Source organism: Meriones unguiculatus, chromosome 10 (genome assembly GCF_030254825.1).
Source record: "Meriones unguiculatus strain TT.TT164.6M chromosome 10, Bangor_MerUng_6.1, whole genome shotgun sequence".
NCBI lineage: Eukaryota > Metazoa > Chordata > Mammalia > Rodentia > Muridae > Meriones > Meriones unguiculatus.
Window position 1 is genome coordinate 108,823,150 of NC_083358.1, and position 68,901 is coordinate 108,892,050.

Sequence of the window (68,901 nt, forward strand, 5' to 3'; positions counted from 1 at the left end):
CACGTGTGTGCCTAGTGCGCTAGGAAGCCAGAGGAGGGCATCAGGTCCTGAGACTGGAGTTACAGACAGTCACAGTGTGGGTGCTGAGGGTTGAACGCGGGTCCTCTGCAAGGGAAGCCAGCGCTCCTAACCACTAAGCCATTTCTGCAGCCCCAGTTTGGGTGTTTTCAGTTGCTTGTGGATATAGTGCCCTGAGCATGGCTCTGCAGTGTGCATCCTGCTGCTAAGCCCTCTAAGGAAGCTACCCCCTCCAGCATCTTTTAATCTCCAATGTTTCGTTTGGCTGCTTTTAAACATTTGGAATCTGCTTTTAAAGATGTGAGCCTGTGGAATTCAGGCATAGTCACCAAAAGTCCTTTCTTCTAGCACCATGGCACAGCTGCTGCCTTTCCACCGATGGGCTTCTCGACTTCCAGTCATGGCTGCCAGAGCCTTGGCATGTTTGCTATTCCTTAGCAGACCACAGTGGCGGTTGTTGCCTGTGAGTAAGCTAAATGACACTGCAGTGCACACCCAAAAGAGCTAGTTTTACGGTATATAAAATGTATGTCAGACAAACAATTCAAACACTTGCTTGGGTAGGCTGAGGTGTACTTATTCTGAGGCGAATGGAGATTGCTAGAGGTTCCCAAAGAAAACTCGCTTTGATCCTTTTAGAGATTCAGGTTCTGTCACTGACAAGACACCCCCAAGGCCTGGGTGATCTTGGTCGTGACTGCGCTGTAGGGACTTTGAAACGTTCAGATCATGTGGGCTCAGGGCTTCTCATGACGGGAGCCCCTGACTGTGGCACGAGCGGATGTAGGCCTAGGAATGTCAGAGGTAAATTCTCACCCCCAACAGCATCCTGGTCAGGAAAAACTCTTCTGCACTAAGAACGAGAATGAGCCCTGGGAGATGCTTCACAGTTAACCTTCTCACCTCTGAGGTGATGGTAGTTCCAACCAACCCAAGAAATGCTCAACTTGATTAACCTAGGACAGGTACAGAGAGTGTTATTAAAATAGGGTGATGGGAGCTGGAGAGACGCCTCAGAGGACCCAGGGTAGCTGACAGCCCCAGGAGAGCCCATGCTACCTTCTGGCCTCACTGGGCACATGTGCGTGACACACAGACATGCAGGTAAAACGCCCATAAAATAAATGATAATCATTTATCATAAAATATCATAAATGATAACGATGCCCTGCTGACCGCTGGTAATAAAACACGTGAGCCACATGTACAGCCTGAAGACTAACCGGTAAAGACCTGTAAGAAAGGCCCCTCACTGGATCAGCCCTTCCCCTGGGGGAGAGGCTCATACAGGGTCCTCTTGAGCAACCTCCTTCGGTCAAACTACAAAAGACATTCTTCATGGATTCATATCTGCAAAATGAAAGCTGCTCCTCCGTCGCCGTTGCCTCAAGTACATTGGGATACATCTTAACTTCTTATAAACGAGGTAGGTTCCTTTAATCTCTTTTTCTTGTTAATGGCATCTAATTCTGTTTATCAGGAAAATAACTAGACTGGGCCCCACTAAGCTTGAGGCAGGGATAAAGGGCTGCGGCGGTGCCATCTCAGCAGCGTTCTGCTTTGTTTTCCTTTGAGATACGGTTCTCTCTGTAGCTATGTCCTGGATTCTGTAGACTAGGCTGGCCTTGAACGCGAATGGTTGTGAGCCAACACTTAGTTGCTGGGGACTGAATTCAGGACATCTGTTTGTAACCACTGAGCCAACATTACAGGCTGCCCAAAAGTGTAAGCATGCGCCCAACGTGGGGCTCGAACCCACGACCCTGAGATTAAGAGTCTCATGCTCTACCGACTGAGCTAGCCGGGCACTTGCTGCTACATTACTTTTTAAGAAAAACCTTAAAATGGCTGGTGACCGTAACAACTTAATTCGGCCTTTGTAAACAGAGGCAAGTGGATATCTGTGATTCTAAGACCAGAATGCGTTCCAGGACAGCTGTGGCTACACAAAGAAACTCGGTCTGAAAAGGAAACAGCCAACCAAACCAAAAGAGAGTGAGAGGGGGAGGGGGAGGGACAAAGAGAGGCGACAGAGAGAGGGAGGGCGAGGAGGAGGAAAAACTTTTTTAGGTAATCTGGTCACTGGTCCCATGGACTAGCCATAAATGTCTATACAGTGTGTCCCTGCTCTGAAGCTTAGGGTAACAGCGGGACTGTTGAAGTGCTCTCAAGCAGATGGCTCTGCTCTACACTGGAGATAATCAGAAATAAGCAAGAACCTTTTCAGGTTTAGAACGCTGCACCTCTAAAATAGTGCAACTTAGTTAAATGGCTCCCTTCTGGTGGGAACAAAGCTTTTTATTGTTTTACATTATTTTCATGCTGCTCTTGGGATGAATTCCTGCTGTTGAGTGTAGCTCGGTCATAATATTAAAGCTAATGCTTTGCTGCCACTTGGACTTGGCGGCCGTGAAAGCGACAGGTTGCTCCCCTGGATATGAATGCTGCTGTGGCTACAGCCTGCGTCCTAGGTTACTCCCAGGATGGACTGGGAGCTGTACATTAGGATACCCCTGGATGCAAAGGACACTGGGTAATGACTCTCCTGTCCTGCAGACCTCCCCACTCTACGGCATAGATGGAAGAGGTCTGTTTTTCGCTGCTGTGGCTATTTACCCCAGTTTTACTCCTGAGAAAGGATTAAAACGGCTTAGGAAAAGTTGGTGCATACATAATAATACATGGATGTTATTCAGCTCTAAGAGAAGAATGGGTGGACTTAGAATATATGGTATTAAGCAAGGTCACACGACCTCAGAAAGAAGCCACGCGTTCCCTCGGAGAGAGAGTCTGGCCAGTGATAATGCAAAGATAACATATAAACAAATGTGTAAGTACAGCACAGCACGAGGAAGGAGAACAAGAAGGGCGGAGAGTTCAGGGGTGCGGAAGGACTCAGTGCAGGTGATGGACACCAGTCATGAAAGAGCATATACGCAGCTGGTTGGGGGTGGCCCACGCCTTTAATTCCAACACTGGGGAGGCAGAGGCAGGCCGATCTTGAACTCAGGTTCAAGACCAGCCTGGTTTACAGAGCAAGTTCCAGGACAGCCAGGGCTACAAAGAGAAACTCTTCTCTGGAAAAAGAGAGACAGAGAGAGAGAGAGAATTAGAAGAGGTTATGTGACATATAAAATATTGAAATACAACAAAGCAATTTTTACAGGTTTAAATGTATTTAACAGTTTAAGAAAGACTTCCGATTGTTCTGTTTTGCGTGCGTGTGTGTGTGTGTGTGTGTGTGTGTGTGTCACAACTGTGCTTGGTGCGCTTGGAGGTCAGAAGAGATGGAGTTCTGGATGGTTGTGAGCAGTCTTATGGGTACTGGAACTGGAACTTGGATCCTCTGAAAGAACAAGTGTCTTCGATGCCGAGCCATTTCTCCAGTCCCTAGGTAACATTCTTATTGAAATATAATTACATTGTTTCCCTCTACTCCCTGACCTTCTTCTAACTCTTATGTGCTGGTGAGGATCTCCCTCCGAAACACAGAGTTAAAATTAGCAGGGCCACTATTCTGCACGAACGGGTGGCTGTGCTGGCTGGTTTTAGAGCAACTTGACACAGCTAGAGCCATTTTGGAAGAGGGAGCCTCGACCGAGAAAACGGCCCCTCCAGATTGGCCTGTGTTCTCTTGGTGACTGACGTGGGGGGGTCCACGTGGGTGCTGCCGTTCCTGAGCTGGTGGTCCTGGATGCCCTAAGCAAGCTGAGCTGGACGGTGGGGGGACACGCTTTTAATCCCAGCACCAGGCACAGAGGCAGGCCAGCCTGGAGGACAGCAGAGGCTACACAGAGGAACCCTGTCTGGAAAAACCAAAGACGGCACTTGACATACTAACGGCAGCACTGAGGGGACTCTGCCGGCACTAAGGCAGGTCCTAAGTGTGTACCTGACAACGCGATTCGGCCGCCTCCCGGGTCTGGGTCTCGGCCATCTCTCGGTGGAGCAGGACCCTGCTGTGCCCGACCTAATGCTGGCTGTGGCCCGCCGTCATGGCGTGTGCTGCCAAGCCTATGTGGATCCATGTCCTGGAGAAGGTCGCGCCTCCAGATTCTGTGTCATCACCCTCTGGGCTGTCAAACCCCCCCCCCCCCCCGTTTTATGAGAGGTTGAGACCTTTGACCCCTGGATAGGTAGGGGCAGGTAGGTGCTCCAACTAAGATGGCTCTTCAGCCTTCGCCAGCCTCTCCGAGGAAGAAACTGAGGCAGCACAGAAAGGAGAGTGTGAGTGAGGCGGGGGTGGGGGTGGGGAAGGGGCCCCTCGGCTGCAGTGTGGCTGAAGCCTCTCGCCGCTGAGAAGCAGAACGACCACCTTCGCCAAGCAGGTTCCTGACGGAGGACGGCGGGGCTGCGAGCCGGAGGCGGAGGCTGGACGGCGCCGAGCGAGGCCATCGGCCCCGAGCTGCCCCCTCGCTCTCATCGAGCCGAGCCGCTAAAGGAGGCTCCTCCTCCCCTGAGCCCATCCCCAGATGGTCTGGGCGGGGAGAGCTCCGCCCTCGGCTGGGGAACTGGTGGGCGCACAGCTTCGGGAGCGCCCTGCGGTGACCCGCGCGGCTGGACGGGAGTCTGACCGTCGGGCGTGAGCTCCCGGCTCCCCGCAGGCCGCTGGGAGGGGCTTTTGGGGGAGTCGGCACAAGGGCCACCCTGGCATCCCCGAGGGCTGGAGCCTGTCCTCGGGGGTCCGGAGAGGCTAACCGGAACGCAACACACAGATGCTGGGGGGTGGGGGTGGGGGTGGAGGGCGACGCTCCTGTGCAGCTTTCGAGGCCCGCTTGGGTTCTGTTCCGAGTCATGCAGCGGCCTCGGCTGCACATCCCTGTGCCGCCCCCTGCGGGGCCCAGGTCAATGCAACCCTGGGCCAGGTCCGTTCTTCCGTCCTCCCCCTCCTCCTGCTGCCTCTCCTCCTCTCCTCTTCTCCTGGGCGTCGCAAGCCGAGTGGGAAATGGGTCCAGAGCTCCCGCCCCACAGCGGCGGCTTAGTAAACTCTCGTCGACGGAGCGCACGCGGCGACTTTCCATCGCTCTGGTGACGGCCTGCGGCTGCCCAAACGGCCGCCGCCCGGATGGATGGGCGCGCGGGGATGGGTTTCTCTCCTCTTGCTCTGTCCGGCTCCTGGGTGGCTCTGAGGTCGCTGTGGTTGTCAGGCCAGCGACGCTCAGCCGGTTTGCGGGCCCCGGTTTGCGGGGGCAGCAGAGGTAGAAGGAATTCTGCGCCTTGGAGCTCCTGGAGAGGCAAAGCTGGTCCAGATCACCACAGCCGGCTGGTGGGGAGAAGGTCCGAGTTTCTTCCTCAACACTGGAAAAATCCAAAAGCTCAGGGGAAGCGTTTTATATGGCTGTTCCTCTGTGGAAATTCACTGAGACGCACAGCGGGCCCTGCCTTAGCTTTTCTTGCCTTCTTCCAATGCAAAGCCAGCAAGAGGCCCCTAAGCATGCATTGGTGGTTCAATGGTAGAATTCTCGCCTCCCACGCGGGTGACCCGGGTTCGATTCCCGGCCAATGCAGCATCACTGGTTTTTTCTGCCTGTCCCCTAGTTTTGAGAATCTAGGACCAGGACTCAGGACCGGGCTGGAAGTGAGCAGGTGAGCACCAACAGCTGCTCAATGACGAGGCGACCCAAGGCTTTTATTCTTCTGGCAGAAGATGGCTTCACAGCCTACCCCAGCAGGAGAAAAGAAGGTAACCCCTGTCCTGCTGTCTCTCAGCGTCCCTGAGCCGCAAGTCTCAGATTCGCAGTGTCTCTCACAGGAACAGTTCTTTCTGGGGACAATTCTGCAAGGACAGCTGCTAACTAAAGCACCGAAAATCGGGGAAGGAGACCGGAGCCCTGGCATTACTTGTAAATGCCAACCACATGTTTAGTTAAAACTACTAGTCCCCACCGAGGTTAACTTCAGAGTAGGCTAAATAAACAACACAAAAAATACACAAAAACCTCACTTTTGAGGGTTACAGGAACTTTACAAACGATGGGAACATTGCAGCTGTGTAGGTGCGGTCATTCTCCCTCACACAAACCTAGCACACCCCGATAACGAAAGCTGACAACAAGGGGAACCCACAGGAGGGTGAGGCACGCTTTGAAGAGGCGCTGGCCTGGTCAGCACCAGCGGTGACGGGTCTTCCGGCCTGAACAGCTTCCCGCACAAGCCTCTCCAGAACTCGCTGTCCTTCACCGCCCCAGCCGGGGGAGCCCACAGCAGTCCCCCACTACCAGAAATTTCACAGTCGAGTTTCCCGCATTTGGGGAAATCGCAGGGGTCAGCACCCCCCGGCGTGCAATGGGGGAAGCCTCGCCCTGGGAGAACCACCTTCGTGATCATGGTATCTCCCCTGCCAAGTAAGTATGCCTCCCCGGCCAGCAGGCCACGCCTGACGCCGGCCGCTGCCCTCTGAACACAAGGTCACTTTGCCCTAGGCTCCCGCTGGCCTTCTCGGAGGAGCTCGTGTCTCCTGGGGACGTCTGCCACCCAGGGCCCCGCTTCTGCCTCCCATGCCAGGCGAAATCGGCCCGGTTTCCCAAGCCGAGCGGCCCCGGCAGCCCCTGCGCGTCCCTCATCTGCATACCCCCCCCGCCCCTCCTCCCCTCCGCCCTTCATCTCCCCTTTGCCCCCACCCTCCTCTCCGCCCTTCACCTCCCCCTACCTCCACCCTCCTCCCTCCACCTCCACCCTCCTCCCCTCCGCCCTCACCCTTCTCCCCTTCGCCCTCCCCCTCCTCCCCTCCGCCTCACCCTCCTCCCCTCCGCCCTGACCCTTCTCCTCTCCACCCTCACCCTCCCTCCCGCGCCCGCCCCAAAGTAAGCCTCTGTTTGGCCTACTCCTCTGTCTCTCAATGTGGACTTACCATCATTCCATTTTAGCTGCCTTGTTGGCTCATTGGCAGATTTTGCGACTTTAAGGTTGACAGCTTCTCCTTTTCCCCACAGCGTGCGCCCAAGGACTCTCCATTCTTCCTTTTCTGCCGCTCACGCTGTTCTCACCATAAATTTGCTTCTTTCAAGTCTGTAGACCCCATCATCTATTATTATCTTTATCTAAACAGTCAACTTTGTGTTTTGTTTTCTTTTTCCTAGACAAGGTTTTTCTGTGTAGCCCTGGCTGTCCTGGAACTCGTGCTGTAGAACAGGCTGGCCTTGAACTCAGAGAGATCCGCCTGTTTGAGTGCTGGGTCTAAAGGTGTGCGCCACCACCGCCTAGACTCAGTCAATTTTTCCCCAAAAAACAAAATTTCAGTAATATCTTCACTTGTTTCTGATGTTCCTCAAAACTTCAGTGGAACATCGATATTCCAGTGTAATATCCAAATTCACAATACAACTTGTTTAGTTGGTTGTTTGGTTTCAAGACAGGGTTTCTCTGTGTAGCCTTGGCTGCCCTGGACTTGCTTTGCAGACCAGGCTGACTGGATCTCAGAGAGCTCGGCCTGCCTCTGCCTCCCTGAGTGCCTGCTTTAACTTAAACCAGCCTTGCCAGGACAGCAAACCCCTTCCTGACTGAAGTAAGCAGGAGCTACCAGAGGACTCTTACACTTGGACTACCCGGGGCGCTGTTGGAGGCTGACAGTTGCCTTGTGTTTTCACCCAAGTGGAGCTGGAGGAGCACAGCTTGCTTCTGGCCAAACAGCTCCACCTCTGAGGGCTTTCTTCAGAGGAATCTCACAAGTCTGCACCCGCAACTCATCCACTCAGAGCTCTGCTATCGTTTAAATTGTCTCAACATCCTGCACAGCCCAGTTCAAGAAAGAAAAGTGGAGCCAAGCTTTGCTCCTCACCCTCTTAAAAAGCACATAAATCCAGACTCCCTAGGAGGTGGGCACTGCTCCCTCTCCGGACATCCTGTGTCAGGCAGGGAGCTCCAGCTTCTTGCAGCGTGCACTGTCTTTGCTGCAGACTCCTGTCTTGTGCAGACTCCTGGTCCTGCAATCCTTTGCTTTAGAGAAACAGGCTCTTTGTGACATCAGGTCTCCACCCCCACATCCTTTCCACTCTCAGCCCCCTCTACTCCATTTGGCCTGCCATTCTCTGTCCTTCATGGTCCCGGCTGTTAACTGCCATCTTCTAGACTTCAGTTCTCTGGGGCCCCTTTTGATGTGCCCACTAACCTGTGGGCACCAACCCACTAACATAGACCACCAACATCGACACATGCTGGCAGCACAGGTCAGTCCATGTCTGGCCACGCCAGGCTGTTTTGTGGTGAGATTAACTGGGGCATCCATTCACAAAGTAACTTCACTGTTTGTCATTGCCCCCATGGGAGCATGGGATGGCCTCGTGGTTCTGTGCTCTCCTGCTTTCCTGCCTTTCATTCTTTCATATCCAGCACCTTCACGTATTTGGAGCAACTCTGCTTAACATCCAACTAGAGAATCCTGTCTGAAGGGTTAAAGTTTTTTCAGCACACAAACATCCTAAATTGGCACTTTTCCCATGAATATAATCTCTGGATGGTCAGAGCGTGCTTGAGTGTGTCTCAGTCTAGTCTAGCTTTTCCAGACCACATTTGAAGGCTACCCCTCTCTGAGATGCTGCCGCTACCCAGAAATGCTCCCGTCTCCACAAACAGGTGGGACTTTGAAAGACTCCGTGAGGTTTTCCACACCTACATCTCCACATTGTAAGATAGGCTGGTAGGAGTGACCTCGTCACCCATTGTCCCAAATATCAAGTGGCACCTGTGGGCGAGACATGGAGTCTGAGGTTTTCAATGGAATAAATATTCCATTAGCATTCACTGTTATCATTAATGTGGGTGACAGGGCCACTGCTGTTACGACAGTTGGCTTTTCAAATAAACACGTTCGTTCTTCTTTGCTGTTTTGACCACATCTGTATGAGGGTGTCGATCCCCTAGAACAGGATTTACACATAGTGGTGAGCTGCCATACGGGTGCTGGGCATTGAACCTGAGTCTTCTGGAAGTGCTGGGCATTGAACCTGGGTCTTCTGGAAGAGCAGCCAGTGCTTTTAACCGCTGAGCTCTATCTCTTCTGTCTAAATATTTTTGCGAGCCCAATCCACAGACATAAATTTGGTCCCCAGCTGTTGGAAGCCAGGCATTGTGGCGCACTTCTAATACCAGCAATACAAGTATTTGACAGGCTGAGCTAGAAGGACTTTGGTTTGATTCCCAGCACCCACATGGTGGTTCACAGCCATCTGAACTACCATCTGCAGCCGCAGAGAATCTTTTCTGAACTCTGTGGGCACCAAACACACACACACAGTGCACATACACAAAAACATGAAAAAAAAGTGTTTTTGTTTGTTTAGGGTTTTTGTTGTTGTTGTTGTTGCTGTTGTTGCTGGAGATTTTTGCCAGGTGGACAGTAAGACTTAAATGAAATTCATATTGAAAACAAGCAAAACTATTTTCATTTGCAGATTTCTTAACTGTTAAGGAAACCCAGGCTGTGCAAGTGCCAGCCTTTATAATCCTGTTTTGTCTTTCTCTGAGGGGCCGGGGGAGTCCTTCTGTGCCTGGGAATGTGTTACTCCCCAGGGCTAAGGCCATTGCCTGGACTCAGCCCTGGGCCTGAAATTGTCTCCTCTCTGTTGTTGAAAGGCCAGGTGGCTACACGAAGCACGGAAACCGCGTCACCCCTCACTCATGAATGCACACACTGGCAAGGTGCTGAAGACTGCCTTCCGAGCAAGGTTAGTCTCTCCATTTGAGGTTTATGTCCTGTGAGCTAAAAAGAATTTGAGCTAATTTTTAATGAGCACTCATTTTAATTTATTTGTTTTGAGGCCTTCTTGCTATTTAGCCCTGGGTGGCCCAGAACTCATGATGCAGACTAGGTTGTCTTTGAACTCAGAGCTCTGCCAGCCTCTGCCTCCTGAGAGATGGATGAAGGGTGCATAATGAGCCAATATGAATGGAGGCAGTTTTGGGGAAGTTGTCATGTAACCATGCCATATAGTATATATCCAAAAGTAGCATACAGAAGTGTATAAGTTAAGATGATATTACCTTTAAGTTGAAATCATAATCATGAAACAAAGTAATACAGCAAATTTACCATTTTTTTTAAGTTTTGAATTTAAATGTGTGATGGAATGGAATAAATTAAGATCACCTGTGTACTTGGTGAAACCTTGAAACCTTTTGCTTGATTTATGTGAAAATTTCCCCTTCCCCAACTTCCATATCCTCCCCACCTCCCCATCCAACTCCATGCCCTTTCTCTCTCTCTTCAGCAACAAATAGAAAAAAAAAAAAACCCAAATACACAAGCAACCAAAATGTACAAGCAAAACACCAATAAGACAAAAAGGAAAAAAAGCCCAAATAAAGCAATATCAGACAAAAAGTGGGGAGGAGATGGGCATTGGTGGAGAAGAAAAGCTTGAAAACAATATGCTGAATATTAAAAAGTTTGCCAAGAGGGTGTGGAGCAGTTGCCGCTGGCGCTGGCGGTGGGAAGGGAATCTGGCTGCTTCTAATAACACCAAGCTTACCCACTGCAGCACTAGGCACTCAAGGGAAATGGAAGCGCTTGTCCACAAAAAGACCCCTCAAGAATGTGTACCCTCAGAAGGGGGTGTCCATCAGTCTGTAAAGTGATTAAATAAGTTAATGAAAAGGGGGGAAAGAATGTGTATTCTGAGGCTGGAGAGATGGCTCAGCAGTTAAGGACGCTTGTGGCCTGTCCAGAAGACTCGAGCTTGGTTCTCAGCACCCACAAACTCAAAGCTCAAAAGCCCCTCAAACTCCAGCTCAGGGGAGGTGAGCCTCTGCAGCATTCCCTGTATATGCATACACCAACACAGACACGAAAATAAAGATGATTTTAAAGGGGTGTGTGTGTGTGCACACCTTTAATCCCAGCACTGGTCAGGCGGGTCTCTGAGGAGGACAAACAGGGAGACACAGAGAAACTTTGTCTCTAAAAACAAACAAGCAAAGAATATATACATATTTAAAGTAGCATTTGTGGCTCTTGGTCAAGAGCAGAAGTCTATGCTATACCCTGCCTCTCCATCACTGAGGAAAGCGCACACTCCGGCACAGACAGGAGAGGGCGTCATTACTCCGAAGACACGAAGCATCCATCCGTTTTGTGATCAATGGGCAGCAGGCACCAAAGGTCTCCACAAACCTCGTGTCCCTGCAGGGGACATAACTAGCCGTGGAGATGGCCGGCTGCTATGCAGCATAGTCACACGGGCAGAGAAGAAGGACTACTCATGCAGTCTGACGAGGAAGGCTACCTCTGAAGAGTGATCTTCAGCTGAGCGGATTCACGCCAGTCCCTGAAACACACACGAAGCTGATGGAAGAGGAGGAGGGCCACACATTCAAGCTGTTTTTTGGGCTAGAGTTATTTGAGGCTAGCTCAGACTACAGCATGAGCTCTGTCTTAATCTAACAAGAGTTGAGGGGCCACCTGGGAATGAGAAACACAACTGGGATTCTTTGAATTGAAGCCAGGTGCAGAGAGCTCTTGAAGGGCGGGGTGAACTGTTCTGAGAGACAACCAGCTGTCACCTACAACCAGCTGTCAACTACCTACAACCAGCTGTCAACTACCTACAACCAGCTGTAAACTATCTGCAGCCAGCTGTAAACTATAGAGCAAAGTGACCTGATTTTCAGGTATAAAAACCCTGGGCTTTGCATGTTCGGGGTCGGCTCCCGTCTTTGGAGGGGGCGACCTTATCACGATAGCAATAAAACCTCTTGCTTTTGCATCGAGCTGTGGTCTGTGAGGGTTCTTGGGAAGGGCGCGATCCTGAGCTCCTGAGCAGTGAGACTCCAGGTCTTACAGTCAAGGCTACCCCTGGATGCACGAGAGAACTGTTCACCTGTGAGTGTTCCCGGCCCCACCACCTGCCAGAGTTCCGTTCTTTCACGTCTCTCCCTGGGTCACTTAGCGCAACTTCTTCACCTGTTGCTCATTCAGTGTAGTAAAAATTATCAAAAATCAGGGGTGGCTCTGGCTCTCAAAGGTGAATAAGTGCTTACTATGCCCTGGGCCTTTGGATGGATTCACAGTGTACTTGCCAGCACACACACACACACACACACACACACACAGAAAATCACAAAACTGAAAGAATATCGAATGATATGCACACTAACACAGGTTTCAAAAGCACAAACTAATGTGGCCTTTTCTTTTCGTTTGTGTTGTTTCTCTGTGTAGCCTGGCTGTCCTGGACCTCACTCTGTAGACCGGGCTGGCCTTGAATTCACCGAGATCCGCCCGTCTCTGCCTCCTGAGTGCTAGGATCAAAGGCGTGAGCTATCAGCACCCTGCTTTGATGTTTTTTTTTCCCCCCAGGAGAATGGTACATACATTCATGCTATTATCAAGAAATTCAACGTAGGCTAGGCATCGTGCAGGCCTTTAGTTTCACCGTTTGGGAGGTGAGGAGTTTGAGTCCAGTCGAATCTACTTGTCAGTCAGGGCTAAAGAGTGGGAGACCCTGAAGGAAGGGAGGGAGGGAGGGAGAGAGAAAGAAAAGAAAGGAAAGAAGGAAGAAAGAAAGAAGAGAGAGAGACAGAGAGGAAAGAAAGGAAGAAAGGAAGAAAGAAAGGAAGGAAGAAAGGGAGGGAGGGAGGGAAGGAAGAAAGGGAGGGAGGGAGGGAAGGAAGGAAGGAAGGAAGGAAGGAAGGACGGACGGACGAGCTGCATGCCGAGGTCAGTGGTCAGTAATACGGGCAGTTGGCTTCACCTGTAATGGTCTTGCTGGGGTCACAGTAATTCACGGTAACTTGACCTGCGTGTGAATAACCTTTGTCAAAATCGACGCAGTCGTACATTTTATTCTGGAAATGTGGTTCGGTCCTTTTCTGTCAGCCTAAGAAGGGGTTAGAAGACCGCGGACTAGCAGCTGCTGAGAGTTCGGAACTTGGAAGGTTTGTTCCTGTGAACCCCCTCACGGGGCCCGGGGACAGCACTGCTGGGTGTTTTGGGGTCGCCACAGCGGAGGGAAGGAAATGATCTTGAGGCAAAAGATCGCCGGGCAAAGGGACGATAGTGCCGTGACTCGGATTCGAACCGAGGTTGCTGCGGCCACAACGCAGAGTACTAACCACTATACGATCACGGCGAGCCACGGGACCCACGGCAGAGGTTCGCCCCGCGCTGGCGCTGTTGGCCGAGCCGCAGGCGGTTCCACCGGGCCCTGCCTGCGCGGACGGCCGTCTGTCCAGCCGGCTGGGGCGCAGGCCGGCGTCGGGCAAGGCCCGGCCTCTGCGGGCTTCGAGGCTCGGGGGCCGCCGGTCGTCCGGGAGACGTGACCTCTCCCCGCCGCTCTGTCGTGCGGGCTCTGGGCGCCTGTGCTGGGTGGCGAGGGCGGCGGCAGCTGAAATGGGTGCAGGGTTCAGACTGAGCCAGTACCCCAGAGCTGAGCCGGCCAGGGTGGCGCGCACCCGACCCCAGCCCTGGGAGGTGACGGTCACCTTACGGTGTGAGTGCCACACGGGGGAACCTGGGGTACCTGAAGCCAGCAAGTAGGAGGAGGAAGAGGAGGAGGAAGGAGGAAGCAGCAGCCACCACCAAACCAAAAGGCCACCAAGAAGACCAGGGTGAGTGTAACGCACGCCGAGGTCCTCTGAGAGGCAGGAGCCTCAGTTAAGAAAGTGCCTCCTTAGACCCGGCTGTAGGCGCCCCGCAGGGCACTGTCTTAATTGGCAGTTGACGGTAGAGGCCCCGCCCACTGTGGGTGGAGCCACCCAGCGGGTGGTCTGGGGTTCTGCGAGAAAGCAGGCCCCGGGGAGCAGGCCCAGCAGGCCCCGGGGAGCAGGCCCAGCAGGCCCCGGGGAGCAGGCCCAGCAGGCCCCGGGGAGCAGGCCCAGCAGGCCCCGGGGAGCAGGCCAGCGGGCAGCGAGCATCCTCACGGCCTCTGCCTCAGCTCCTGCCCTGTCTGCCATCAGCCACACAAACCCTGTCCTCCCCAAGCTGCTTTTGGCTGGGGGTCTCATCCGGGCCACAGGAGGCCTGTCTAAAGCAGCCTCGCTGGACGAGCGGGGCCCGGGCTGTCCAGAAAAGCCCAGCTGCCCCCCACCTGCAGCCTCGCGGGGTCTACACCCAGCGGCTGCTGGGACGAGAGAGGCCTCGTAAGAGGATAAGGCCTTCCTTGCCCTGGTCTGAGGGGAAAAACGGTGACAGAGGAGCCAGCGCAGCCCCCCGCCCCCCCAGGGGTCTGTGTGGAGATTATTCTCCAGGGACGGGGAAAGGGCTGAGCAGGAAAGGGGGAGGCGCCGAACCAGGAGCTGAAGGAGGGTGTGAACCGGCCAGCCCCGGGAAAGGCTCGGCAATTGTTTTCTATGTTTCTATTTTTTCTGTTCTCCTGCTCTTTCTCAAAAAGGGCGGTTGGGACGCTCGTCTCCTTTCTTCCCTCCCCGATTCCCCCGCCTCCTCGCCACCTCGATCAAAGCCCATGAAGGAGAGGAGGGCTGCCCAGGCAGCACCAGACACCTCTCCTGGACGGGCCCACGACTGCGCCCCACGGTGGGGCCAGGGCTCTCGTGCCGGGGTCCTGCAGAAGCAAATCATTCCCGGGCCGGGAACCGAACCCCGGCCGCTTCCAGCCGACCTCCCGCCCCAGGCCACCACTCTCTCTCTGTGCGGCTGCGCGGAGGTTCCGCCTCGGAGACCAGCGGACTCGAACCCGCCGCCGGGACCCGTCTCACGCCGGAAGCTGCGGGGCGGCGCGTGTCTGCCGGGGGCCCGGGCTCCCGCTGGGCAAGCTGCCGGCTGGAGGAGGGGAGGGAGGAGGAGGAGGGGGCTGCGGTCTCTGCATCCCTGGGTGGGTGGGGGACTGAGGTCGGAGGTGCTCCCGGGGCCGGACGATCCGTCCTCCGCCTCCCCCTCGGCCGTCAGCGTCGGCGCGAAGCCGCCCTCCTCGCGAGCGCCGGTTCGGGGCTGGCTCCTGCCTCTCGGGGCGCCCCGGGCCCGGCTGTCCGGGGCTGTGGTCAGGGTCCTGCCCCCGGCTGTCCGGGGCTGTGGTCAGGGTCCTGCCCCCGGCCGTCCGGGGTGGGGTCGCGGGCCCCGTAGACTCCCGGGTCCTCCCACCCTGGCCCTCGGGTCTCCCCTCCCAGACCCCGACGCACGCTCCGGAGGGCAGCCTCGAACCCTCCCCCGAGAACCCCTCTCTCCAGCGCCTGGAGACGGACTCGTCGGGTTTCTCGGCGCTGACTGCCCGCTCTGCTCCCACCCTGGCGGCCAGCGCGGTCACGAGACAAAGGCCGCCTCCTGCGGGGGGGGGAGGGGTGGGGGGTAGAGGCCAAAGGCAAAGAGACCCTTCGGGAGCTTTCGAGAGCTGAAGCAGCCGGGCGCCGTGGTCCCAGCGCCCAGGGGAGGCAGAGGCAGGCCTGTGTCTGAGAGTTCGAGGCCAGCCTGGTCTACAAGCAGGTACAGGACAGCCAGGGCTGCACAGAGAGACCGGAGAGACGGAGGGGAAGAGGAGGAGGAGGAGGAGGAGAAAGAAGAAGGCCCTGTTGCCAGGGTAACAGTGGGAATTGGACGGGAATGTTCTCGCAAACCTCCGAAGCGGCCTGGCGGGGCCCTGGGAGAACCCGGCGACAGTCCTCCCGGCCTTTGTTTGCTTCAGGGGTTTCAGCCACCTTTTCTGTGGGGAAAATAACGGAAACCACGGAGCCGACGTCTCCCGTTCCCGCCCTCCGCCCCGATCCCCTCACAGGGACACGGAGTCAGGCGCGCGGCCCCAGGGAGCGGGAGCACGGCCCCGGGTGGAGGGGGCGCAGCCGGGAGCGGGAGCACGGCCCCGGGTGGAGGGGGCGCAGCCGGGAGCGGGAGCACGGCCCCGGGTGGAGGGGGCGCAGCCGGGAGCGGGAGCACGGCCCCGGGTGGAGGGGGCGCAGCCGGGAGCAGCCTCCGCCCGCAGCGCCGAGCCTCCCAGCCCGGGGGCGACGCCCCGCAGGGTCGGACAGCCCCTCGCGGGGAGGCCTGAGGCTGGGAAGCCGCGAGGAAGGAGCTCCGCGGCCGGGAGGGGCCGGGCAGCCGCGGGAAGGGGCGTCGGGAGGGCTGGGCCGTTGCTCGGGGTCCTCCGAGGCTCTTTTGGCCCGCACCGCTGTGTAGGCGCTCGAGAGGGAGGAGCCCTCAGCCGAGAGGCCGAGGAGCGCAGCGCCCCCGAGCGGGACGGCGGCGGCGGCGGCGGCTCGAAGGCAACGCTCTGCGCCTGGGGTGTGTGTGTGTGCGCCCACCTTTAGCCTTTAACCCCAACACCTGGGGGGAGGAGGAGCTCCTCGAGCCGGGGGACGGCTCAGGGCTGCGCAGCGACAGCGGCCTCAGAAACAGCCTGACAGTTTTCGGAGAGACACAGCGGGAAGACAGGGCAGGGCGCGAGGGAGCCGGGAAGGGCAGGTGCGGGTCACCGAAGAGGCCTCTCCACCCCCCCACCCCGCGCTGGGACCCGCCTGGCTGCCGCCCGGAGTGGGAGGGAGACCGAGGCACAGCCTCGGGAGCACTCCGCCCAGCGGGAGACCCAGAAAGTCCCAACCCTCCCCTCCGCCCGGCTCTTTCCAGGGGCACAGACGCCCAGGGTCCGGAAACCAAGGGATTCCTTACCCCCGTCCTCCTCCTCCTCCCCCTCCCCCTTCTCCCCCTCCTCCCCGTCCTCCCCCTCCCCTTTCTCCCCCTCCTCCTTTCCCTCCTCCTCCCCTTCCCCCTCCTCCTCCCCTTCTTCCCTCCTTCTCTTCCCCCTCCCCTTCTTCTCTCTTCCTTCTCTTCCCCCTCCCCTTCTTCTCTCCTCCTTCTCTTCCCCCTCCCCTTCTCTCCTCCTTCTCCCCCTCCTCCCCTCCTCCCCTCCTCCCCCTCCTTCTTCCCCCTCCCCCTCCTCCTCCCCCTTTTCCTCCCCCTCCCCCTCCCCCTCCTCCTGTGGTCCCTTGGCCTTGACCTTGACCTCCCCTTGAGCCCCGGCTGCGAGGCGCCAACGTCCCGGCTCAAGGTGGACTCCTGAGCGTCCGCGGTGATGGAGGGGAGGAGCGCGTCGAGCGGCTCCCGGGACAGGCCCGCGGGGTCCAGCTGGCAGCGTGCCCAGCGGGAGCCCAGGGCTTCGGGCGAAGGCTTTGCCTGAGCAGTAGAGCAGTAGACGGGGCGGATGAGGACGGCCTGGGGCCGGGTGGCGCGGATGGGAGGGTGTTAGCTGAGCAGATCCAATTTCCTGGTTCTCAATAAGCTCTACTCTTGAGTTTCCTTAAAGTGGTCAGTGACAGCATGCCTGTGCATCCCTGGTGGTCTAGTGGCTAGGATTCGGCGCTTTCACCGCCGCGGCCCGGGTTCGATTCCCGGTCAGGGAACACTGGGTTTTCTACCCCACTCACATCTGTGATCCTCTCCGTGAGGAAATACATTATATTGGGCTGGAGAGGTCTCTCAGAGGCTAAGAACTCTTTGAGAGTTCAATTCCCAGCAGCCACTTCGTGGCTCACAACCATCTGTATGAGATCTGGTTCCTTCCTCTGGAAGGCAGGTGTTCGAGCAGATAGAACATTGTTACACATAAGATACATAATACATTTTTAAAAAATGTATTAGAGGAGATGAGGGAGGGTGGGATTGGGAGGAGATGAGAGAGGGTCTACTGCTGGGATACAAAGTGAATAAACTAATTAATATAAAAAATAATAAAAATACAAAAAATGCATTAGCTTTTCTAGGAGGCATTTATTTCCTTGTTTTGAGGTAAGTGTTAACCTTACAGAGATCAGCTGCATCTGGCGTGGGACCAGGATTTTTGCTGAGAAGTAAACACTCTCGTGTTGACACGAAAACCTGTACAGTAGAGTTCATAGCCGCTTTCCAGGGACATAGCTCTCCTGTCATCCCAGCCCTCGGACTGTAGAGGCAGGAAGATCATGAGTCCAAGGACAGGGATGGTGACACAGAGAGTCTGAGGCTAGCCTAGGCTTCATGAGTCCATGTCGCAAACAAAAGGTTTAGAGTAGCTTTATTCTGAATATCTAAAAACGGGGGAAATGTGGGTGACAGTCCTGATGGCTAGCTAAGGATGCTATGGGTTATGTAGCGTGGGACAGTATTCAGTGACTAAATGTTTAAGAGAACAACTGTCGAAGCACACAGGAAAACACGTGAATGAACTAAAAGCAGTCCCCAGCTAGGCATGGTAACAAACTGTAATCCCAGAATTCAAAGGCCGGGGCATGAGCACAGTCATTTTGGAGCAAGACTGGACGGCAGAGTTTCCAGGTCAGACAGAAAACATCAGTTACATAAGGAAAAACAAAACAAAACAAACAAAAACCAGTTACATAAGGAAACCCGGTTTAAAGAAGGCTGTGGTGCCACAGGAGATGGCTAGGTAAAGGCTGCCACTTCTGATGGCTGGAGGTTAGTGCCCAGGACTGGTGGGAGAACTGATTCCTGCAAGTTGTCTTTTAACCTCCGTAACCATGCTGCATCCCCACCCTAACCAACCCCAGGAAGCAGGTAAGTAAGTGTGACAGAATTAATGAAAGAGTGGGCCAGCAAGATGGCTCAGCACTTGCCCTAAAAAAACCTAAAGACTTGAGTTCCATGCCCAGAGGCCAGGTGGAGGCCTGAAGAGGAGATGCACATCTGCACACATCTGTAAACAAAGCACTCCTAGAGCAGGAAGGAGGCTCACCCAGAAGCTCTCCAGCCAGCTAGCAACAGAAAGGAGATCTGCCTCAACGCACTGTCCTCTGACCTCCACAGTGTACTCTGGCATGCGTATGCTCTCACTCCCCCCCTCACACACACGTGTGCACACACACACACACATGCACACATTCATTGTGAGGAATTCTGTCATACACAGAGACCGAGTTCAAAATCTGCTGTGGGCTAGGTGGAGATCCAGGAGAGCTGATGAATCCTTTCCGTCCCAGTTCAAGTTCCCAGGAACAGACTGATTTAGATAAGTCAAGCCTCAGGAGGAACCCTCAGGCTTTAATTTAGTCGGGCTTCGAGGGATTGGCTGTCGCTTGCCCACCTTGGGGGCACAGCGCGGCATGCTCACTCAGTCTGTTGACTCAGATGTTAAATCGTATCCATTTAGTCACAGGGAGAACTGGGGACTTCCCAACAGCTGGACAGCTCCTGTTGTGAGGAGACAGTTGCCTGAGTGCAGGCCAACCTCTCCATCTTGCTGGCAGGTCAAACCAAGTTCACGCTCCCAGGAGCCTACTCCAGTCCTGGCTGATGGACACCCCTTGATCAGCCCCTTCATGTCAAGATATGACTGGACAATGCTACAGCCCACCCCGGTCCCCCTTGCTTTATGGTTTCATCCTTTAAAAACACCATTCAGGGTCCCTTCGGGGTTGCAGTTCAGCTCCTGAGTCTGTCCTGCGGCCCTGATCAGTCAGTGGCATCTTGATTACAATTTTTTGTCATCTGACTTGAGTTATGCTGGATCTAAGCAGCCAGTCATTTGGAACATGCTTATTATCTTACTGTCAGGTACCAGAGGATGGGAGATTATTCAGGACACTCGGCGTCAAAGCTGGAAGTCATGGCTCAGGCATGTAAGCCCAGCTCTCAGTAGGCTAAGGCAGGAGGGTCAGGAGTGGAAGGCCTTGACTACGCAGCAAATTCAAGGCCACATGAATTTGGACTACGTGAAATATCTTACACAAAACAAATCCAACCAGCAAAAACTGCAAAAACCCCTCCCATTACCACCCAGGAAGAAGATGGCCAACCAGAAAGGACTCTCCGATGAACTCTTAAGCACCCCAAAGAAGGGACCACTATAAACCACCACCCAGCGAAGATTCCTCCGATTTGTGGTATAGGATGCCACTGGTGGCAGGAAAGGAGCAGTGAGGCCCCTGTGCTCTCAGACAGGCATGGGGAAGGCAGGAATGGTAAGCCCACAGGCCTGTCCCTTCAGCAGAAGGCATGTAAACCTGTGTCACCCTGGGAAGCTGGGAACAGAAAGCAAATAACACGGTGATTTTTGCCATCTGTAGGGCCAGGCCTCCCCGAATCCCCCAGACTTTATCCCAGACTTTTATTTGTCCTGAGCATTGTTTCTCAGCCAACAGAACCCATTCTGACAGAAGAGGCGCCATGCACTCCTCAAGAGAGCCCCTCTGTAGCCATGACGGAAGCCTAATTACGACAACTGCCACCAGGAAAGCTTTCCCCAAAGTTCTGCTGTGTTTGTGTCAAACACAAACTACCTGTGTTCAGACTCTGGAAGTCTGACCCAACACTGGCTTCCTAAGCTCCGCCCCACGTGGCTTGCTCCTCTGCCAGCCCCGGTGTTTGCAGAGAGCCCCACAGAGAGGAGACTCGTCCACCACCACAGCGCGTGAAAGTCGGAGGGTGCAGGCGCCGCCCCATGTCTTGGCCTACATGTCAGGCCAAGACCCAGAGAGCAAAGAGAAGTGAGGGGCAGAAACGGATGGGAACAATCAAGCGCTCTCCCTTCTGAACAAGCAGCTCGGCAGCAAGCTGTCCGTGAGTCAGTCCGGCGAGTCCCGTCTGAGTGGTCAGGGAAGGGTAGGAGGAGAGACGGAGGGGACGAGGAGGAGGGAGGGGAGGAGGAACTCAGAGGAAGTGTGGAGAGTGCTCAGCAGTTCTGAGCACTTCCTGCTGCCTCACAGCTCCCCACCAGCGGCCCACAGCGGGCTGGAACCCCAGTTCCATCGGAGTTGACACCCTCTTCTGGCCTCTGCGAGCACAGCACCTACACAAAAACAGAGTCTTGGCCAGGTGTGGCGCCAGCCTTGAGCCCCAGCATTCTGCGGAGGAGGCAGCATCTCTAAGAGTCAGAGGCCAGCGGGTCTACACAGCGAGTTCCAGGACAGCCAGGGCCACCCCATCAGAGCCCGGTCAAACCCAACACAACGCCGCATACATCTGATAATACATTTTATATGGAATATATACCTTTATAGTAGAAAGTCGCAGAGGTGGGCGTGGCCGGGCGTGGCTGGGCGTGGCCGGCGCTCGCCTGCGGTTCCAGCCCTCCGGAGCCAGCAGCCAGCGGCTCTCTGGGAATCCTAGGCCAGCCGGGGCTGCCCAGGGAGCCATCAACGAACAACAAACAAACACAAAGAGAAACTCGGTCCGAGGACCGGCCGCAGCAGTGGCGGGAGAGTGTGTGAGGCGGGTGAGGGGCGGCGGCTGCCGGCGGCTTCCCTTCAGGCCTGGCAGTTGAGGCATTTTCAAAGCGTGTCCGGGGATGCAGGGGAAGGCTCGTTGAGGCTGGGTCGCTGCCCAGGGGCGATGTTGCCTGCCCCTAATTTCAGCACGGCTGAGGTGGAGTTCAAGCGAATTTCTCCCCAGCCTGGGTGGTTCCGGGCCTTGTCTAAAAAAACTACATGAAATAAAATGACAGTGTTTGCCCCGGAGACAGGATACGCCTGTAAACTTACTGGTGTGGGTGAGGAGAGTTGACCCCAGCGAAGGGTAGAGGGGCTTGGGAGGGATGGCTTCTGTTCCGTGAAGTTTATCCGGTTAACAGTTCAGTTAGTGTGGTCAGGAAGACATCAAAAGGAGGGCCGTCCCTGGGTGGGCTCGAACCACCAACCTTTCGGTTAACAGCCGAACGCGCTAACCGATTGCGCCACAGAGACGGTGCGGAAGGGGAGGGGGGACGGCTGGATGGTGAGGGAGGACTCAGCGGGCCGCGGGGTCGGGGCCTCCAGGGGCGCCAGGCTGGGGAGGGAGGGTCCTCGGCAGGCCGCGGCTATGCTCCGGGGCCTGGACCCGGGGGCTGGCAGAGCTGTCGGTGGGCAGGAGCCGCCCTCAGGACCCCGAGCCTCCCGAACGCGGGGTTTGCTCTTCCGTTTAAGCAGCGGTTTGTAGAGTCCCTGAGAACTGACTTTCCAAATGTGGGCGGACACACTACAGTTTATTAACTCCAAGTGTGCTTGGTTGGAGACAAGGCCTAATCACACGCCCTCGGCTGACGGGGACCCCTCTGTAGGCCAGGCTGGCCTAGGACCCCTCTGTAGGCCAGGCTGACTGGGATCCCTCTGTAGACCAGGCTGACTGGGACCCCTCTGTAGACCAGGCTGGCTGGGACCCCCTCCGTAGACCAGGCTGACTGGGACCCCTCTGTAGGCCAGGCTGGCAGGGGACCCCTCTGTGGGACCTCCTCTGTAGGCCAGGCTGGCCTGGGACCCCTCTGTGGGACCCTCCTCTGTAGGCCAGGCTGGCAGGGGACCCCTCTGTGGGACCTCCTCTGTAGGCCAGGCTGGCAGGGGACCCCCTCTGTAGGCCAGGCTGGCCTGGGACCCCTCTGTGGGACCCTCCTCTGTAGGCCATGCTGGCCTGGGACCCCTCTGTGGGACCCTCCTCTGTAGGCCAGGCTGGCCTGGGACCCCTCTGTAGACCAGGCTGGCCTGGGACCCCTCTGTAGACCAGGCTGGCCTGGGACCCCTCTGTAGACCAGGCTGGCCTGGGACCCCTCTGTAGGCCATGCTGGCCTGGGACCCCTCTGTGGGACCCTCCTCTGTAGGCCAGGCTGGCCTGGGACCCCTCTGTGGGACCCTCCTCTGTAGGCCATGCTGGCCTGGGACCCCTCTGTGGGACCCTCCTCTGTAGGCCAGGCTGGCCTGGGACCCCTCTGTAGACCAGGCTGGCCTGGGACCCCTCTGTAGACCAGGCTGGCCTGGGACCCCTCTGTAGACCAGGCTGGCCTGGGACCCCTCTGTAGGCCATGCTGGCCTGGGACCCCTCTGTGGGACCCTCCTCTGTAGGCCAGGCTGGCCTGGGACCCCTCTGTAGACCAGGCTGGCCTGGGACCCCTCTGTAGACCAGGCTGGCCGGGGACCCCTCTGTAGACCAGGCTGGCCGGGGACTCACAGAGACCGGCCCGCTCCTGCCTCCCCACCAGGCTTATAATCCCATTTTACCCGTGGCCGTGCTAGGCGCCTGCGGAGAGGAAGCGAGGACTAGAACCCCCGCCCTCCCAGTCTTGCCGCGCTGCGTTTAAACACACAGCTCTGGCCTGGTCCGGCGCTCCCAGCCGCCTCCAGTTTGGGCTTCAAAGACATTTTACAGTCAAGACAGACTGGGGTGGTTCCTGACGACGAGGAGATCCGTTCCCGGGGACGGGGCTGTGCCGCCCGAGGCCTGCCTGTCCCAGGAGGCCGCTCGAGGGGGCGGGGGGACCCGGGGACGCTTCAGGGCGGACGGGGCGTGGGATCGGGGCCGGCGGCGGAGGCCCAGGGCCCAGCGGGCCGGGTCCCGTCTTTCTGCGGTGTAGACGGGCGCTCAGGGCCGAGCGGCTGGTGAACGGGGCCTCGCGCAGCTGAGGACGCGCTGGCCCCCGCCGCCGTCGAGGGTTCCATGGTGTAATGGTTAGCACTCTGGACTCTGAATCCAGCGATCCGAGTTCGAGTCTCGGTGGGACCTCTCCGTTTGCTTCGCGGGCGGAGCTGTTTTCTTTCCTCTGAGTCAGGAGGACGCAGCCTTCTCGCCCAGGTGAACCACAAGAAGCACCCACCGCCGCCCGCCCGCAGGTTCCCTGGTACCGGGTGTGAATTTTGAGAGCAGGGAGACCAGAGAGGGGGAACGTTGTCCCCACAGCGCACTAGAGGGACCTCGCCCGGGGCTCCGGGCCATCGGCCATCACCGGACCCCAGGCTGCCCATCCCTTCGCGGCGAGCTGGAGAAGGACACATGGCCGCGATCCTTGCAGTCGGCCTGATCCGTCCTGGGCCTTGGTTTGCTGACTGCTTTCGGGTAGTGCTACAACAGCCACGGGCAGGGCAGGCATCCCCCGGCAGGAGGCCTTCAGGTCGTCATCCTGGAGCGAAGCCTCGGTCTGCGCTCCGGGAGCTGTCCACAGGTCTCCGAGGCGTAGACTCCTCGCTAGCCTCCCTGGCGTGGCCCCAAGCCCCAAGCCCCGAGTTCCCTCGCAGGCAGGTCCGGGAGCCTCATGTGGAGGCTGGGAGAACCGAGAAAAACACAGACCAGAGAAGCGAAAACAGGGCGACTGCACTCATGAATACGGCTTTTTTTTTTTTTTTTTTTTTTTTGAGACAGGATTTCTCTGTAGCCTTGGCTGTCCTGGACTCGCCTTAGGAATCAGGCTGGCCTGAGATCTGCCTGCCTCTGCCTCCGCCTCCCAGAGTGCTGGGATTACAGGCGTGTGCCACCGAACCTGGCTTGAATAACGGCGTTTCTCAGAAGGCACTTTGAAGTGTTAAGAGGACTGTGGTTTTCATAATACACTTGAGAGGAAAAAAAATGTCTAGTGAGTACAAACTCATTCCTATGTATAATGTAAGCACATAAAAATAACCATTAGGGCTGGAGAGATGGCTCAGTGGTTAAGAGCACTGTCTGCTCTTCCAAAGGACCCAAGTTCAATTCCCAGCACCCACATGGCAGCTCACAACTGTCTGTACCACCAATTCCAAGGAATCTGACACCTTTGCACTAATGCACATAAAGTTAAAATAAATTATTAAAAAAAATTAACCATTAAAGTCATTATCTTTGGAATCAAGGGTTTGCATCTTAGGTAAAACGGATTTGAGACACACTGGCCCAAAACATGGCTCCTTGGTACTTTAACCATGCTAAGGAGAAGCTGTAAGGGTACTCACTCCCAGGTGCCAAGACCTCAAGGGAGAGGGGCTGTGTAGCAGTTCCTGGGAGATTAAAACCTTCCATCTTGGAGAGACTCTCATCAAGACAGGATGTGAGGCTGAAGGGAAACAGCTGTTCTCAGGGGGAAGTTAAGACACAGGTTTTAAGGGGAGATGAAGCGAAACACTGTCTCACAGGAGATGATGTGAAACACTGTATCATGGGAGATGACATGAAACACTATACCATGGGAGATGAAGTGAAACACTGGACCATGGGAGATGAAGTGAAACACTGTATCACGGGAGATGAAGTGAAACACTGGATCATGGGAGATGAAGTGAAACACTGGATCATGTCGAAGGGGTAAACAACTCAGTAGCTTCAGGAAGTCCCTGAAACTGAGCAGATTCTCGAGGGCGCTCCCTCCACAGCATACATTCCAGCCGTAAGGGCTGTGAGACACTCTCAGACCTCCGGAGCTGCTGGCAAGCACAGTGTCCTGCCTGTGGAGCTGCTGGCTGCGCAGTGGGCTCTGGGGCACCAGCTTTCGTGAGCTGCCATCCGTGCTGTGATGGGCTTTGGGTTTGAGTTGTTTCTGCTTCTGGAAGTAACCCTAGGGAAATTCCCTGGCTGGTCACCCCACTTGGGTGTGTTGTGTTCTCTGCTCCACTGTTAGAGACCTTGTTAGGAAGCTTGCTGAAGAAAGCACCTCAGACTCAGATAGTCTGCAAACATCCAGGAGCGTTTTATTCTACAGAAATCCAGTGCGCTGGGGTCCTCACCTCTGCAAAGCAAAATGGCAAAGAACCCTGACTAAGCTCGCAGGCTTAGTGGAGATGTGAGACCCTCACTCCCAGAAGCGTGTTAGAAATCTTTACCTTGTCCCTGTCCATGGGAGTGCTGTGCTCCCACTCTCCCAAGGACAGAAAGTCCCAGGACAGAGGCCAGTGCTCCGACCGATGGTCATCCTGAGCTTAGGCAAGTGCAGAGACAGGGCAGGCCTCTCTGTCCTCTCTAAATCTCTAGGATGGGCTCATGTCCCCTAGGTGTGGCTCCAGGTTGGACGCAGGGCCCGCCCCCACCCCCAGGCATTGAGTAAGATATAAGATAACATCTTCTTCTGATAACTGAAACTTCTCCTGTGAACAATGTCTCCAGAACCTTTCTTCCCCCTCCTTCTAATATTTCCTGGTTTTTGGTAAAAGTTAACCTGGTCTTAGTTATAGTGCAAGGAATTAAGTATGCTAAGGTTGAAGTCAAACCCAAGCTGTGTCCTCCCTGTGCCTTTCAGATTTGCAGGGTACATCATAATAGAGAAGGAAGGACCAGGTGAGGCAGCACCTGTCTGTAATCCCAGCACTCAGGGAGGCAGAGGCAGGTGGATCTCTGTGAGTTCGAGGTCAGCCAAGGCTACACAGACAAACCCTATCTTGAAAAATCAAAAAGGAGGAGGAAGAGGAGGAAAGAGAAAGAACAGAGGCTGTAGGAGGAGGGTGGGGAGGACTCCAAGCCTTGCAGGGCCTCTGTGGCTACTCACAGCACTAGTCCATGGATGATCGATGTGCTGTGTTGATAAACATGTAAAAGGGTACAGTTGCTGTCTGGGCAGTATGGAGGTTGATTGGCCTCTCAAAGCAGCCTGACCCAGCAAGCTCACCATTGACTTTTAAGACCTCACAGTTCGTGAGACACCCCCCCCCCCCGAAAAAAAAACAAAACCATCAGGAATCGACTCTGCTGCAAAACACATGAGGATCTTTTATTACAAGCTCGAGCCTGGGTCACAACAACCTCCCTGGTTGAAGAGGAGTGCAGCCCCACAGTCTAGGGGAACAAAGTTTTTAAAGGGAAAAAAAAGGCAAGCAGGGAATTACATGCCTTGGCGTTACATGATTGGGTAAGGGAAACTGACTGTTGAAATGATTGGTTTACTTTAGGTGCCAAGACCATAAACGGTTCTGGCCTGGCCATCTGGGCCAGTTTCCTAGCAACTGTATCTCTAGTGGGCAGGAAAATAATTCGGTAAAGCTAGTTCCTTTCCCCAGGTCGCTGGACATGTCTCCACTTGGCTGGACTTTGTTCAGGCTTATAAACCAAAAACCACTAATTTTTAATTCTTTGGTTTCTCAGTGAACCCAATGGGGAGGCACCCAGAAGCCTTGAGTTGAGTCAGCCAGGCGCAAAGGGTTCAGCTGTCTCTTTCAAAATCCCAGAGCCCACCCAGAGCATGCAGCCTCTACACTGTGCAAGAGGATTGGGAACTTGCCATGGACTGCCATTGCTGGGGTGGCTGGCTGTGTTGGAGGAAAATAAATCACAGTGGGAAGCGTCAGGACAACCAGGTCATCTGAGCCCTTCACAGGGCCTGTGTCCAGCTCACAGACATTCATTCTATCCACACTCTCCTAAACCCAGGCCTTGTCTAACCTGCAGTCCAAATCTCTTAGAGGCAGGCATACCCTCCACAACAGACAATCTTTCCAGACAGGCCTCTCCTGAGTCACACAGACTATGTCTAACTAACGGGGACTGCCCTGGACTGGCACTCCAAGCTATTAGCCCACCCCACCTCCTTCAGTGCCATTGTCACTGCCGGAAAGCGCTGCTGTGACCTTCTTCCTGAATTATCTTAAACCCCCAACTAGCCACTATACCAGGCAGGTGGTGGAGAATCGCCAACACCTTAAGAGCGTTGAGCATGGCTTCCCCACTGGGGGGGGGGAGGGTTGTGCAGCTCTTTCACAGTGGTCGACTAAGACCATCAGAAAAGACACAGTTTCATAATGACTTATAGCAGCAGCAACATCACAGTTAGGAAGTAGCAGCAAAAAAGATCTTATGTTTGGCGGTCATCACCGAAGGAGGAACTGTGTTACAGGGTCGCAGCATTAGGAAGGGTGAGCACCTCTGCCATTGTTTGCACTTTCGGCGAAACCCACAAAGCTTTAAGCGAACCCATTTGGACCCGCGGTGTACGTGGTGAGAAATTAGCTGCGAAGGGTGGCTGCCATGTACCTTTAGTCTCGGCACCGAGAGGCAGATCTCTAGATGAAATGGGGCCAGCCTGGCCCACACAGGGAGCTACAGACTGGCAGTTTTAAAAAGCAAGCTGTCCGAAAGTCTACTGTGCTAGCATAAAAGCACAAACACAGACCAGCCACACATGAGGCGCAGTCTGTACCTAAGAGTGAAAAGGTATTACCTAAAAGCGTATCCAGTGGAGGGAGGGGGGGGGCTCTACATCCCTCAGCAGCGTGTACTGATTTATTAACACACGGACTTTGGTGGCATTCTTACTTTGGTTTCGTAAACTTCAGGGAAGGCTTTCCAGAACAACCAGAAAGAAAAGCCTTGGAACTCAAAATCAATCGGGCCTCTAAAACCTTTCCAGGGGTTAGCGTGTGCTGTGATTACCACATTCTCCAGTGGACAGACGGACATCCTGGGTGCCATCTGTGACACTCTTGTGCAGTCTTTTGACTTGGAGCTACCCAGCAATGAATGATAACTGTAGGTGAAAGAGCGTTTGCACGCTGAAGACTTGTTCCTTCGGCCATTTTCTTTCTCTTTGCAATGCAAGGGCATGTATTTAAAACGTTTAACCAAGTAAGAAGGCAGTGGTCCAGGATTCACTTCCCCATCTTCATTGTGCTTTCAGTAAATGGGGAAACCAGGGGAGAGGGCGAGCATGGTCCCCATCATCCCCAAAGACTCATGGTTCTCCCTGATGTCCTGGTGCAGAATTAAAGCCGTTTCCCTTTGGTCAGCTGTTCCTGTTTGAGTTCTCGGCAGCCCCAGTCACCCGCTCTGCAGCAGAACTTTGGGCGAGATGGAGCTCAGCAGGCCTCAGGAGAAACTGCTTGGTTCTGAGACCCTGAACACCTGTCAGCCTGTAGAGATGGAGGTGAAGAGGACCGCTGGGCATTTCTGGATGTAACACTGTCTCTCTGGAGGGTTCCACTGCTAAGCCCCGAGCTCCAGCCCGCTGCCAGCAGGGAGGCAAACACCAGCCCTGGATCATTTCCATCAACGCTGAAAGGAAAGCAGGCTTTGTAAAGACAAAAGGAGAGGCGAGGGAGGAGCAAGACCACTATAACTATGAAGACTTTCTTCCCCTTGAACAGGCAGCATGGCAGAAGCCCGAGCGTTCTCTCTGGCCAGTCTTCCTGGAGCTGAGTGAACAGGATGCCACAGAAAATAGCGGCAGTTCCTGGAGGGCTCTGCTGTGCCCGAAACTTCCTGTTTAAAGCTATCAGCATTAGCATCTGTGGTCTGTGCTCATCTTCTCCACTGCACTTGGAGTGATGAAGCCACCAAGTTCCTCCTGGTTGAAACAGTCCATGTTGGGGTGGGGGGGCTCCTTAGGACCCGGGATGTTCTAAAAGGAGTGAACTCCAGGCTTCCGGCTTTCAACAGGGTCGGCCCTCATCCCCCTTCCTGTAACCCTGATAAACTCATTGGGTTCTCTAACCTGGGCTTTGCTGGCATTCTTGCTTCGGTCTGGGAAACTTCGAGGAAGGCTTTTCAGAAGGGTGACTTTGACCCGGAACTGGCATTTCCCTTCTAATGAGCTGAAACCTCAGAGTCGTGGCATGCAAGGAATTTTGTAAGCCGTGCCCAGATGGGAGCTTGAGGGGACTTGGCCTTTTCACAGCCCAGCCCTTAGGAGGGCATTTCCTCCTCACTGAAACAAACAAACAAACAACCAGAAAACCTCGTGTGGAGATCCTGGGTTACATTGCTGTCTGCCATTCAGTAAACAAATAGAGATGGATGGATCCTCACACCTTTTCCCACTGTGCTGCCATTGGCCCAGGACAGAGCGAGGAAGGAAGCCGGTGTGTGCCCAGCCGCAGGGCCGGCAAACACGAGAAGTGCCATTGTCTTCCTGACTGCAGCAAGCGCAGGGTGCAAAGACCCAGGCTCTGCGTCAGTCGCCTCCCGTGGGGCTTAGGTCAATGCAACCCTGGGCCGGATCCTTTCCTCTTCCTGTTCTTCCCCTTCCTCCTCTTCCTCCTCTCCCTCCTCTTCCTCCACCACCACTCCCTCCTCTTCCATTTCCTCTCCTCTTCTCCTGGGCGTCGCAAGCCGAGTGGGAAATGTCATCAGAGTTCTCAGTCCACAGCAGTAGTTTAAGTAAACTCTCGTCGACGGAGCGCACGCGGCGACTTTCCTCCATCGCTCTGGTGACCGCCTGCGGCTGCCCAAACGGCCGCCGCCCGGATGGCCGGGCGCGCGGGGATGGGTTTCTCTCCTCTTGCTCTGTCCGGCTCCTGGGTGGCTCTGAGGTCGCTGTGGTTGTCAGGCCAGCGACGCTCAGCCGGTTTGCGGGCCCCTTTCCTCCCACGCTGGCCACCCGTGTCACACTCCCGGAGAGCAGCTTTGCGCCCTGACGCCGCCCGCCCCGCGCGCGAACCTCGGGGCGCCGCCGCCCTCTCCCCGCAGCGCCCCCTCCTCCCGTCCCAGCAGCGGAGGGCGGAGCGCGGCCCGGAGCCGGGCCTTGGCGTCTGGGTCACAGGTGGGTTGCTCCGGGCGCGTCCCCGGACCTGTGTCGGGGTGTCAGGGTGTTCTGCTTCCCGTCGGGCCTGCTCTGGGCGCTGGAAACCCGAAGGAGGCTTTCCTGGACCGCGAGCTTCCACGGGAATCAGCATTTCCCTGCAGCGAGTCCCCGACGGGGGCAGCATTCTGCAGGCCGCGCCTTGGAGCTCCTGGAGAGAGAAGACTCGGGCTTTTGTCACCACTGGGAAATGCTAAATGCGGGGAGGATGCCTTGACTTACACTGTTGCTTTCCGGTAGAAAAGGCAGACCCAGGACTCTCAGGACTTTTCCTCAAGTGCAGCCATCTGGCCCCACCAGGGATGCATTGGTGGTTCAATGGTAGAATTCTCGCCTCCCACGCGGGTGACCCGGGTTCGATTCCCGGCCAATGCAGCCTGGGACTCAGTTCTCGATGGTACTGGGGCTATTCTTTTGGGCTCTCTTTAGCTGGAAGTGTTAACAGCGACCCTGACTCTCAGAGGCCCAAGCCGGTAGGTCTGTCCTCACGTGGACAAAGCGCGTCTCTCATCGCTTCCACCCAGTTATTTTCAATTCTTCCTATTTCCACCCAACACCTGAGACTCTTCTTACGGCACAGGGCGGCTTCACACCGCCCCTGCAGGCACAGAGAAGACAGAAGGGAGGCCGCAGAGGCCTCGGCCTGTCCGCTGCACACTGGCACCCAGTGCCGTGGTGGAGGAGGCAGGCTGTCGGGTTTGTCCGGAGTCGGGCAGGAGGATCTCTCGTGCAAACTCCAGGTCGGCCTGACTTACTCCGCGAGCTCCAGCGCAGCCGGGACTGGACGGCGCCACCCGAGGGGCGTCTCGGGCCTAGGGAGCCAGCTGAGGGTCCCGGGGTCTCTGAAGCCAGCGCGAGAGCCTTCTGTGTGTCGACAACAGCTTAAAAAAGATTTTGCCTAAAGACCCTTTGGACTGCTCAGAGGAACCCAGCAGCTCTCGGGATGGAGGATCAGGCTGCATTGGCCGGGAATCGAACCCGGGTCACCCGCGTGGGAGGCGAGAATTCTACCATTGAACCACCAATGCGTCCCTGGCGGCGCCTCCGATGATGCTCGCTGACTGGCCTTAGGGGAAGGCGTGAGAGCCTGCCGGTGAGTTCCTCGCGGCTGAAGGGCAGCGAAATTGGGCCCGGGGAGAGGCGGCAGCAGGCTGGGCGGAGGGAACGCCGCTGCAGGAGGCCCCCGAGCCGGTTTCCAGCGCCCGCGACCCTGTCAATCCCGCTCCCCAGGCGCGTTTGGAGCTGTGACCGGTCCAGGAAGGAAGGCCTCAGGCTTGGTCACTCCGTGTCCCTAGGACACACGGTGGCCCATAACTGCCATCTTCTGCCCTCCGCCCCTCCGAACCCAGGGACCTTCGCGCTCTTCTGTAAGTGCGTCGAGAAAGACCCACTCAGAACGTCAACATCCTGGGGAGTTTGTGTGTGTGTGTGAGAGAGAGAGACAGAGACAGAGAGAGACTTTAAGCCCGTCTCTGCGGCTTTCTGCACCTGCCTTTCTGCATTTTGAAGCGGGAGTGGGAGTGTTTCTGCACCGGTTGTCACCAAAACGAAACGGCCCCCTGTGGTGGTCACGTCCTGTGCTAAAACATCCGGGAACAGGCTCTTCAGGAGGCCCCGGCTTAGTCTGGCTTCCGGTTTGAGGGGAACAGGTCACCATGGCGCCTCGAAGAGAGCGAGCAACAGTCTTCCCCTCTGGAGCCGCGCAGGCCTTTGCTGAGAGCTGCGTCTGCCCACGTTAGAGTGGCTCTTCCTTCCTCGGCTAAACCCGTCTGGAAACACGTCCACAGACGCAGCCAGAGGTGGCCTCCGCGGTGATACTTTAATCCAGTCAAGCTGAAAAGTGAAGGTTAATCAACACATAAATACGGGTCAGACTCGAAATAGGTTCTTCCTTCCTCTCTCTCCTCTCTCTCTGCCTCCCTAGGGCTGAGGCTAAGGACACCCACCATACCCTGCTAGAACAGGTTTTTTCTGTTGTTTTGTTTTTAACGTACAGCTGTTGAGATGGCGCAGAGGTGAGGAGCCCCGGCAGCTTTCCCGGACCCATCCACACGGCAGCTCACAGCTGTCCTGATTCCAGGGCCCCTAACTCCACTTCCAGAAGACCCAGTACCCTTCTCTGGCCTTCCAGGATGGGGGCATAGATGCGGTGCGCAGACATAGATTCCACTGAGATATTTTACACATAATTAAAAAAAAAAAAGAAAGAAAGAACCTGGGCCGGAGAGATGGTTCAAAGGTTAAGAGCATTCATGGCTGTTCTTCCAAAGATCCTGAGTTCAATTCCCAGCAACCACCTGGTGGCTCACAACCATAACGAAGAAGAAGAAGAAGAAGAAGAAGAAGAAGAAGAAGAAGAAGAAGAAGAAGAAGCTGTCAGAAACACCCGTCCCATCGCTTGTAACCGCCCTTTAAAAACTGCACGTTCTTTTATGGTGTGGATAGAGTACTATGTATTTTAAAATTCCCTAATCCATGCACAGGAACTCGGCTCTCTATAGAATATTCACATCATAATATAATCATAATAAAATACATTACGCATATAATGATGGTTCTGAAAAAGCGATTTATCGATCAAGATATTCGCTTATTTTTGTGTCTGATAAGTCCTGCTGTATTGTCCTGCAGAGAAGAGAAACAAGGTCGTCTTCTTTTTAAAATTCACGTGTACGCGTGAGCACACACGCATCGCTGAGACCCAGGCTTGTTGCCTGGAAAGCAGGTCCTTTGGAGCAGACAGTTGTGAGTCACCACGTGGTCGCTGGGAACTGAACCCCGGGACGTTCCGCAAGAGCAACAAGCAGTTTTCAGCTCTGAGGCCTCTCTCTAGCCCCCGTTCTCTCTTGTTTTGGGAAGAGAGCTGTTGGAACCGATATTTGAAATGAAAACGATCCGGTGATAGCCGACTAGCCTTGTTGGATCTTGGTGGAGTGTTAGGGTAGGGGTCTTGTGCTTGTGGTCAAACCTGGAGAGGTGCCAAAGGCAAAAGAGCTTCCCTGACCGGAAATCGAACCCGGCCGCAGCGGTGAAAGCGCTGAATCCTAGCCACTAGACCACCAGGGAACAATGGCAGTGGGGTCACGTGGCATGTAGGAGAACATCTTCCCAGATAAACGCGGACACTAAAGATCAGACCTCAAAGATCCCGCGATCGCTGCTGAAGCAACTACTTAAAATTCGGAAGCCCCGCCACCCACAGGAGGCCCCTGCGGCGGGAGAGGGCTCCAGGCCAGCCTGACAGAGGGCGGTCCGGGCAGCCAGAGCCACGTTACGCAGACCCCGTCTGGAGACGAACAAAATGTCCCAGTCCCGGCGCTGTTGGGTTCCCTCGGGTCATTGCAATACCTGCTCACCAGCAAGCGAGGTCTTGGGCGGTGGCGATTAAACCCAAGGCCCCTTCTGTCCTAGCCGCCGCTCCAGCACCTCGCAGCGCCTCAAGCCCTCATATTGCACTTTTTGCTGGTTTTGCTTTGTTTTGTTTTGTTTTGTTTTGCTGTGTTTCTTTTTTCAAGACAGGGTTTCTTTGTTTCTTTGCTAGCCCTGGCTGTTCTGGAAATCACTTTGTAGACCAGACTGGCCTTGAACACAGAGATCCTCCTGCCTCTGCCTCCCGAGGCGTGCAGGGATTAAAGGTATGGGCCACCATGCATAACTGTTGATATTTTTAAAACAAATTTCCTAACGTCAAGCTCTAAGTGAAACCTTCTGATATCTGACTATTTTGCAGATTTCTAAAGGGCACAGAGACTATCTCAAAAAATGAATTACATTTTCGACAGACTTGGGGCTCCCTCCTTTAGTCCCAGCGCTGTGCAGGCAGAGACAGACAGAAGGATCTCAGTGAGTGCCAGGCCAGCCAGAGCTACATCCCGCCTCAAACAAACAAACAAAAGCAGAAAACTATTCTTTTCCTTATAAAAATGTTCACTGCTTACATTACACATTTAATTTGCATGGGAGTGGTATCAGACAGGAAAAGGTGTGTGGGCCGGCAACAAAGCTGAGTGGCCGGTTAAATCCCTGGCCTGCAGGAGGCTTTGGGGCCACAGGCGTGAGCCACGGGACCCGGCTGTTACCAAGGCCCTTCTGTGTCTTCTCTTTCCACAGAGTTCACTGTTTGACTTGCTCTCTTTTCAAAGCATCTGTAAACCTAAACGGCTCCTTCTTCCAAGAAATTCACTGAAAGGATGAACATGTTTTTTTCTAGAGTTAAAATCATACCACGTGGGGCTGGAGGGACTACTCAGCAGTTAGGAGCACTGGCTACTGTTCCCAGAGGACCTGGGTTTGATTCCCAAACCCACATGGTCTGGAACAGTGGCCTGTGGCTACAGTTCTAGGAGACGAGGTCTCACTATGTGACCCTAACTATCCAGAAGCTCTGTCTAGACTAGACTGGAGCCCCGCCTCTGCCTCCTGGGCTGGAGAAGCCGCCATGCCCTGCCAGGCCATCATTTTCTTGCCGCATTCATATAAACACTAGTACAAATGTAAGGAAACTAGCCCAATTTTTGCAAACAAAGATTCTTTCTGAGGCCACATCAAAAAAAAAAAAAATTTAGGCAACTTTAGAAAGAAAATACAAGTTTAATAGAGGATGTATTTCTAGGTGCACTCCTGGAAATGTCAGGCCCTGGTCCTGCTCACGAGCCTCCCACTATAATGAGCCCAGTTCCCAAAACACCACAAGATAGATCTGGAAATTCTGTTGTAAAGGCAGAGGACACTCTCTAGTCTACTCCATGGGCCATCCAGAGACTGTCCCGTGCCGTAACTAGAGACATTCAAAGTACAACCAGGAAAACGCGCTCAAGTTCGCATTTTAAACTCTCCTGAGCTTTAATGTTCACGTTTGACCATCAGCCTTGTTTTTCTTTTCACCGGTTTGGTTTGGTGGGGACTTAGGTGGGGGTCCATGCTGCGGCCTTTTGCCACTTTCCTCTTCACCTACGTCGCTGGGATCTTTCTGCTGTGCTTCATTCTCTGAGATGTTTAAGTGGCCTCTGTGCCCAGTAGCCACATGTGGTTCGAGCAGCATGAATCAAGGTGCACAGCAGGACAAAGCCTTCTTCAGTGAGTCCGACTGATGTTGACTGAGAATGGTGCTTACGCCAAATTTTAACCAACCCCCCCCAAAAAAAAGATGTTATGTGAAGAACAGGGAAGGGGGCCCAGGGTAAACAGTGAAAACTGGCTGTGCACACCTGTGACCCCAGCACCCTGGAGGATGAGGCAGGAACTGAATTTGTAGCTTGGGCTACAAAGCCAGATTTTATGTGTTTGCCTAGCTCCAAACCAAACAGTCCAGGCCAACTCTAAATAAAACCAGAGACTTTGCCAATCCAAAAGGACTAACTAGGTAGTTTCCAGTTAGGTAGATTCCATTGTAACCAATCAAACATAATTTCTTGTTTGGTTTGGTTTGGTTTGGTTTCTTATGATGACTTTATAGATTCCTCTCTTGTCCCTCAAGTGCAAAATTGCCTTCATTCTGCCAGAATTATAAATGAATGATCAAATAATTTCTAATGAAAACCTAAATGAAGAGGAGTTTATCTTACTGGAGAACTCTCCTTTACTATTTCCTTCCTGTTACTATTTTGGGATGTAATATTGATTTCTATCTAGTGTTTTTATGAGGCCTTGGATACACGTCCTATGGCCCTGCAGTGAGCAGTTTGGATGCCTTTGGATAGTATCTACTTTAAAAATAAAAATTTCCAATTATGATAAGGAAATAAAGATGGAATCAATGAGTCTGGGTGTGGTGACACATGCCTGTGATCCCAGCACTCTGGGAGGCGGAGGCAGGCTGGAGGACAGCCTGGTCTACAAAGTGAGTACAGGATAGCCAAGGCTACACAGAGAAACCCTGTCCCCCCCTTCAAAAAAAAAAAAAAGAAAGAAAAAAGAACATACTCAACACCAGAACACAGCATGTCTACATGTCAGAGCCAAGCCTCCTAGCTTGGTCACAGACGGATTCCAGGCAACCGTGCTCTAGTCTGAGTGTTTAACGACCTTAAACCTCACTGGTCCTTATCTTGTTCAATAAACATGCATGTACATTTCTACAGGAAAAACTCAAGCCAAACGAAGCTCGTATCCGTTTATGAAGAAATTCACCAAGGTCCCTCCGGCCCTTCCTGCTGCTGGGTAGTGTGACTCCTCATCAATGGTGCCAGGTGTCTGTGGCGGGAGACAGGAAGGGCAGGCCACACCCTTTCATCACCGAGCCTCCCGGGAGGAGGAGGAATGGAAGGGGTGTCGCGGCAGAAAAGTGTGGTAAGTGAACGCGTGCTCCTGATGGGGGCTCGTGTCTGGTTTTTAAGACCACAGAGGACTTGGCTTCAGTGTCTCATTTCCTGAGGGGAAGATAGAATAAAGTGCACAAAACCAGTCAGCAGGAAAACGGATAAATGATAAATGTCTTCTTACACAACTATGTGATAACAGAACAGCACTGCATCTGTAGGTTCCATGGTGTAATGGTTAGCACTCTGGACTCTGAATCCAGCGATCCGAGTTCAAATCTCGGTGGGACCTCTTTGTTTAGTTGGAGAAAGGACCTCTCTGTTTAGTTGGAAAAAGGGCACTTTTCTTTCATTTCATTCCCGTGCTCAGGAAAGGTGTGAGTTCACGTCCCTTTCTCCTCAGGTGAGCTGAAGTGAGTTTGTGGATATTAGCTGAGGCAGCGGAACCTCCCTGGGTGCCAGGGGCAAGACTGGGTCCTAGTTTGCACTGGGGTGTTGTTTCACTTCCACAGCAGGGGGCTCAGCTCCATTCCTCACACACGGGGGTTCAAAGGTGTTTTGTTTGTTTTTGTGGCTTCAGGGCTGGAGGTGGCGGGGTCGCTTGGCAGTCCTGCAGGCAGAAAGGGAGACTCCACGTTCTGCTGGCGTCTCTGCCAGAACCTCGGGTGGAAACGGGGGAACCTGGTCACAGTCCTTACAGGCTGCATGGCAGGATGGGATTTGAAACAATCAGAAGAGAGGGAATGCGGACAGCTTGGCTCAGAAGACAGCTCAGGAGCAATGAGAAAGAAGTACAAATTGCAAAAATAAAAGAAATATGAATCCTTTTAAAAGACCGAATGAAAGACCAAAGGGGAGTATAAGCCTGTCCCAGACCCCGTCACGATCCACATGAAACTGTTATATAATTGTATTTCACAAGTTCAAGGACACAGACCATATAAAAATTGGAATGACTGGACTTAACCTTCAGAGTTGAAAATAACATCTGAGATAACAGAATTAACAGAGAGTAAGCTACTAAATGGAGGAAAGATTAGGGAATGTCAAACCACAGGAGCCACTTGGAAGAAAAATACTAATAATGTTAAAAGTTTGTCGGGGCGTGGTGGTGGTGCCCGCCTTTGATCCCAGCGCTCGGAGGCTGGTGGCTCTCTGAGTTCCGGGCCAGCATGGTCTACAAAGCGGGTTCCAACACAGCCACAGCCACAGAGAAACCCTGCCTTAGAAAACCAGGAGAAAAGAAGGTTGATGAAAGAGCGTCAGTAACAACAGGGCAGCTGTTAGAAGCTAGCCAGCGCCTGAGCTTCCTGAACGCACCGCAGGAGGAGGAGAACAGTTTTTGAAGGAACAGGGACTAATTTTTTTTTTTTAATGAGAATTATTAACCCACCGACCTAAGGCTCTGCCCAACCCCGTGCACTTGAGGAAAGCCACACCTACACACATAGAATTAAACGGATAAAACTAATCAGTAAAGAAAAAAAAATCCTTACGGCAGTTGGAGGAAGAAGTGATGGCACACACAAACCCCAGGAAGAGCAGTGGCGGGCCTTTAAAGGCCCAGGAGGGGGGCGCCGAGGCGGAGGGACCGGCCCTCAGCACCGCCCACAACCAGAGCCAAGGCTTCCGGCTGAAAGTGGCTGCCTCGGCCCGAACCTGTTTGCACCCAGGATGCACGGCAGACGGCGTCCACGCTGGAAACCGACGCCACTAAAACGGCCGGCGGCGGGGCATCGCTGTTCTCCTGTCCACCCCCTTAGAAGACGGCAGGCTCTAAACACAAGTTCACATGCATGACTCAAGTAGGATAAAAGCACACGTGAGAGAAGAAAGATACGGACAATGGCCCTTGAATGGCTGTTATGTGTGACAATCGAACCACGTGATCAGAAGTCAAAAGTACGTGGAAAGGGGACAGACGTGGGCTGCAAAAACAAGGAAGGAAAACTTCCAAAAACCAAATTATAGCTTGGGTCCCACCGGCTGCAGACTTCTCGGTTGCTTTACTCTGCTCGGAAAAACAAACACAGGTGAGGAGACCTATGAGCTCCCAGCGCAGAGAAGGACTGGGGAAGGCCTGGGGCTCGAACCGCCAACCTTCGGGTTGAGCGGCTGACCGCGCTGACCGATCACCCCACGGAGACCCGCAGTCCCAGCACCTGCTCATCGCTGCAAGGAACAGCCACCTGCCCGGGGCTGGGCCCCGCGTCCCCTGCTCTTGCCGGGACCACGGCTGCAGGATCTCTGACCGCGTGGATTGAAAGTCAAGCCAAAGGGGCGAGAGTTAGTCCCAGTGGGCCCGGGGGAGGTCAGAACCGCCAGGTGCCCCAAACACCAATCCCCCGGTTTTCAGTGGCTTTCGCTTTGGAATTTACAAACATTTATTTATTTATTTATTTAACTGCTTTATCTTACTTACACTTCGGGGCCTCGTCTCCCTCTGCTGTCTTTCTCTCCTTCTCCCGAGCTGGACACAGTTTGGCCTCTGGACCCGCCCCTTGCCTCTGACCTCGTTTCTCTCCTGCCTTCTTTTCACGACTCCAACCCCCTCGCCTTTTCCCAGCTTCTGCCAGCCCCCCTCTACCCCCCACCAGCCGCAGCCGAGCAGGGCTGACCCCGCCAGGAGGGGCCCAGGTCAGCGGTGCTGGTCAGCAGAAGAGGCCTTGCATCATCTGTGTGTTTACACGGGAAGAGTAAACAAGTAAGAAGTACGTCACGAGGCCGCCCAGCTCCCCTGTGTGGGTGTCAGAAGGCAGGGAGGAGGCTGGGGACGAGGGGCTCCAGGAGGAGGTGGTGATGCTGCAGCTTCTGGAGCAGCCACTCACCGGTCACTCGGACCCTAGACTGGGGCCAACAGATGATCATCGGACGCTCAACAGGAACTGACAGTCAAGGCCACAGTCCGCGCTCAGCAGCCAGGCTACGGGGTCGGCCTGCTCCTAAAACAGATTTTTATGAGGAAAACTGGAACCACTGGCAGCCGGATATCAAAGCCAGCTGGAGGCAACACCTTGCAGCCAGGGAACGCCCAGGTAGCGAAACGCCACCAAGTCCCCAGGGGTAGGAAGCAGCGGGGCGTCCTTTTGGCTAGCGGGACGGAGCGTCTGTAACTGGCCGTTCACCTGATCGCCTCTGGGGCCCTTCACCGAGCGTCCGGGTGACAAGACAAAGTCCTCGGAAAGCAGGGCCCGAAAACTGGAGGTTAAGATGGCGTCTGAAATGCTAGGCCTCTGTTAGGCCCAAAGCAGCAGCGGGTGTCAACGCAGGAGCTACAGCGACGCCAAGAACCGAGGCAGAGCGAGCTGATGGCAAACGGAGACGGGAGGAAAGAGGCCTCGTTAACTGCTGCTGCTTTTCCTTCTCTTTCCCCCACGCCAGCCTTTTGCCTAGCAAAGAAAAAGACAACCTGTTTCCGCCCGGTTTCGAACCGGGGACCTTTCGCGTGTGAGGCGAACGTGATAACCACTACACTACGGAAACCACACGCCAGGTTCCCCGCAGGGACCCCGAGAGTCGTGGCCCCGCCGTCCCCGCCGTCCAGGGCGGCTCCTCGGTCGAGCAGCGGCGGCCCTGCCCAGGGGTCCGCGAGCCGCCCGGCCAGCATGCTGCCCTCCCCCCTCGCCTTCCCGCCTGGGCCGGGTCCCCGGCGGGGCCTCGCGGGAGGAGGCCGGGCCTGCGCGGGGGCCTGTGGGGCGCCCCGGGGTGGGGGCCGCTGCTTTCCCGGGCGCCCGCGGCTGCTCGGTGCGCGTGGGTGCTTACCAGCTCGCAAGATCATATATATAATAATATAATAAATAATATAACATAATAAATATAATATGATATAATAATATAATAAATATAATGTAATATAATTGATGTTAATATAATATAATATAATATAAATAATATAATTAATATAATATATAATATAACATATAAATAATAATATAATATATAATAAATTCTAGTATATATACACACACTATATATGCACATATAGATACAAATACGTGAACATTTACGCCCACGCGCAGGCCCCGCCCGAGCCGAGGCGCGCCCCGGGGCTGGCTGGCATCCGTTTGAGGACCCCCAGGTCAAGCAGAGATCACTGCTCCGCCGGGCTCCGGCGGGCGCGGGCCGCAGGGCGCCCTCGGTGTGTGCTCCCCCCGACACGGGTTCGGCGCCTCCTGGACGGCGCGGGGCGGTCCCTGCTCCCGAAGGGGAGGCGTGGGCGCCCGAGGGCCGCGGTGTCGCGGGGCAGGGCCTCCCGGGCCGCGGGAAGGTGGCGCCGCTGGCTGGCTGCCGCAGGCAGTTCTGCCCGGGGAGGAGCCGCGGCTGGGGTGAACCCGGAGCCCCGTGTCCAGCCTCTGCTGGGAATCAGAGGTCCCCGAAGGGGCCACGGGGTAGACACAGCGGGACGAGCGAGCCTCCAGCCCCGGAAGAGCGCACAGGGCCGCGCCTGGCGCCAGCCTGCTGCTGCTCTCCGCTGCTGTCTCGGCTCCTTTAGGATGTGCGGGCTCCTGGGGTCTCCAGGGCCTGCTCCTCTGCCCCCGCCCCGGCCCTGCCTCCTGAGCGTCCCTCCCACACCGTGACCTTGCGCGGACATCTCCTGCCACACACCCTGCCCCCTGCGGACATTCCCGACCTGCTAACGCTCCTTGCCAAGGCGGTGTGTGTCGTTGGGGTGGCTCTGAGCTGGTCTCTGTCACTGCAGCACAGCCACTACTCGGGACCCCGCTGCTTAGGCCTCTTACTATACTCTTAGTTTTCAGCAAATGGCAAGCGTCCTGAAGCGAGATGTGAGATGTTTACGAAGGACGCTCATCTCATGCCCCGGATGAGGTAAGCACACACATCTGCCGCCTAGAACATTCCACGTGTATTTATCTGCACTTGCTGAAAACCAAAAACCAACTTAGTGGATTTTCTCGCCAAGCCCTTTCCTAGAGATGGAAACAAAAATGGTCTTGTAGCTGGGTGTGCTGTTGCTCTTCTGTGTCAGGACATCGGGAGTTCAAGCCCATCCTTGGGCCACATGGCCAGGGAGGAGGTAGTGGAGCAGGGCAGGAATGCAGCCCTGGACTTAAACTACACAGTCGTTGGTAACGTACTTAAGACGTTTATATTCTGGTATCTTTATTAATGAAACCTCGGTTACAGAACTGAATCAATTGAGTTTGTGACATGTTAATTTGCTTTAAGAGTTGATGAAAGGATGGCATTCAGTAAGCGTGAAATCCTAACCCCACTCCTACCAGCCTCTGAGGAATCATCTGCCTACCCACACAGAATACTTCCTGAAAACTGAAGAAGTTCCAGGAATCCACGCCACACAGAAGGCCCTATTAATTTACAGGAAAGATGCACAGCTAATTGTGAGATCAGGGGAGGCTCTGAGCGGCAGTTCCGAGCGGCCAGGCCTTCCCTTAGAGGGTCTCAGGGGGCTGTCGAGGAGCTGAGCGCAGACGGTGGTGCTGTGCAGCAAATGTCCGTCATAGCTCTCTCCCACTCCCTAACCCCAGAAGTCACAGCCTGAAGACAGCCTCCCTACACAGACTGCTCCTATAGAGATCAGCTAAACTCTCTGAGAGTTCAAGGCCAGCCTGGTCTACAGAGTAAGTTCCAGGACAGCCAAGGCTACACAGAGAAACCCTGTCTTAAAAAAAAAAAACAAACAAACACAAAAACAAAACAAAACCAAAAACCGCAAGCCTGTCTCCTGATCCAGCTGCACAGCCCAAACCCGATCTCTCTCCTCCCAGCTCAGCTGTATGCAGTAACTCCCTCTCTCTGTTCAACTCTCGATAATAAACATGCTGAGCTTCCAGGGTGCTGCGGTTTTTCCAAGAGCGCCGACCCCTGGATCCTAGCTTCCTGTCTGTGCATCCAATTGTCTGTCTTCTCTTCATCCCCTCGCTGCCCCAGTCAGGTCTGTCCTTGGAGTCACGCTGGTCATGGCAGCTAGTGAACACCTCACAAACCAGGAGAGCCCGGTTCTGCTGACTGGGCTTCAGGGCGTGTTTGCCAGGTGTCTGTAGTCTCAGAACTAGGAGTCAGGAGGCTGTCCTACAATTTCCAAATATTTGGAGTTAGCACGGAGTCCAAACTGAGTGGAGTGTGGCAGAAGCCCAAGAGAGGGGAACCGGGAGAGGGGTGACTCGGTCCGGCCGGTGCCCAGTCTTTACACAGCGCAAGCAGCCTTCTTCTGTGGGAGTTCAGTCTTCCCACTCTCCCTGAGAGGCTCCTCTCCCTTGGTCTTCCAGGGTCTCAACCCAGTAGTTTAGAGCACCCCAGGCCTTCCACGTGGCAAGCAACGAAGCTGAAATTGCATAAAAGACACTTCTTTTCAAAGAACTCACTTGTGCCAAGTTTACATTAAAGAGCCACTATTTCAGCGTGGCCACTTACCATAACTGGAGTGACCGCTTGGCATTTGTTTAGTTGGTCAAGAGTAAAATCAGCAAAGTCTTAAGTCCTTATTAATTGTCAGTTTCGAAGGCCAATGCATGTCTTGATCTTCTTGACAAATGAGCTTTACGAAGATTAAATATATCATGTGGCGATCCTGGAAGGACCTCGGTGCGCATAAAAAGCTTGTCAGCTCCTTGCGTGTGGAAACGAAAGATAAAAAACCACAGCTAAACCTGCATCTTGGGTTCCTTACCTTCTCAAAAAGCCTAGGCTTTGCCATATATTCAGCAAACCTGTAATCCTGGTGTGCAAAGAGAGTCCAAAACAACCAGGGGAATACAGAGAAACCCTATCTGGAAACACCAACCAACAACAATTGAGAGAGAGAAAGAGAGGGGGGAGGGAGGGAGGGAAAGAGAGACAGAGAGAAAGAAAGAAAAAGAAAAAAGTGGGGTGAAGCTAAACTATTTCTAAAGATAAGAAGTGACGGTGTCAAAACTTAAGTCAAAAGTCCGGAGAAGCGGACGCTGTCTCCAGTCCCCTGCATTTGGAGACTTGGCAGGGGTCAGCAATCCCCTCGTGAAACCCCTTCGCCAGGCCCGCCACCCAGGCGGTGACCACACCCTGCGGGACAGGACAGCGGGGAGTTGAGGGACCAGCGATATCCAGCTTCTATGTAGACCGGAAATTAGCCCGAAGTCTATAATAATAACGCTGCCTGAGTTTGACCGTAGTGCCGTGACTCGGATTCGAACCGAGGTCGCAGAGTACTAACCACTATACGATCACGGCGAGCCACGGGCCGGCGCCGGGAGAGGCTCCGCGCTGGCACTCTTGGCCGAGCCTCGCTGCGGGGCCGCCGGGGGCGTCTGTCCGTCCGTTCGTCCGTCCGCCCGCTGCTCTCCGGCCCGAGGCGGCGCCCTCGCTCCTCCCGGGGCCGGAGCTCCAAAAGGGGAGGAGCTGGAAAGCCTGTCGTCCCTGGGTGGGCTCGAACCACCAACCTTTCGGTTAACAGCCGAACGCGCTAACCGATTGCGCCACAGAGACAGTGCGGGAGGCCCTCGGCCGGCGGCCTGGTGAGGCAGGAGCCCGCGGCGACCCGCCAACCCCGGGAGCCGGGCGCTCTGCACCTTCTACCAAACGGGCGCTTCAGCAGAGGTCAAAAGTCAGGCGGTGACGGCCACCCCTCTACCCCAGCACTCTGGAGGCGGAGGCCGGAGGACCACGGCCTTGACCCGTCAGCCTGTGGGGGCCAAACGCCGGGGTCCTGCCTGTTAAGTACAGAGCAGGAGACAGGCGCCATCTTGTGATCTAGAAGTTGGGGTGGCCGGGGGCTGTGTCCCTGGTCCGGGGCCACTGATTCTGCGAGCGTCAGAAAGGCGTTGGACTGCTCTCGTGGAGTCTGAACCTTAGGCGTCTCCCAGAGGCTCTGCGTGAAACAGCCTCAGTCCAGGCCAGCACTCGGGAGGCACAGGCAGGCGCATCCCTGTGAGTCTGAGGCCAGCCTGGTCTACAGAGCAAGGTCTAGGACAGCCAGGGCTACACAGAGAAACCCTGTCTCAAAAAAACAGCCTTAGCCTTAGTCTTCAGCTTTGGGTTACGGGGAGGTTGTGTGGCCATTGAAGCTTTGCCTCTTGATGAGGGCACCGGGACCTCAGCTCCATCCCCCCCCCCCCCGCTTCCATTTCATGAAATAAGGTTTGTTCTAACACCCCTCCCCACTAAGCTGTCCTCCACCACGAAAAGCCTGAAAGCCACGGGTCTACCAGATCATACACAAGCTTGCCAGAGTAAACTTCCCTCAGAATTTAATTATTCCTTCAACGGGGGGGGGGGAGGAGGAGGAGGAGGAGGAGGAGGAGGAGGAGGAGGAGGAGGAGGAGGAGGAGAAGAAGAAGGAGGAGAAGGAGAAGACTTAAAATTAATGGATACCCTGAGAGGACTAATTGTATTCTAACAACCAAGCTTTCAATTAAAACCGTAACTAATTGTTATACAAATGGTTGTTAATTCTTAGCTTCCATGGCTGCCAGAAACCTTCATTTTATCCTATGCTGGTCCCTGTGACGGACCAAATATTCACTCACTGCCACATGACGACAGAATATCTCTTCCCGCCTTTTGTCAGCTCACTTTAAGCAATTGTAAAATTGTTCTAAGCTTGAGAACTCCATTGTATAGCCAGGACCCTGTTTTCTTTCCGTGATCACCTTCGGGTAGAGGGCTGGACTGAAGCTACTGGGGTTTTATCTTATTTATTTATTTAGAGACAGGGTTCCTGTGTGCAGCTCTGGCTGTCTTGGGGAAGCTTCTTGGCGGGAGGCGAGTGTGAAAGGAGAACATTCATGTTATAGACACATACTGACACCTACTGGTCTCATAGGATTTTCATACATTTGATAAAATGGGAACCAGTTTTCAACCAGTTCAAATAGCAGCAAGTACCACAACCAAAACATAATGAAACCTCAGAACAAATCAACTGCCCATCAGAACAGACCTACCGACTGCGTTAGGCGCCGTGCGTCACCTAACAGAGAAAATGAATAAATTGGTTCCAAGTTCATGGAAAACAAAATTATAAGGTTTGTTGTTTGCTGTAATCTCTGTGGCATAACATTTGTAAGTCTGGGGCTCGGCCTCTTAGAGATGCTGGGACAACCGACAGACAATGGCTGCAGGTCTCTGTGTAAACATACAGGCAGGAAAACGGCTTCATTTTAAAGAATAAATAACGGCACAACAGAAGAAAACACAGTCACTAGACTTAAAAAAAGGAATTACATGTGTGCATAGAAGCCTACAGGAGGGGAGGCTGGCAGATCTTCCTGGCACAGAGAAATGCGATTTTTAGGAAAAAAACGCTGGCATAGGAGGTTTTCTCTTGTCCAAGACCACACTTAGCAAGAGGTCACCTGGTCCCCCCTTCTCAGATAACAGCCGCCCTCGGCCAGTTACTCAGAACATTTCCTTTGGGGGGACACAAGAAAGGCCGACTGGGGAGGAGAAAGCCACTCTCTATTGTAAAAGCCGAGCACCGTCCCTGGGTGGGCTTGAACCACCAACCTTTCGGTTAACAGCCGAACGCGCTAACCGATTGCGCCACAGAGACCCTGGCGCGGTGGCCGCCGCCTTCGGGTGGAGAGTGCGTTTTCCGGGTGGCCGACGTCACCGCCAGCGCGAAGCTGCTCGGTTGGTTCCGGCGCCTCGGAAACCCGGAGATTGCGAGCGGCGACGGCAGCTGCAGCGGTGGACTGAAGCCTCGAACCCACGCGCCGGGGCGGAGCAGGCCGCGTCGCCGCCACGGCGGAGAGGAGGGAGGAGAAAGCTCCGTTTTCCCTTCAGACATTTCTCTGTCGGGATGACAATGAAGTTCGTCATTTCCCCTCCTTTCCTCCCTCCAAACCTTCCTTACACCCTCTCCTGCTCCCTTTCACGTTTCTGGCCTGTGACGTACACACGAGCACAGCTATGTATTTCTAAACACAGACACAAACACATGCTCGTTTCTGCGTGTGTTTTCAGGGCTGGCGTTTGGTACTGGGTTTCCTGGCTTTGCATTTTGACTGGTTGTGGTTTTTCATTATTTTTTTGTGTGTGTGTGTGACTTCTTTTTATTTATTTTTTAATTTATTTGTGTTCGCCTGAATGTATGTCTGTGTGAGGGTGTCGGATCCCATGGAACTGGAGTTGCAGACAGCCGTGAGCTGCCTTGTGGGTCCTGGGCTTGAACCCAGGTCCCCTGGAAGAGCAGACAGCGCTCTCAACCGCTGCGCGATCTCTCCAGCCCCCACTTATTTTATTTTTTAAGATTACAATTACATCATTTCCCCATTCCCTTTCCTCCCTCCAAATTCCCCCACATACCCCTCCTTGCTCTCTTCCAAATTCACGGCCCCTTTTTGCATTAATTGCTGTAACATGTATGCGTGTGCGCGTCCTGCTGCCGTTAGATTAACGGTAGGGTCTAACCATGTTTATTATTAGCCCTATAACTATGGCGGCAGAACCTCAAACCTGCTATTATAATCACTACAAGGACACAGACGCCTGAGAGATGTTAGAACAGCCTCGCTGGGCTCTCCCAGCCCCCCACCCCATGCCGTCTGCTCCAATGACTTCTACCTGGGCAACCTCCCACCCATGATCTCACACATTCTTGCTCAGTCTCCCGTCTGACAGCTTTCTTCCATCCATGTCATCTGGCCATGTGCTCCTCTCCACGCTCACCCATTGCGGGGGAGGGGGATCCCCTGCCCCGAAAATCCTCCAACCTTGGCCACGCCCACCTTCCTTCAGCCCTGCCCAGGGACTGGCTTTTATTGGTCAAACAGTAATAATTTCTTTGACAAGGACAGGAGTACAAGCAAATGTGCTCATCTGGGCAGCAACCAGATCTTGGGGGTCAGGAATTAGCAACAAAATCCACAGCACCAGCCCAGCCCCCAACAGTGACACATACGTACATATTTCTAAACACAACTAGCTCTGTCTGAATAATTACCTGTATATTATTAGCATATTGTCTTCTTCGGTCTGCTCATGTTTAGGCAGTCATGGCTGGTGAGACTTTATGGAGCGGCTTCTGATCCATCTGCAAAACACGCCAATACCTGAGGCTCGGGGCATGTGTCAGAAGAGGGACAGAAACAGTTTAAGAGCCTGAGTGTCAGGGAGTTGGCTGTAAGATTGTGTCTCCCAGTAGATGACCCGAGGGGACTGGCTTCCGCAGGTGTGCATTTTGATTGGTTGTGTTTCTGTAATGGTCTCCACCTGCTGTAAAGAAGTTTCCTGTTGAGGGGAGAGGACCACACTTACCTGTGGGCTTCAGGACGAATATTCAGAACGAAGTTGGGGATGATGCTGGGTAGTGAAGTGGTTGTAGGTTCTCCTCAAGGTCCATGACCTCACTCACGAGTCCTTGGAAGCTGCCTAGGTTTCCAGTTGGGATTTTCCCTTTGCCCTTTAGAAAGCTGCTGGTTCCTGCCATGGCGTGTGTGCAGTGTGGGTCGCTGCTGTGGTTGCGGCTGAGTAGGGCTGCCTCCTTTGGAAGCGTGCATGCTGCCTTCTGGTACTATGGAGACGGTTCCTCAGGGAGGACGCTTCGGGTGAGCTGCAGCCCAGGGGCCTCTGGTGTCTCCAGCAGTGGGGACCCGGCTCTACCTCCCGGGAGCAACGACAGGCAAGAGCAACAGGCTATCACGTTCCAAGACAACTCTGGACAACTCTGACCAATAACTCAAGAGGTCTTCTCGTGCTGACTGTGGTTCGGTGGTCTTTGATCCGTGGTGGGATTGTTATCAGCCAAGATGGGAAATTTCATTTAAACTACACCCCCCCCCAGGCGCATACAGAAAAGGGAGGTTAGGTAGGTAGCTAACAGCATGATTTGTTACAACCTTTTCTTACACCTTTGCTGTTATTTTACCCTCCTCTCCCCTTCTATATTTATCTCCCTTCTCTCCCTAATCAGAGTCTCGTCATGGTCTTCATTTTCCCCATCACATCACTTGTATCCTGCTATTCCTTTATTGCTCCCTTTCCCCAAACCCTGGCAATGGTCCCTTTTTGCTTCCCTGTTTTCTGCAGTTACTCCAGGATACTCACATGTGAAGATTTGGAGCTAGGAACCTCAGATAACTGAGAACGTGCAACATTTCTTTCTGGGTCTGAGTTCCTTCACTGGATATGATCTTTCCTCGTTTCATCTACCAGCAAAGCTCAGGATTTTATTTTTCCTTTACAGTTGGATAGTACTCCATCATGTATATGTACCACATTTTCATAATGCATTCACTGGCTGAAGGACATTTAGTTTGTTTCCGTTTCATAGCTCTTGTGAAGAAAGCAGTACCTGTGGAGTAGAACGCCAAGTCCTTTGGGCGTATGTTAAGGCATGGTAAAGCTGGGTCTATGGTAGACTTCTTACTTTTTGGGAATCTCTACACTGATTTCAGGGTGGCCGGACCAGTTTGCAATCATAGCAACAGTGAACTAAAGTTCTCTTGCCTCCACATCCTCTTCATACTTGCTGTTGGTTGTTTTTGATCTTTGACATTCTTACTGGGGTAGGACGAAATTTCAAAGTTGTTTTGGTTTGCGTTTCTCTACTTTCTAAGGATTATGAAGTTTGTGGGTTTTTTGTTTTGTTTTGATATATGTCTTCTTGTTGTTCTCCTTCTTTTCCTCTGTCTTCAAGTCCAAGGTCCATTTTTTAAAAATAGATCTTTTCTTCTGCCGGGTGTATAGCTGGCAGAGATTCTCTCTCACTCTGTGGGCTTGCTCTTCACCTGGTTGTGAAACTAAAATGCACAGAAGCATTTTAGCTTCACAAAATTCCACTTCTCAATTGTTAGCCTCAATTCTTGGGCAAAGAGAGTCCTATTCAGAAAGTCATGCAGGGTACTGCCTATTTTTTTTTCTAGCAATATTAGTGTTTCAGGTTTCATGTTTAGATATTTGATTCATTTAATTAAAGTTAGTTTTTGTGAAAGGTGATAGATAGAGGTCTAATTTGATTCTTCCATATGCGGTGTGAATGATCAGGGCCCAGGAGACAGACACTGAAATGAACAGCCAAGGACTCAGCTTATCCAGGAGCAGAGTTCAGTCTGTATTCTTAACCAGATTATACTGCTGTGGCTCAGAGTACAAATACACAGGGTGGAAGATACCGATCTGCTGGTGTTAGCTTTTTTCTGACTGGAAAAAGAGCAGCATTTTACATGTTACTAATTGAACCTTTTCCCAGAAAATAAATGCAAAGAACATGATGCCTGGCCGAGGAAGTACTTGTTGGAGTGTGAAGGCAGTTTTCTGCCAAAATCTGCGAACATCCTCTTGTTTTCAAGGGATGTCTGGCAAATGCATTGTCCTGGGCTGATTTGCTCAGCAAATCTCCTTAATTTCCTCTTTTTTAACCATATTTTGTAACATAATGTTGAATACAGCTGCTCAACGTTGAGTTATTTCTTGATGTTGGGAGGTTGGGAGGTTGTTTTTTTTTTTTTTCCCAGCCTATTAAAAATAACAAAAGCAAACAAGAAATATACATATAACCACAAAGGAGGAGCTTGCAATCTTAGGTTGATTAAATGGATTTAATTTCCCCAATCGACCAGCAATAATACCCTTCAATATTTTATCACCAGGCAGTCCATGCAATTATTCTGCAAATGTGTAGTATTAGACTGCAGTTTCAGTATTTCCTTAGTCATATTGCCATGATTTAATATTAACAAACGTTTTCTGACCTCAGCTGAAGGGAGCAAGGTCTCATCCAATGCACAGGAGTAACACAGCCGTGAGCCAGACTCCAGTCACATCTAGTGATAACTGTCTTTGCAAGCTGGGTATTTGGTCACCTAACATAATCACATCTGATTCTCAGTGATTTCAGCATGCAAACTCCAGGGCCCTCGGAATGACAATCTGTGTGGAGAATGAGGGAAATCCGGTTCACCAGGACTTATTTGGTCGTTACTGGTTCAAATTCTAGAGTCTAAAACAGTTCATCTTAGGCAGATTTAGGTACAGTACAATTTGGAAAAGTTCCTGGTGTAATACATCCCCTGTGCACAAGGAGGCATAATTATACTGAAACTCTCTGCTGAGTACGTGTCACTTCTTCCAGGAAGTGGGCTCTAGAGTTAGGCTACAAGTGTTATTACCTTAAGGGCCTAGGAGAGGGCCGGGGTGGTGTCAGTCCTACAGATAGCATGGAGGTCATTTGTTCTTGGCCGTGTCAGCAATCAGCACTGCACAAGGAAAGCAAAGATTTCTTTCCTTTCTGAGCTCGTGTTTTTAACCCTCCCTCCCGAAAAGTCTATAAATGCGCTGTGAATTCATTGACCCTGGCCACAGGGCCGGGGAGATTAGTGTGGGCTCCAATATCAGTAACGAAAAGTGAATTAATGTGATTAGTTTATAGCTGGTGTGACTGTGAGAATAAAAGAAAATAATTTAGTGTCATCAGGATGAAGAAATTCAGTGAGGGCTGGAGAGTTCAGAGGCTGAGAGCACTGGCTGTTCTACCAAAGGTCATGAGTTCAATTCCCAGCAACCACATGGTGACTCACAACCATCTATAATGAGATCTGGTGCCCTCGTCATGTAGGTGTATGTGCAGGCAGAATACTGTATAAATAATAAATAAATAAATCTTAAATACAGTTTAAATATGTTGAACAGAATATGCTATATATTGTGAACCTGTAACTGTTTAAAGGCTGAAGGAAAATCTGACAAGACCATAATAGCTGTCAATTTGGCCTTTTGGACAGGTAAGTATGGGATCTGCAATACTTTAGAAACATCTTTTCCATCAAAACATCCAGCAATTCTAAATGTATTAGCATCAGTCTGTAAACTCAGTGTTTGACCAAGAGGTTTATGCTTAATAATAGGATCAATAACAACATGTTTGAGACTAGTCTGGCCTTGGACTCAGAGATCCGCCTGTCTCTGCCTCACAAGCCTTGGGATTACAGGCATGAGCCACCACACTCGGTGTTATATATATTTTTAAATTTGTATTTATTTATAGATATGAGTGTTCTATTTGTATGTATGCCTACATGACAGAAGAGGGTATCAGATCCCCTTATAGACAGTTTTAAGTCACCATGTGGGTGCTGGAAATTGAACTCAGGATTTCTAAGAGCAGCCAGTGCTCTTAACTGCTGAGCCATCTCTCCAGCCCCCTTGCTAACTTTCAAAACTGAATACAATTGTTTTGAATAGTGATTATTAATTTTTCTTATGTAATCACTTGAAGCCGTCTGCCTATTTTTGTTTATTTTCTAAAGATCTCGTTGCTTTTCTAAATATATAATGATAACCAGCGGATTTAAAAGGACTGAGAAGTTTTACGTGAACTTGTTACAGATTTTTAGATTTAAAAAAAAAAAAACCATACCCAATAAACTTATAAATCTTGGTTTAAGTTTATAGTTTATCATAAGTGTCATTGAATATTAATATTTACTACTGATTTATCTTTTAGTTAAACAGTGGTTATTCCTAAACCAGCTGTAAACCCAAATCACCACACAGAGACTAGGATGTATTTAATTAACCTTGAGCACAATGCTGGGCAATAGTTATTCCATCTTCAATCTCCAAGCCTGTACAGTTTCCTACCATTCAGATTTCACCCATTATACTTGCTTTTAGTCGTATCTCTGGTCCAGTTCATCTCTCCGGCAGGTTCGAAGTCCTCTTCTCCTGTATCTCTCTTCCTGACTCCCTCCCACCCATTTCTTTCTCCTCCCCTCTGGACCAGGATGTCCCACCCTATTCTCTTCATTGCTCAGCATTGGCTGGTTGTTTTATTGACAATACAGAGAACAAATGGTGGCATGCTTACAGAAACTTGAGACAGGTGATGCTTGGCACAAACATCAAAATACAATGTTGGGATTGAAACCAGATAGTGGGGTAGAGAAATCAGCATGTGAATGAACAAGGGTAAATTGTATACATCCCAAAAGAACATTATAACAACACAAAACTTTTAGGGAGTTAACCCCAGAAGAGGAGCTAAGCAATAGTAATGTCTCTTGGGAATAGTCTACTTTTTAATTGTTTTAAAACACTTAGTGTCTTTTCCTGGGTTGTTCTATTCTGTTTCATATCTGTCCTAGAGTCAAATGGCCTTTTGACCCAGGACAGAGATTTGAGAAAACTTTAAAGAAGCATGCTTGGATAGGTGGAGGGTGGGCAGTTACTCAACTTCAGAGCAGGCTTTAAACCCTGCGAAACCCTACATTATCCGCACCAGAAGACATTTGACTTCCTGGCGAACTGAGTCAAATGACCAGAGGGAGGAACCAGAGCAGACAGAGAACAGAGAAAGCTCAGGGATAAAAGAGGTTTTGTGGGACTTAAAGAGCAGACTTCATTGAGTAAGCTCCAGGAGGGAACTGGGAGACAGAACTATAACAAAACTTATTCAAACAAAACATAAGACACGACAAGGACTGTTTCCAGGGAGACCCAACTGGGATCAACTCACCTGAACAAATAGAAACAGTAGTAATAATCAGATAAGCAGAGACAGGCCACCATGCTCTCTCCCATCAACACAACCCATTGACAACCAAGGCCATTGTGGGCTAGAGAGTCAATCAACAGGGCGACCTTTGGTTTGATCTGCAGTAATAGCAATATTAGTTTCTTGATTTTTATCTATTCACAGTACTAGCTTCATCTTGCCGCCATGATCTGAATTTTAATTAAATAAGCCTGGTTTCTAGAATGACCCTGGTTAGGCCTTCCAATTATATGGGAGTAACCAGTAAGCATTCATCGGTGAGTCCTTGTAAAAAAATTTTAGCAGAAGAAGAATGCATTCTATAAGCAACTATGGAGTATTTAAGGTTCTTCATTGTTTTAAAGGTAATTGGAATATGAATAAAATTATCATTAGGTCCAACCTGAGTTATAGTTACCGGGAATTGAAACAAGTTGTCTATGGAACATTGCCTACAGGCATTTTGAAGATTGTATCTTTTTTGAACCTCATATTGATCCTTTTTTTTTATTAAAAGGCTTAGAAAACTTGAGATTATATGCAGAAGGTCCACCATCAATACTGGAACCACATCAACTCAGTCCTCACCCATTTCAACAGCAAATTTTAAATTTTCTTTTAGTAATTCTTCATACTGAGTTTTGGAAAGAACAATCTCTTCTGAAGAGGAACCATGAGGATTCTGTTTTGGTTTGGTTTGGTTTTGGACACAGGGTTTCTCTTTGGAACATGCTCTGCAGACCAGGCTGGCCCTGAACTCACAGAGATCCACCTGCCTCTGTCTCCGGGGTTCTGGGATTAAGGGCGTGTGTCACCACAACCTGCCAAAGATAAAATATCAAGATTACACATGCCGAATTTAGGCAGAGGTCTAAGTGCTGGTAGGCGGCCAGCTGTTAAATATCTGGATTGGCATTTGTCTTTTTTTTTTTTTTTCTGCCTCACCTTCAGCCATAGCATAACTAACTGTGCAAGCTCTGAGAATCAGTAAGTATGTAAAGTGCAAAAGGACCAAACGGCAATAGGAATTTTCCCTCTTTGCTGAGCATTTTTTTAGAGATTTCATTATTTGCATCGGTGTCTCATGATGGGTGGAACCCGTAACAGTGCTTCTGAACTCGTTTAACTGTGAAAAGGCTTCATGTGGTTTAATTTTTTGCACACACCCCGTCTCATCCCCCTTGGGTAAGGCTTTGAGCAGTTGCATATGTAGGTCTCCAATTGGTGGGGAATTTTCCATTTCTTTGCTGTTAATGCCGTCAGTTTCTGCTTCCCTTTTGTGCTTTGGATGTCTTTACTGAAAGCTGTGTGCCATTCCTTGAGCCCTACATTTGGGAACCAGATGGTGAAAGACTGGAGTCAGGGAAGCTCCGGGAGCTGAGTCTTCATTCTTAGCCACCGTACCCTGTTCCAGCTCTAACTGCAAACACAGCCTGTGAGACGCCGATCTGCTAACGTTCTTTTTCTGACTGGAAAAGAGCAAGCAAGCTTTTTACATGTTACCAATTGAACCCTTTCCCAGAAGATAAATGCAAAGAACACGACGCCTGGCCGTGGAAGTGCTTGTTGGAGCGTGAAGGTAATATTCTGCCGAAAGAAGTCCTCGCCTGATGTTGGTTCAGCAGATCTTCAGTGCGGACGACCGGTCGCCCGGCTGGTCGTAGATGCCTCCTTTCCCCAGCACGTGTTTCTGGCAGCGCCAGCTGTTGGATGGCTGAAGGTGCTGTGCTCACGTTCGGACCTTCGGATTTGTGCCACTGGTCTACACGTCTGTTTTTGTGCCGTGACCACATCGTTTTTATTACTGCGGCCTGTAATACATCTGAGATCCGGCATGGTAATCTCCCCGGCATCGTTCTCCCTGCTCAGGATTGTTTTGACTATGAATTAGTACTTTTAAGACGCTAAAAGTGCAAACGGACAGAACTTGGCGGCCGTGGGTGACCAAGGGGCGCCCCTAGGCGGGTGGCTGCAGGTTGCGGGTCAAAGGGTTTTTTGGTTTGTTTGTTTGTTTGTTTTCCACAGACTCTCATCGACTATCTGAGGCTGGTCTAGAACTCACGGTGTAGACGACGCTGGTCTTAAAGTCCTAGAGATCCGCCTGCCTCTGCCTCCTGAAGGCTGGGACAAAAAGCCTGCACCACCACGCCCGGCTGCTTAATTTCCCTCGTCTTGTTCACTGTTTGTATGCGCTTGCGTGTATTTATGAACCTTGTTTGTTTTTTTTTGTTTTTGTTTTTTGTTTTTTCTTATTAAAAGTGTAGTTTTCGGGCCGACTCTGTTGGTGCCAGGGATAAGGATTCCTTCCTTCTTCGGACTCCAAAGGGAGGAGGGCACAGCGGAGGTGACCAGCTGAGGATGTCCAGGGACGTCTACACCGAGTCCTCAGGCCCCCGCTCCCGCCCCTACCCCGGGTGGCTCTGGACCAGCCCTGGACCTGCCCTCTGCAGCCCCCTCCTTTATGCGGAGGGAACCGCAGCCAGGGTTCAGCCCGAGGTCCAGCCGGAATCGGGGCCTTCTGGCTTTCGGGGGTTCCAAGGCTCCGTCGGAAGAAAACTGTCCAGTTCCGCAGCTCCACGGTTCTCAAAGCTGAACTCAGTGGTCGGATCCGGGAACAGCAGGGTGGAGACGCTAACGGACGGTCTTGTAAATCGCAGACACTGTGCTGTCTCTACTAATTTGGTAGAAAAGCAAAAGCCTAAATAGAGGGTCCTGCATTGGCCGGGAATCGAACCCGGGTCTCCCGCGTGGGAGGCGAGAATTCTACCACTGAACCACCAATGCTTCTTGGGAGGGCTTTTTTTGAAGGATGGAAGGACCTAATTTCTTTAACAAGGTGTGTTTGATGGCTGGGTCAAAGTAGCTAACGCAGCCAAACTAAAGGCTTCCATATGAGAACTGTGCTGGAGGAAGCCTTAAAAGTCTGATTCGCCTGACCCCGCTCAACCCGGAAAACAGCTCCCTCGGGCTGCAGGGACCTCTTATTTCCGATCGCCAATCTTCAATTTTTAACTTCAAATGGTTGACTCGGTGCTTGTCTCCCTGTTTATGGGGTGGCCAGTCTGCGGGGTTTTATTTCATTTAATAATTTTTATGTAACCCTCTAAATTTGTCTTTTTTAATAGTTTCCAGTAATTTGTGTGTATGTGGTTAACAAAACCCTTCCCTTTCTCTGCACAGTATGTGGGCCTTTGACTTTCACAGTGTTAATCCCAGAGACTGGAGGAGGAAGACCGCCCACCAGGACATCACGGTTACGTGGAAGGAAGCGATGCATCAAAGCAAGCTTTTCTATCCGTGTAAGTGGGCTGCCTCCCCCTAAGGAGGTTCGACAAACTCAGAGGTAGGGAGTTTCCAAACGGGGGACTTGGTGGGCAAAATTGGCGGGATTACAGGAGCAGAATGTAAGCATAACAAGTTCGCTGTAACTAACTCTTGAAACAAAGACAAAGGTGATCAGAACACAGTGGCCATACCAACCTTTTCAAACAAAGGTAGGAGTGCTAGATGGTTATAAGAAGGTTTTGAAGCAAAAGTGTGGTTGCTGTTTGCTGGAACCGTGTGGAACCATTTGTAGTTAAGGGTACAGGTGGGCACAGCCCAGTCCTCGAGAAACAGATTTAATTATAAACAGGAGTGAGCCTAGTTTGTCTTATAGCATATAAGATGGCTGTCAAGTCTAAGATGGGGGAAGATAGTCCATCCTATTGGGGTCTTAACTCTAGACTGTTGGAAAAGGAGGAGTCCAGGGAGAGCGGACATGACTAGTGCTTATTTTTATCTTCGAGTATGCACTGCAGAAAAGAAATAAACTCAAGGTGTTTATATTAGTTGCAGTTCACCAGGAAGGTGAGTTATTACACACAGATAAACAAGGAGGCAGGGTGTATGGTGGACAGCTGGATCAAGGAGACGCGTTTAGCTAATCTGGTAGGAGTGATCTCTGTAAGGATCTTCATGCCATGAACTGCTGGGGGTTGGTTTGACGCTCTGTGTATCCAGGTGCTAAATTTTGGGCTCCAAGATCTGTTTGCAGTCCAGATGAGTGGATTCTCACATACACCAAATAAACTTTGCTCCCTGATTAAATCTGATTGGTTAAATTTAAAAAGCCAGATAGCCTGTAACTGGGCAGAAGAGAGGTAGTCCAGGCTTCAGTGCCCAGGCTTGGGGTCTCAGGTAGGGACCACGAAGAGAGGGAGGAGAAAGAAGAGGGAAGTTGCCATGGGGCAGAGGGACATGAGCACATGGCCATGAGGGCTGGCCTGAGGGAACAGAAGCAAGCAACAATAGAGCAAGTGATATTGGGGAACATGGCTGGGAAACAGCAAAATAGCTTGGAAGGCTGATGTCTGCCCAGCTCTCGTGCTTTAAAGCTTATTATAAATCGGATACGTCTCTGTGTCTTTTATTCAGGAACTAAACCTCTAGTAGGTAATTAGGAGTGAGAGGGGGCATGGCATCCCTCCAAAAAACAATTCCACCTCATTGAACGTGGGAGGGGGCAGTTAGGGTGGACATTTTCTCCACACACTGTCAATGTCCACACACAGACCAGAAACAGCCTTTGCCATCCCTTTGAGCCTTGAGGATGGGCGTGGGGGGCATTCTGCCAGTTTTCAGTGAGTCTGAGGCTTTGGAGTTCTTGGGATGGTCGTGTCTGTGTTAAGAGCATCCGCTCGGGACTTCGCACACTCAGGGTTCCCTCTGCTCCCTGCCGGTCTTGCTGCATAGCTCAGGCTGGCCTCACACCTCCCCCCACCCCCCACCAGTCTCCTGAGTGCTGGGATTCCAGGAGTGGGCTACCACGCTAGTCTACTGTAAAAAGGCGTACTTTGTTATATCTATTGGTGTTTGCCTGCACGCTTGTGTGTGGGGGGAGGAAGCGTCCACAAAGGTCGGAAGAGTCCAGGTCTTCTTGGACTGGAGTTATAGGGAGCTCTGTGGATGCTGGGAATTGAAGGAGTCCTCCAGAAGACAAGCCGGTGCTCTTGACTGCTGAGCCATCTCTACTGCTCTCATTTTCAAGGAGAGCTGTTTCCCAAGCGCTGCTCCACCTTGTCTGGGAGAGACTCTCATGTTTCCTCACACTCCTTCCGTTTGCCACATTTGAACCTAAGATATAAAACCATAGTTCACCACATGCTACGCAGCCTTATCTGATCACAGCCTTATCAAAACGATGTCACCATCACGGCAAAAGGGAGGAGCCCAGATACAAGGGAGGGCCCCTTGACATGCCACAATCGTCTTGAATCTTACAGCCCTGGCTCTGTAGGAGTCCAGGTGACTGCCACGTAGTCAAATAACACATCCCTGTTATGGGGACAAGCAGCTGGAGAGAAAGCCATAGTAAATCGGCACCAACTTGTGGTCATTTCCATTCTGGTTTGTGTGTGTCTGTGTGTGTGTGTGTGTGTGTGTGTAAAGGCGGGTTTAATAAGGGCTGCCTTCAGTAGCAAGGGTAAAAAGTTATTTATAAGAGCAACTTACCAGTGGCTACACCACTGATGAAAATGTCTACCCTCCATCAAGCATTAACTACATCTAGACCCTCAGGGGAGGGGTGGGGAAGGGTGGGGGATGGGATGGCCTTTTTGAGCCTTTCTTCCCAGCAGTTGTTAGCCGCCTGTATGATACTTTCTTTTGGTTTATTTTCAAGTTCATATTTTAGGTCAGTATTCGTAAAAAAAATTTGCCATTTTATGTATCTCATCTTAATACATTAGCCTGATAAGCAGACTTAAAACTTCTTCATATACTGCTTAAGGACATTACCCAAGAAAGGTTTTACCAATTCATTTCATTTTTTTTCACCCACCCCCTTTCTAATTCATTTCTATTGTTAATACACGAAAGTATTGATTCTTTTTCATTCTTTCCAACCTGCTCTTCAACAATTTCCATTTCCTCAACTTGAAGAGGTATTTCATTGTGTTGACTTATGGCTTCCTCATTTCTGGTCAAGCTCGAATTTCTGTTCTCTACCCTTTATTCTCCTTTCCGTCACAGTACCCCCTACTACTTGGCATCTGTCCTAGTCCTTGTTCCATCGCTATGAAGAGACCCCACGACCACAGTGACTCTTATAAAAAAATTTAACTGGGGTTGGCTTATAGTTTCAGGGGTTTAGTCTATTACCATTATGGCAAGAAGCATGGTGGTGTGCAGGCAGAAATGGTGCTGGAGAAGGAGCTGAGAGTGCTAAGCCTGGATCTGCAGGCAGCAGGAAGAGAGAGACACTGGGTGTGGCTTGGGCCTCTAAAACCCCGCCTCCAGTGACACGCTTCCTCCAACAAGGCCACAGCTACCAATCCTTTCAAACAGATGAGCCTACGGGGACCATTCTTATTCAGGCCATCACAGATCCTTATTTAAACTTCATCTATTTACATGCATATGTAGTAATTATTTTAATGTCTCACTAAAGAGCAAGTTCCACGAAAGTACAAAGACATAAATCTCATTTGCTACTGTACCTTCAGGACCTAGAACGACGGATGCCGTCATAGCTAGTAACTGCATGAATGAATGGTTTGCACAGATGTCCATTAAAATTGGACACAGATGTCCATTAAAATCAGCTAAAATCCCAGAGATTTAGTGCATTAAGATTGGCATTAGCTACAATCCCAGAGATTTAGTGGGTTTTTTTTTTTTGTTGTTTTGTTTGTTTGTTTTCAGTTTCCCACCCTTCATGTCCTAATCATCTTGAAGGAATTTGTTTTATCTTTAGAAAGATCCAGTTCAAATCCTGGGTTTGGCCGGTCTCTGTTCCTAGCTCTCAGATTGTCTCCTCTATTCATGGATAATGGCCCTGGGACTTCCTGTGAGATGTCTGCTCTGTGTTCGTAAGGAGTGTTAGCCTTTAGTATTCTGTCATGTTCACTCAAGTAACATGGATACCGAGAGGTTACACCAATTTTGGGATGACTCCTTTAGGTGATGGTTTTCACCTCCTCCACTAATGAAATATGTATGTTAAGATATACACACATACAGGTCTATGTTTGACCCTTGTTTTTTGAAACAGAATCTAGGCTGGCCTTGAACTCCTGATCTTCCAGCCTCCATTCCCCCAAGCGCTGGGGTTACAGGCCTGAGCCGTGCCTAGAGGAACTCTCAACAGTGTGCTTTGCATACACGGGCAAGCAAAGGAATGACAGGACCATATTGCCCCTGAGTCTCTGCAATGCAGGGTCACCATCCAGGGGTCTGTGTCCAGCTTTTGCTTGAGGAAAGTCTTAGGAAAAGGAAACTGTAAATCACTTTTGAGTGTGCTGTCAAATGCCTGTGTGACACAGTCTCCCTACCCTCTCCCCCACTGACCATTGTCTACGCCAAATCCTTTCTTTCTCCTCGGTAAAGATAAGAAAATTTTCTGTAAATGTAATTTTTGTTTATTGCTTACATGAAGTTCATCTAGTCTATGCGCTTTATTTATGTTTGGTTTTGAGTTCGTTGTTCCTATTGAAGTAGTAAGATCAAGGGCTGGTGAGATGGCTCAGGCGTTAATAACAGTGGCTTCTTTTCCATGGTTTCTGAGTTCAATTCCTGGCAACCACATGGTGGCTCAGGACCCTCTCTGTAAAGAGGTCGAATGCCCTCTTCTGGCGTGCAGGTGTACACGCAGACAGAGCACTTGTGTTTGAATCCAGTGGCAGTGTATTTCAAATACAAATAGTTAAGTAAACATTTGTACACAAGGCACATTACCCAGAAACTGCCAAGAACCCCATATTCCTAATTTTGGCTCCAAATTGTCCTCTGGCTTGGCAAGGACCGAAGGAAGCTGCCAGTCAGTTATGTGCTTACTCTTAGATGCATCACCAAGCATGCTGCTGATGGTGTCTGAGTGTCCTTAGGAAGCAAGACAGCAATGAATCCAGATGGTGATTCTCCCTCTACGAATGCTTAGACCCCAGTACAGACGGGGAATACGTTGAGTGTGTAACAAACGCACCATTCACACAAGCGTGGTGGAGGGGCCCCAGCTCTGTGCAAACACAGCAAAAGATTAAGTAATCTTGGCCTGCTGAAGAAGAGGTCAGGATATCTTCTTGAATCACGTCGTGAAGAAATGTCTGAGTGAGCTGGCTGGTGAAACGGGGAAATGTGATTAGGCTGAGCAGCTGGAGCAAGTGCCCTTTCCCATCGTCTTTACTATTTCTTCTGAGCAACGCACGGAGGTTGGTTTGGTTGCCTGTTTGTTTTTTAAACAGTGGTCTTTTACCCAAATTTGGTGAGGAATAGAGAGGGTCAGAATGGTTGGCCTCTCAGTCAGGACTCGTCTTAGGAGCCTTGACAAAATAATAATCATTCGGCCACAGAAAGGAGAAAGAAAGGCTGGGAAATTGGGAGTCTTCATCTGAGAGAGAAGTCACCCTTAACCCCTGTAGCTTGAAGGAGAGGGGCATCAGGTGTCACACACAGGAAACAGCGTCTCCACTGGTGGCTTCTGAACTGAACCAGCTGCCACAACCAGGTTGGGAGAATAAGGGTCCCAGGAGCCCTTGCTCTCACAGACTTCTAATCTTGTCTGTCTAATTTGGCAGCTGATGTTGACGATGAAGAGACAGAAGGCTGGAGCATGTTACTGACAGTAATGCCTCTAGGGTAGAAAGACGGGTCTAAAGGTGAGCAGTGCCATGGGAAGGAGTAGGATTGTAACAGGAAGCACATCAGCTCTCCTTGTCCCCTCACACAGGCTGCTGCTGGGGAGAAAGTGTTCCACACAAGCCCGCTGCCTCAGCAGTGGGCACAGACACAATCAGCCCTTTCTTCCAGGCAGGGGCATTGCTTTAGCTTGGCTTGTGGTGCTGTGATCAAAGTGGTGACCAAAAGCAATGGGGAGAGGAAAAGGCTTATCTCAATTTACTGCTCTAGTCCTTCAGGAAGAGAAGCCAGGGCAGGGACCCAGAGGCAGAAGCGGAAGCCATGGCAGGATGCTGCTTACGAGCTTGGTCCTCACAGCTTGCTCTGCCTGCTTTCTCATACCGCCCTGACCGCATGCCCAGGGGTGGCACTGCACTCAGTGGGCTAGGCCCTCCCTCGTCAGTCAGTCAGTCAATCAGGAAAATGCCCTATAGGCTTCCTTAGAGGCAGTCTGATGGAGGTATTTTCTCAATTGAGTTTCCTCTTCTCAGATAACTCTGGCTTTGTGTTAAACTGAGAAAAAACTAACAAGAGAGGGGGTTTCACTTTAACATAAACTGTGTGTTACATTATACCAACATGGCAGTATTTTCCAGGAAGCAAGTGAGAAGCGAAGCCTGGGGAGTCCGCCTGGAACACTACCTACAGGTCGGTCTCTAGTGAGCTCTGCCACATTGTCCGAAATCACAGCTGCGAGGAGCAGAGTCCCTGTCTGGATGCAGGACCGTGGTCCTCCTTCCTGGAAAGTCCTGGGAAGTCAAAAGACTTCCAATGTCTGCCGCCCTCGGCAAGCGCTAAGGCACCAAGAAGACAGAAATGTCGTATTTCTTGGCCCTCTTCACATCCCTACTGCAAAAGATGAATTTTACCCAGATTTTTACCTAATTTCAGCCCATTCCCACTGTGTCTAACAAAGCTGCCGTTGCCTGAAAGCGCCTTGCTGAACCGCGAAGCAGAAAGAAGCGATCGGCCGAGATCAGCAGTGACGCTTCGGTGGTCTCATGGCAGCGTTCCCTTTGCACCGTGGGGAAGCTGCTTAACTTCTCTGAATTTATTTATGTCACACGCAGCCCTGACACAGTGATAACACACAATAAGCGAGAAGTGTTTGCTCTCCGGCTAACATTTTTCCATTGAAATTAATTTTTACTTCCTGCAGAGGCTAGCCTAGGGGAAGAGGAACCGAGCTGTGGCCGTGAGGAAGGAGTCAGACCACGAGAAGCTCAACCTTACCCACAGGCTGGATAAAACCCTTAAAACACAAAGCTGTGTGCAGACAAGCTCGAGGGCAGGGCCTCTCTGTGTGCACCCTTTTTGATCCTCCTGAGTGCAGAAGTCCTGCTGAGTCCGTTAGCTGTGCTAGCTGAGTGTTTTTGAGACTGGGCCGCAGGCTGAAGGCTGCTCACTGCCTGGCTCTGTGCTGGAGGACTGTGGGTATGTTATCAGCGATGTCACAGGGAAGCTTTCAAACAGCCCCGCAGTGTAAAATGCTCTCCAAACACCTGATGTCATTTCCACTCCCGCAGATTGCTGTACTTAGGGTATCAGCAACTTTATTCATTCACTAAATGCTAAGGATATTTTGAAGGACGGAATTGCATTGCCAACAGAAGACGTCTTAGAAATTTGGGATTGTGGTGTCTTAAAGCAGATTATTTTTCTTGTCTATACAAATCCAATGTTGAACAGTTTATAATCATGCTGAATGTTCACATACACACACACACACACACACACACACACACATACACACACACACAATTAGCATTTTCACAGTCAGGTTCCCCGAAGTTGAAGATGATAAGATGGAGCCTCTAGTAAAACCAAACAACAAACCCCCCAAACATAACAAAAACAACAACAAACAATCCAGGGAACTGAAGCTCCATGGAGGATGTGAGATCAGCTCCCAGCACAGGTGCCTCATCGCTGCTGTAACTCTGACACCGGAGGATCTGCCGCCTCTGGGAGCACTGCACTCACATGAACAAACCCACACACTTACACATAATCCAAACGAAGGACAGAGCGAACTTCTGAGTCAGGCATGGTGGTGCACACCTGTAATCCTGCACTCAGAAGCTGGAGACAGGACAAGCAGAAAGTCCAGGCTAGCCTCAGCTACACGTGGAGTGTGAAGCCAGATTGCACTAAATGAGACTCTTGTCTCAAAAACCAACAAAAATCTACATTAGAACTCCATGGCCATGGACTTTGGGTAATAATTCTGTTGTCACTGTCTAGAGCTTGAACATGGTGAGGATTTCATCCTGGTGATTATCACCATTACTTCTCATAGAAATCATCCATGCTGTGCCTTTGGCAAAATCACCATATAATAGTGTGTAACATTCTAAATAATGGGAAGAGGGAAATGGAAAAAATGTTTTATAGGATGAATATTTCTGATAGTTAGAGAAAAGCCAGCTCTCCTTAGGAACTCATGAAACCAATTCCCATCTGCTAAAAGGAGTCATTTTCCTTAGCTCTGTAGAAGGGACACGGCTACCTGTGGTACCTGTCAGCATAGCAAAGCTCACGCTGGCACGCGGGCTCCCACAGTATCACAAGTGCCTGTTACACGTTTCAGAGTCCACGATAGCATCCCGGCCTTTCTCACCTCCGACACTTAGCTCCCTCCGGCTCACGGGATTCCCTCCTCCCAGCATCCTTCTTGTAACCCGGCTATTCTCACCACCTGCCCCCACACTGCTCTCCGTCTCCTGCTATCTCACTATCTCCGGCTATTTCCTCTCTAGCTCTCCCAGGCCCTCACCCTTAGCCATGTCCGGTCTGTTGGCCGTGTTTAGGCTCCTTTTTTTCTTTCTTCTGGTCTCCTTCAGATGCCTCTTTGTCTCATATCTACGATAAAAATCTTAACTGTCTCGCTGAGTGGCCATGTCTGCAGCTCCTTTACTGCACCCCTCAAATACAATTACCAACCATGTCGAGTAAGCCAGTGAAAAGTATTAAGTCCTTTTTATTCATGGCCACAGCAAGAGCAGCCTTGTGTCTCTGAAAAGTCCCTTCTGCCAGGCTCAGGGGTACAGAATTTTTAAGGCAAAACCCACAAGGACCATAACTGACATCAAAGTTAGATGAAGATCAGGCAAACCTTGAAATGTTCATTCCTGGCAGAGCATAGTAATTATTTTAGATGTAACAGGTCAATTATTTTTAAGTTATTCTAGTTTCCTTTTATTTTGGCTAACATGGCAAGGCCGTGGACATCTCAATTTGTACTGCTGATGGACCCGACTGATTCCATCTTAGGGTAAAAAGCCATTTTGTTCTGAGGTCAGAATAAGTGGTTTCTATTTGCTATAAAATTCAAGTCTGACTCGCGCAGACTCTACCCTAATACAATAAGGTGTTCTGCCAAGGAACCTTGACATGTTCTGCCAAGATGGCCTGTCACATAATCTAATCTGCAGTCTGCGTCTGTAAGACTCACTTGCACAGTGTGTGTGTTAGCACACCCCCGGTTTACACTTCTTCCCATGTAAAAGGGCGCCTGAAAAGCTGACCCACACCGTGTTCTCCAAAGCCGCTCTGGAGGGTCCGTCTTATGCATAGTGGATAAAGCTCACTTAACTGGCTTTAGTTCGGTGGTTTCCGTCCTCAACACTGCCAAGGCAGTCGTGACTGTTGTTGGGGGTAGGCAGAGGGCAGAGAACCACCTAAGCAAACACAGACTGGAGCCAGAACAAGATGACGCTGCCTTAGTCATCTCAAAGAGGCTCCGCTGCAAGGCTACTGTATGCTCCGTCTGGGGCGCACCTTGTGTTGTTGTACAACATTGCTTGATTAACCTTCTGTTGGCTTGGTCCCCTTTCTCCCCTGAAAATAGCATACATAAGACACAGCTTACTCAAGACCTCCCAATGCCAAGTGAAGCTAGTTCCTTATCTTCTGACCTCCTGGTGCTCTCTCTCAGGACCTGTCACTGAAGAAAGTGACCTATTGTCCTGATCAAAATATGCAATATCCAATTTTATGCTGCACAGATCCCCTTTCCCAATTTAAGGTTCACAGCAACATTGCGTAGAGGACACGAGGTCCCCGAGCTCACAGATGGCACCAGAGACACCAGAATTGTTAGACACGCAGGCTTTCTCTTCAACGGACGAAATCGGCACCTGTTCATCCAGAAGGCCAGAGCAGATGTTCCTGATAACCTCGTGATGTTTTGCTGTTCTGTGAAACCAGCCCTCACCCCTACCGCCCTGATCCTGAGCATTGTTTCTGTCAGTAGAACCCATTCTTGTGGAAGAGGTCACAGGTGCTTTGCAAAAGAATAGATTTTGCAAGGGAGTTTCGATGTTGTCAGCCGTAAGCTTTTTACAATGGTAATTGTCACAGGAAAATGTCCCTGTCCCCAAACCCCAAATTCACTGTGTTTAAATATCTAAAAACCAAAATGCCTGGGGTGAGACTCCAGATGTTTGAAGCAGCCTGGCTAAGTCATGCTGAGCCCAGTTTCCTTCTAACCTCCTGCTGACTGTGACACTTGGTTTTCTGTGACATTTGGTTTTCTGTTGTTGGTCTAGTTCAGACTCCCATCATGATGTCTGCTGTGGTGTCTGTTTTCAGTGACCTTTGAGTTCACTATTGTAATTGTTTTGGGGTGACACAAATGGCCACATGTAGGATGTTGAGCCTAATGTGTGTGTTCTGGATGTCCCTTAACTGGCCATTTGTTTCTTCATCACTTGATGTCCTCGGCAAGTGAAAGAGTCACATGTCTCTTACATTAAAGAAAAAGCAAGATATGAATTAGGAGAGAGAGCTGGGGGGCGGGGGGAGAAAACAAGCCAAAAACAACTCATAGGCTGAAAACCAGGTCCCTGTTTCCAGTTGCTCAAGATGAAAAGTTCTCGGAGGCAGTGGGAAGTGCTACCCAGGTGTGACGCTGTTCTTGCTTGTCAACTTGACTCTGCCGCGTGGAATTAACTAAAACCTCCAAATGGAGGGCCGGCCTGTGAGGGGTTTCTGCCTAATCTGAAGTGGGAAGATCCACTTCTCGTCTGGATCTTTGAGGTAGTGAAAGGGTTAAACTCTATGCTGTTTCTCAGACCCCATCCAAGGTCAGCTTGTCCCTGGAGCACCTTGGTTCCCCGCCCTTAAAGTTCTGAGAAAAACCGCAGAATGTTCTCAGCAGCTTGCAGCTGGACACAGCAGCTGAGGCAGACGAATAAAGATGGGGTCGGTTAAGAAAGCATAAGTTGTTCCCAGGGTCCCAGTGCTCCTCCTGGCAAGCTGTTCCTCTCTGTGGTTTGGCCAGGTGCTGTCAACCAACTAGGTCAAAGTGCATTTCATTCCTTTACCCTTTGTCCAATCATGTATCGCTAAGGCTTAGAGGTCCCTTCTAGCGGTTTTTCCCTTAAAAGCCCTGTTCCCTTGGCGCTGGCTGTTGCTCTCCCATCCGGTGGGGTCAGAGAGGACTGCGACCCAAGCCCGAGCCTGAATAAAGACCCTTGTGTGTTTTGCTTTGGACTCGTGTTCCTGGTGGTCTCTTGGAGGTCTCGTGACCTAGGCGGAACATTTGGGGGCTGGTCCTGGGTTCCCCCAGACCTCCAGGACCCAGACGTGGAGGATGTTGTGCTGGCTGATAAGTGTCTCCCTGCAGTGTGTGTGTTTGTGTTTACTCTCGGTTCTGAAAAGCCTGGAGGTGTCTGTACCTGCGGCACGACGTGGCTAAGAGCGGAGCCACTAGACAGTTACAGCCATTGGGGTCAGGGAAACCATGCCTGGCCCTGGGGTGGACGAGGAATCCCACCGTCAGTTGGGGAGATTTTCGGTGGAGGACAGAGAGCCCCGCAGTGGCTTTCTCTCCTCTCTGTGCTGCTTTCAGTTTCCGCAGCAGGAGTCTGTGAGTCTGAGTTTTTGCATTCACTTCTCTTTCCAGTCTCGAGCGGCTACTTTTTTTGTGTTTGCCTTTGTTTTGTTCCTTGTATTTGTGTGTCTTTGTATTGGACCATGACGGACGGTCTGGGACAGACTGCTTCTAACTCCCTTGACTTAACTCTTGCCCATTTCTGGGAGGCCCTAGTCTGGCAGGTCTCTGCCAATGCTCTGGTCTCTGCCACTGCTCAGGTCTCTGGTGGCAGAGGTCTTCCTAGAGTCGGGTTGCTTGGGAATGCAGCCCACCCGCAGAAAGGCTTCTGTGCAGGCAGGCAGCTCTTTTTTTTTTCCTTTTTAAAAATTTTTTAATATTAATTACAATTTATTTGTTTTTGTATCCCAGCGTAGTTCCCTTTCTCATTCTCTCCCAATCCCACCTTCCCTCCCTCCCTCATCTCCTCCCATGCCCCTCCCCAAGTCCATTGCTAAGGGAGGACCTCCTCCCCTTCTCTCTGACCCTAGCCTATCAGGCCTCAGCAGGACTGGCTGCATTGTCCTCCTCTGTGGCCTGGTAAGGCTGTTCCCCCCTCAGGGGCAGGTGATCAAAGAGCCACTGAGTTCATGTCAGAGACAGTCCCTGCTCCCCTTACTAGGAACCCACTTGGATACAGGCAGCTCTTAAAGAGGCAACAGCAGTTTCTCAGGAAATAAAGCTACAAGCCTCTATGGTCGTAAGAATTGGATTCAACAGGTAGCAAGATGTTCCTCCCTTGAAATTACAGCTAAAAGAAGTAAAAATAAGTTTTGTCTGTATGTTTTGAATATGTAAGTTTACTACATTTTGTATGTCTTGTACTGATTATTGGTTATTAAGTATGTTAAGATTTTACAGGATTTCTGTCCTGTCTTAAAAACCAGGTTTATAAAAAATAAGGTTCAAAACTCTATTTATATGAGATATTAAAGCTGCATCTCCATGTGTTTGTACACAAGAACTTTTCTTGCTGGGAACCAAAGTTTATAACATCAAAATAATACACTTGGTATTGATTTTAGAGGCACTGAATTGTTTACATGGATAAAATTTGGTTTTGACTTCTAAAAACTATGGTTATGCTCTATGATTTCACTCTGAGTATTTTAATATTTTAATACTGCAAAACAGGTTTGGAGAATGTTTAGGGCTATAAAACATTTTAAAGTTTATCAGGTATTTTAAAATAATGAGCTTGGGCAATCTAACAAAGAACTTGGAACAGTTTCTCAACCCTTTGGGGTGGTCAAAAGACCTTGGTATTTATTTTATCACTTTTGCCAAGTGAAACCAAGCCATACTGTTTAAGCCAATTAAGAAAACTGCAGCTTTTACAGTGTATCATGGCAGGATGATAAAAACCCATGGAATGACTCAATAAAGAAATGGAAGTTTTTATGTTGTCTGAAAAGCAAGAGAGAAAGCAAGAGACTGGGACAATAAAGAAAAGAAAAGAATATCTTGTCTAAAGTAAAAGTATCTGGTTAAACCAGAGGAACGGAGCTAGGAAAAGCCTAACTTGAAGGTATATAGAATGTTATGGAAGGTCAGAGTATGTATAGAAAGCCAGAGGGCATTTGAACTGTA

The 68,901-nt window shown here is 51.6% G+C and overlaps 1 long non-coding RNA gene and 14 other non-coding genes across 17 annotated transcripts; 5 read left to right on the forward strand and 10 right to left on the reverse strand.

Annotated features, from left to right (window-relative positions):
* Positions 1 to 1,752: 1,752 nt before the first annotated feature.
* On the reverse strand, positions 1,753 to 1,825 carry Trnak-cuu (transfer RNA lysine (anticodon CUU)). The gene has a single exon. It is a non-coding gene; the product is annotated as a tRNA-Lys (tRNA).
* A 3,629-nt stretch (positions 1,826 to 5,454) lies between these two features.
* On the forward strand, positions 5,455 to 5,525 carry Trnag-ccc (transfer RNA glycine (anticodon CCC)). Its single transcript has one exon. It is a non-coding gene; the product is annotated as a tRNA-Gly (tRNA).
* A 681-nt stretch (positions 5,526 to 6,206) lies between these two features.
* On the reverse strand, positions 6,207 to 6,370 carry LOC132646098 (U1 spliceosomal RNA). Its single transcript, XR_009584232.1, has one exon. It is a non-coding gene; the product is annotated as a U1 spliceosomal RNA (small nuclear RNA).
* Positions 6,371 to 13,010: 6,640 nt separating this feature from the next.
* On the reverse strand, positions 13,011 to 13,082 carry Trnah-gug (transfer RNA histidin (anticodon GUG)). Its single transcript has one exon. It is a non-coding gene; the product is annotated as a tRNA-His (tRNA).
* Positions 13,083 to 17,223: 4,141 nt separating this feature from the next.
* Trnae-uuc (transfer RNA glutamic acid (anticodon UUC)) lies at positions 17,224 to 17,295 on the forward strand. The gene has a single exon. It is a non-coding gene; the product is annotated as a tRNA-Glu (tRNA).
* A 4,198-nt stretch (positions 17,296 to 21,493) lies between these two features.
* On the reverse strand, positions 21,494 to 21,567 carry Trnan-guu (transfer RNA asparagine (anticodon GUU)). The gene has a single exon. It is a non-coding gene; the product is annotated as a tRNA-Asn (tRNA).
* A 1,714-nt stretch (positions 21,568 to 23,281) lies between these two features.
* On the forward strand, positions 23,282 to 23,353 carry Trnaq-cug (transfer RNA glutamine (anticodon CUG)). The gene has a single exon. It is a non-coding gene; the product is annotated as a tRNA-Gln (tRNA).
* A 7,046-nt stretch (positions 23,354 to 30,399) lies between these two features.
* Positions 30,400 to 30,470, forward strand: Trnag-ccc (transfer RNA glycine (anticodon CCC)). The gene has a single exon. It is a non-coding gene; the product is annotated as a tRNA-Gly (tRNA).
* Positions 30,471 to 31,052: 582 nt separating this feature from the next.
* Trnag-ccc (transfer RNA glycine (anticodon CCC)) lies at positions 31,053 to 31,123 on the reverse strand. The gene has a single exon. It is a non-coding gene; the product is annotated as a tRNA-Gly (tRNA).
* Positions 31,124 to 36,572: 5,449 nt separating this feature from the next.
* Positions 36,573 to 36,644, forward strand: Trnaq-cug (transfer RNA glutamine (anticodon CUG)). Its single transcript has one exon. It is a non-coding gene; the product is annotated as a tRNA-Gln (tRNA).
* A 2,090-nt stretch (positions 36,645 to 38,734) lies between these two features.
* Positions 38,735 to 41,136, reverse strand: LOC132656979 (uncharacterized). Of its 3 annotated transcripts, none has more exons than XR_009594823.1 (2): positions 40,983 to 41,136; positions 38,735 to 39,657 (listed from the first exon to the last, which is right to left on the reverse strand). It is a non-coding gene; the product is annotated as an uncharacterized LOC132656979 (long non-coding RNA). The 3 variants fall into 3 exon arrangements; XR_009594821.1 differs by lacking the exon at positions 40,983 to 41,136 and adding an exon at positions 40,360 to 40,872; XR_009594822.1 differs by lacking the exon at positions 40,983 to 41,136 and adding an exon at positions 40,319 to 40,872.
* Positions 39,763 to 39,835, reverse strand: Trnav-cac (transfer RNA valine (anticodon CAC)). Its single transcript has one exon. It is a non-coding gene; the product is annotated as a tRNA-Val (tRNA).
* A 2,585-nt stretch (positions 41,137 to 43,721) lies between the features above and the next one.
* On the reverse strand, positions 43,722 to 43,795 carry Trnan-guu (transfer RNA asparagine (anticodon GUU)). Its single transcript has one exon. It is a non-coding gene; the product is annotated as a tRNA-Asn (tRNA).
* A 1,991-nt stretch (positions 43,796 to 45,786) lies between these two features.
* Trnan-guu (transfer RNA asparagine (anticodon GUU)) lies at positions 45,787 to 45,860 on the reverse strand. Its single transcript has one exon. It is a non-coding gene; the product is annotated as a tRNA-Asn (tRNA).
* Positions 45,861 to 55,494: 9,634 nt separating this feature from the next.
* Positions 55,495 to 55,565, reverse strand: Trnag-ccc (transfer RNA glycine (anticodon CCC)). The gene has a single exon. It is a non-coding gene; the product is annotated as a tRNA-Gly (tRNA).
* Positions 55,566 to 68,901: the final 13,336 nt, after the last annotated feature.